At 48.4% G+C, this 65,825-nt stretch overlaps 1 protein-coding gene across 1 annotated transcript; it reads right to left on the bottom strand.

Moving 5' to 3' along the window:
- Positions 1-9,799: 9,799 nt before the first annotated feature.
- Mmd2 (monocyte to macrophage differentiation associated 2) lies at positions 9,800-47,698 on the bottom strand. Its single transcript, XM_042686899.1, has 7 exons — positions 47,626-47,698; positions 26,110-26,191; positions 24,256-24,416; positions 19,627-19,701; positions 14,502-14,603; positions 13,769-13,838; positions 9,800-10,376 (listed from the first exon to the last, which is right to left on the bottom strand). The coding sequence occupies exons 1-7, from the start codon at positions 47,670-47,672 to the stop codon at positions 10,173-10,175; spliced, it is 741 nt and encodes a 246-aa protein (XP_042542833.1). The 5' UTR covers positions 47,673-47,698; the 3' UTR covers positions 9,800-10,172.
- Between the last annotated feature and the right edge of the window lie 18,127 nt (positions 47,699-65,825).

The raw sequence follows: 65,825 nt of genomic DNA, 5'->3' as shown, positions 1-65,825 counted from the left end.
AGTGGAGCTGTGGCTCAAGTGGTAGAGTGCTAACCTTGAGCTGAAGAGCTGAGGGAGAGTGCCCAGGCCCAGAGTTCAGGCCCCATGACCAAGAAAAAAAGAAAGAAAGAATACAGGCATGAACCTTTACAGCACATGCCTGCACACCAACCTTGCACTGGGAGGCAGGAACCATGCAGATTCCTCTGAACAAAGTAAAATGATCAGGACCAGCAGGCCATCCTACAAGGCTTCCCCTCTCTGACCCAGGCTCAGCTCTCCCTCCCTGCACCTCTCTTCAAGCAAGTGTTGACAAGCTGCAGCCTGGGAAAGGTAACGTGACTTTTGGAAAATGATTGGAGGGCTGTGACTTCAATCAATAGATTCATCCCCAACAGATTCACAATCTGCAGGGGGGTGGTGGAATTAGGAAGTGGGGGCCAAGTTGTAGAGAGTGGGTCACTGGGCTGCTGTAAACAAAGTTTACACATAGCTGTGTCCATATGTGTGTCTATTGCCTGTGACTGATTTCATGGAACTGAGAGACTTTACAGCCCCTAAGCCTAAAACATTTATCAGCATTGTAGCCAATATCCCAGAGTGATCTAAGAGAGAACCAGGAAACACCTGCTGGTCTCCCTCTACTAATGTTGGTTTTTGTGTTCCTTTTTTTAAAATTAATTATTTATTTGGCAGTACTGGAGGTTGAATTCAGTGCCTCTTGCTTGCTAAGCTGGTGCTACTATTACTTGGGCCTCACTTCTGGCCCAGCTGGAACAAAAACGTGTTAATTGGTTATAGAATCTCAGGGTTTTTTTCTGTCTAGGCTGGCTTTGAATCTTAATCTTCCAGGTTTTAGCCACCTAAATAGCTAGGATTACAGGTGTGAGTTTTCTCACATTTCTGAAGCCCAGAGTTGGAGACTTAGTTTCCTCTGTGGCTTCTCCTTAACATTCAGGTGGTCACCTTCTCCTATGTGTCTCCTTCTGGTGGCTTTCTGCATTCCAGTCCCCTCCCCCCTCTCATTCTTGGGGCTTGAACTCAGGGCTTTGAGCTTTCTAGGCTGGTGTTCTACCACTGGAGCCACACTTCCATCCCTGATTTTGTTGGTTATTTTCAAGATAAGGTCTTGGAAACTTTTCTGCCTAGGTTAGCTTTGATTCTTCCATATTCTAAGCCTCCCTAGTAGCTAGGATTATAAACATGAGTGACTGGCACCTGACCAATTTCCTCTTCCAACAAGGACACCATTTAGAATGAATGAAACCCATTAATTATCCCATTAAGAGTTATACTTCTAAATACAATCATATCCAAAGTACTGGGAGTTAGCTAAAATTCTGCATATGAGTTTGGAAGGGGCATAATTTAGCCCATAACCAACTTTTGTCACCTGCTTAATTTCTACTCATCATTTAAGGCTAAGAACAAGCACTGTCTCCAAGATGGCGCCAGGGAGCCACATCTCCTGATTTACACGCTCCTGTGGAAGAGGAATGATTTGTGTAACCAGTAAGGCAGTGCCACAGTGGCATTGCACATTCCGTATGATAAAAAGGTAGTTTCTACTGGTGCTGTCTCCTGCATTACTTGCTCTGAGTCAATCTGGCTGCCATGCTAGAAAGACCTGCAAGCAGCTCTGAGGAGTTCCATGTGGGAAAGTAACACATCTAACCACAACCAGCGCCAAGGCTTATTCTGTGTCAGTGAGCTATACTGGACATGGGTCCCCAGCCCTAGGAGCATTGAGATGGATGCAGTCCTGACCAACATCTTAGCTGAAAGCTAACAAGAGGCCATGATGGTTTAGATATGAAGTACCTCCCCTTCCCCTACCAAACACACACACACATACATACACAAAAGGCTAATCTATTGAAGTTTTGGTCTACAATGCAAGCAGTGTTTAGAAGTGATTGGAAGGCTGTGCCTTCAACCAATGGATTGATCCTCAATAGATTCACAATCTTCTGGCACTCATGGGAGGTGGTAGAAGTAGGAAATGGGGCCCAGTTTGGAGGAAGTAGCTCACTGGAAGTGCATCCCGGAAAAATATACCTTGTTCCCAAACCTGTCCGGTCTCTTATCTGCTTCCTGGCAACAATGAGGTGAGCAACTCTGCACCTCCATTCCTTTTCACCAAAATGTTCAGACCTTGGCTCAGAAACCAGAGCCAGCCCACCATGCCTGAAACTTCTGAAACCAAGTTCAAATAAATCATTTCTCCCTTAGGTAATTTCCATCATTTTTTTTGTCAGTTGTGGGGCTTGAACTCTGGGCCTGAGCATTGTCCTTTAGCTCTTCAGCTCAAGGAGAGTGCTCTACTGCTTGTGCTACAGCGCCACTTCTGGTTTTCTAGTGGTTTATTGGAGATAAGCGTCTCACGGACTTTCCTGCCTGGGCTGGCTTTGAACAGTGATCCTCAGATCTCAGTCTCCTGGGTAGCTAGGATTACAGGCTTGAGCCACTGGCACCTGGCTCATCAATTATTCTTGTTGGTTTTTTTCCTGCCACATTACACGAAGTCTAATAAAGACCCTGAGCCAGAACCCCACAACAAGAGTACTCTCAAATCCCTGACTCTCAGAAAAAGTGTGAGATGATAATTGTGTATTACTGACTCAAGCGCTGAGTTTAGGGGCAGTCTGTTATGCAGCAGCAGATAACTGATGTCCCTCTGACTGAAAGGCTTCCCTCCCCCAAATGCCCTCTCCTATCATCCTACAATCTTTTATGTTTTAACTTTGCTGTTGGTTGGTTGGTTGGTTGGTTGATCTGGCAGTACTGGTTAGAACTCAGGGCCATGCACTTCCAAGGCAAGTGCTATACCACTTGAGATAGGCCCCCACCCCTTTGGCTTTTTAGTTGTGTTTCAGATGGTATCTCACTTTTTGCCTGGCTGATCTTGGACCTTGATCCTACCTCTACATTCTGCAGAGCAGAGATTATGGGATGCACTACAATGTTTGACTTATTTGTGAAGTTCAAGTTCTCTTTAATATTTTTCCTCAGCTAGCTTTGAACCATGATCCTCCCAATGTCCACCCCCATGTTTCCTCAAATAGCTGGAATTATAGGTGTGAGACACTGCACCTAGCCACTATTTAGTCTTTTAATTAAGCAAGTCTACATTACTCAGACTATGTTCCTTCTGTGTAAATGAGTCATTGTTGCTCATCCTCCACTTACAATTCTCTAACAACTTATATATATTGGGATCACAAAACCCTTCTTGGATTGAGCTCCAGTCACACTGAACTTCTGTTTTGTTATTGCTGTCTGCTAGTCCTAGGGCTTGAACTCAGGGTCTGAGCTCTGTCCCTGAGCTTCTCTGTGCTCAAGGCAAGCACTCTCACACTTAAGCCACAATGCCACTTCTGGCTTTCTCTGAGTAGTTTATTGGAGAGATAGGAGTCTTACATACTTTCCTGCCTGGGCTGGCTTCGAACCATGATCCTCATATCTCAGCCTCCTGAGTAACTAGGATTAGATTACAGTCATGAACCACTGATGCCTGGCTTGAACTTCTGTTTTTCAAACGCTTCCCTCCTCCAAGACTTTCTCTGTCTGCAGTCTGCTGTGCCTGCAATACTCTTCGTGTTGGGTGTGCTCCCTGGCACCTCCCATCACAGGGACTCCTTCCACATTTGCCACCCAGTCCTCCCTCTTGATATCACCCTTCAGCCATGGTCTACGCTATTATGTTTTATTTAATTCATAATCCTTTATCACTAATGTGAGATCATTAATGTGTTTAACACATTTGAGCTCGTCTTCCTTACAGGCAGAGAGGCTTCGTGTCTTGTTCACTATGATATGAGGCACACAGTGGGTGTGTAATAAATATTAGCTGAGCATGGTGATGCATTCCTGTAATCCCAGTTCTCTGGAGGCAGAGGAAGAAGGATCATGAGCTGGAGGCCTGTCTGAGCTACACAATGAGTTCTAGATCATCCTCCCACACCCTCTGTAGACTGGCAGTTTCTCAGGGGCAAGTGCAGAGTTATAATCATCTTTGCATGATTTTGAAATCTCTGAAAATCCACCGAACAGACATGGAAGCTTGAGCTGCCCTCTCTGGCCACCAGAGGGAGACCGAGTCTTGTGGCCTAATTGGGAAAAATGGAAGGATGGAGTCCATGGGTAAAGGTATGGCCTTTGCCTGAAGGATAGCTGCTCCAGGACTGCAGAAACGGGATACTGAGGGGGCCAAGGGTTGGGAAGACTCCAGGATCAAACCCAGTGTCACCAAAAGAATAACTGAGACAATTCAGCCACTAGAGGGAGATATCTTATGTTTATTGAAACTTCCTACTCCCCTTGGGAAGAATCATGTCCACCCGCATGGTCATCACTCATCATTCTTCTTAATACAAATGTTTATCAAATACTGGGTTAATATAAAAGCAATTTTCCAAACACAGGAAGGGTCTGATAACCAGCAGGACATTGTTCTCAACGCATGCTCTTAATGCTGTTCTGTAGAGTGTTGCAGTTCCATTTAAAAAGAAGGGGTTTAGCCGGGCACCGGTGGCTCACACCTGTAATCCTAGTTACTCAGGAGGCTGAGATCTGAGGATCGCGGTTCAAAGCCAGCCCAGGCAGGAAAGTCCGTGAGACTCTTATCTCCAATAAACCACTCGAAAACCAGAAGTGGCGCTATGGTTCAAGCAGTAGAGCGCTCGCCTTGAGCTGAAGAGTGCAGGGACAGTGCCCAAGCCCAGAGTTCAAGCCCCACAACCGACAAAAAATAAATAAATAAACAAATAATAAAAAGAGGGGGTTTGAGATTCTGTTAAAAAAAAAAAAAAAAGAGGAGGATGGGATTAGGAGCCGGGTGCTGGTGGTGGCTTATGTCTGTCATCCTAACTACTCAGGAAGCTGATATCTGAGGGTTAAGGTTTGAAGCCAGCCCAGGTAGGAAAGTCCATGAGACTCTTATTTCCAATTAACCTCCAGAAAAGGCCAGAAGTGGAGGAGGTGTGGCTCAAGGAACACTAGCCATGAGCAAAAAAGCTCATGGACAGTGTCCAGGTCCTGAGTTCAAGTCCCAGGACTGTCCCCACACACATACAAGGGATTAGGAAAGACATTCAGACAGCCATTCCCTCCTGAAAGGCCTTCTGAAGCTGGGCCTGTCCCTGCCCTAAAGTGGAAAATCCTGAGAGAAATTTGGAATGCATGAGGATAATGACAGTGGATTCTACAAGAAGCCAGAGCCCAGAATTTGACATTGCCCATGAAGACAGGGCAGCTCTGGCCAAGCTGAGCCTTTCTCAAATGCTCTCTCTCTCTCTCTCTCTCTTTCTCTCTCCTGCCTACCCCTCTCACACTCAGACATGCCCCTCCCCCAGAGGCCCCGAAGAACCCTAGTACTAAGATCCATGCTCCCCTCCTCCTCCCACCTAGATCATGGGGTGACTGTCAAAACAAGACTCCAAACCTTGGTCCTGGATTCCTTTCAGCGGAGCCGAGGTTTGCATCATCCGATTCTTAAAAGCCTCTCGTTTCTTTCTCCCTTCTTGTCCCCAGTTGCCCAAGGTTTGCCCCATGCCAACCCCTGCCAATTGCAGCAAATTTGTACCCAATACTATTAACCCTGGCCAGAAATGGTTTTCCACGCGTGTCCCCTCAAGAGCAGTTTCCTGAATTTACAATTTAGGCTCACTCATACATCATAAAACCCTATGAGTGAGTTGCAAAGAAACAAAAACACAACATAAAATGACAGGGCAGATGACGCAGAGCATAACAGAATAAGATTGGAGGGTGGTGTGGGCTGAACGTTTGGGGTCCCTACAGGACTAACCTCGGGGTTATGGCATTAAGACATGGGCCTTTGGGGTTGATGAGGTCCTAGGTTGGGCTCTCATGTGGGGACAACAGCCCTACCAATGAAGTTCTGTAGGAGCCAGGTATGGTGACACATGCCTGTAATCTCAGAACTCCAAAGGCTGAGGCATAAAAGTTGAGAGTTGGGGGGGGGGGGGGCGCGAGGAGAGTCAGACAGACACACAGAGACACAGAGAGAGACAGAGATCAAAGCTAGCAGAGAGCAGGTTCACCTCCAGCCCAAAGTCACTAAGGGCAAGGTTAAGAACCAGAGTGGCCCTTATCAGACCCCAAACCTGCCAGCACCTTGATCTGGAGCTTTTATTCTCCAGAACTATGAGAAAATGGATGTTTGATGACTTCAAGCCATCTAGCCTAAGGTATCGTTGTTACAGTAGCTGAAATGGTGTAAGATAAGGATAGACTCACACAGGACAAGATAAGGTACATTGAGTATCTGAAATGTCAGAGCCCAGAGCGCAAGCTATTTTGGGGCATGGTTGTATAAACTGGGGATTCACAGTGCACAGTGTGTGTCTTAGAACGGGGTTTAATCGGAAAGGTCTGGAAGACAGTGACACACAGAGGGCCAGCTGACCCATGTTCCTTGGATCCTGTGCAAAGTTGTGGGAGGGAAGGCCTTCCTATAAAGCCTGCCGGGCATGGCAAGAGTGTGCCGCACCTTGGGCCTTCTTTGCACAGAGAAAGTTGTAAGAACAAGTTCAAGAATGTAGGTGTAGAGGCTGCTTGCTTGTGAAGATCTAGAAGAATAACCTGTCACAGCTATGCCTACTTCAGAAAACCCCAGATCTTTTCCCAAGATACTAGATAGGTATTTTTTTAAATCATCTGTTCATGAACAGATCTATATCATTGTTTGTTGAGACAGTCTTGCTATAGGCCCAGGCTGGCCTTGAACTCGGGACCATCCTGCAAACTTACTCAGGACAGTACTAGAGCTCCCTACATACAAGTCAAGAAAACAAACCCATCCCATCAACCCGCTGGTTAATCTTCTGCACTCAGAGCCACAGGTTCTTCAAGATGAGAGACATGTCCACACCTTGATTATGAGGAACCAACACTTACTCCAGGCTCCCTAGACGAACCTTTCCAACCCCCAAAAGGAAGGAGGTGAGGGGCCACAGAACCAGGAGCAAATTGCGACTGAAGATCTACTAAGTGCTGTGCTTCAGGCTTTCAGTGTCTTCACCAAACACCCTGAGCCTCTGCTCAGTGCACGTGGTACTCCTTCCTCTCTGTCCTCTCCAGGTCTGGATAAAATGGGTAAAACAGGAGCCTGGCTCTGTATAAATTGCCACTGATGGTGCATTCCCAACTACAAAACAAAGAGGGAAACTCTAGACCAATGATCCTCAACACTGCCCTGGGCAACCTGCAGCTCCCCAACACACTCTTCTTTTTTATTGGGGGTGGGGCAAATTAAACCTTGTGCTTGCTAGGCATGCTACCCCACTTGAGCCACGCCTTTAGTTCTTTAGCATTTAGTTGTTTTCTTTTTATGTTTTGTTTGTTTGTTTTAGGTAGGGTCTCATCCTTTTGGACTGACCTCAAAATTTGAATGTACTGCCAAAGCCTCCCAAGTAGCTGGGACTACAGGCACGCCATGCCACTCCCAGCCCTCCAACATCCTTTTGAACGGTCCATAGAGTTAACTTTTCACGTTTACACTAGAGCAAGACTTGTCCCCCCCACCCCCATTCTTTCACACAGGTGCAGCAAAGTGTCCTGGCATCCTCCTCGTGTGGGATCATTTGCACCAGACTGAATGCAAAGGCAGACGGGAGAATCCAGCTGGGTTCTGGGGAATCAGACATCCCAGGGGGGTGCCCAGATGGCTGCTGGCTGTCTCCCTGGCTCCATGGGGCATGACCACACTGCTGCTGGAAGGCCTGGGATGCACATTCTGCCTCCCTCACCCCCACCCCCATGCTGCACAGCCCAGAATGTTCCTGGCCCCCCCCCCAACCCCTCCTACTGGAGGGATTGGCCTCAGGAATTTTTCTTTCCCTGTGCTATTTGTGGTGCACTGGAAGAAGGTCCAGGACTTGGGGGCGGGGAGGCACTGGGAAACTCATTTGGGGGGAGGGAAGGCTGAGGAAGAGAAAGGATCTAGAGGGCACACTCCAGTGTCATCATCAGCCCACAGTTGGAAATTCCACCATGAGGGATTCATTCCTTGGGTTGACTCTTCTGGAAAGTCACATTCTTGGCCAGGATTTTCATCCCACATGCACAGTTAATGGAACTAATTACAGCATTTAGGTTCCCAGGGGTCAGGAACCTGCACACACACACTCACTGATAAGTGTTCCTTCCTGGAGCAGGTGCAAGTGCCTGGATGATGGGTAGACTGGGATCCAAGCATAGGGAGCACTGGGAAGCAGAGGGGGTGCTCCCAAATCAGACAAAGGCCAGAGGCTCCTCAATGCTGAGCTGGGTTTTGAAGGATGTATAGGAGTTGGGTAGATGAAGGGATGAATGGTACCTTGAGGTAGGGGCATGCAGGTGACTGTTGTGGGGATGTGCACATCAGCTGCCCAGGTGAGAGGCAGGAGACAACGGTCAGGTGCTGGAACACAGTCAGGGTCACTAAAATGTGACACCAGTGCCCCAGGCATCTGGGACTATTCTGGGAAACCGACTAGCCATACTAGCATGCTGACGCTTTTGTCCTTGCATGGTGCCTCACCCTGCCACACAACATCCCAGACTCCCACTGTCCACTTCCCCATCTGCTGGTCCAGGAGAGAAAAGATCTTGGTGTCCCTGCACTGAACGGGTGGGCACTCCCCTACTGCCCACCTCCGGCTCCTCCCTGGCCCTCTGATTTCCAGCCCAGCTGGGGGAAACTTCTGGGGCGAGCCCACTGTGTATGGCTACAGCATGCAGGTGAATGAGAGCACACGCATGTGTGCATGCACGGGCGCGCGCACACACACACACACACACACACACACACACACACACACACACACACACACACACACACAGAGGCAGGTGGAAAAAAATCCAGCCCCAAACTGTTTCAGCTCACAAGTCATCTGTCTGAGGAATGTGTTGAACTTTTAATAGAATACTGGCTTGGACATGCGGGATTCCGGGAGCTGAGCCCCAGAATGCCCTGGAATGTGCTAGAAGGAAGTATAAGGCACCCTGTCTTGGCCCACCCTCACTCACCCCCATGTGGCTGGGAAGCATGGAATAAAGGCCTTCCAACACAGGTCAGATTTTTTACCCAGTAATTCCAAGATGTCAGGTCAGACCCCCGAGCTCAGCCAGCCATTCCCAGTCCAGTAAATGTCCAGGAGGCACTGGGCAGAAGGCTGGCCTGGCCACAGAAGCTGGTGAGGACAGGCACCTGGCAGCCACACAGCTGAGCAATGGGGACTTCAGAGGTTGAAAGACCTGGATGCTCTGCCCAGGCAGAAGTCTAGTTGAGGTGGAGGCCTCACGCCTGGGCCCACCTGAGTGGCCTCTCAGAGCCACTGCTTGGCACCAAGTGACAGTCCAAATGCTGGCACATGAGCCCCGGAGAGCAAGTCCGAGGGTCTACGTGGTGCTCTGGTGAACATGTAGCTCTGTCATGTCTCTGGATTTTGGGGGATGAGAAGAAATGGATGAGCAGTGGCATCCTCATTCCAGCTGCCTGAGTGTATCCTTCCGTTTCTCTCATCTGCCCCCAACGTGCTCACTCCAGGAGCCTTCCCAAGAGGGAAGAGGAGTGGGGGAGGGCACTAGTGTCTAGAGTACGCATGCTCCCCAACATGGCAACTTTTAACTGCTCTGGCCTTGATTCTGTTTCACACACCAAGCTTAAACAGGCTAGAGGTTCCATCATGAGCATGCAATTGATTGGTAGTGGCTGCCCATGGTGCTATGTTGAAAGAATTCTGACACCACATACCTGCTGTAATTGATTGGTGATGTCTGCCAAGGTCATGGACATCCCTAGTCCCCCCAATCAGGACTTTTGGCCGTAGAGACAGAAGCTCTAGGATCCAGCTGTACACAGTGTACCAGATCCCTTGCCAGATTTCTCAGGACCCCTTGGCCCATCATTCTCAATGTGCCCTTTTCTGGAGATGTTAAGATTGGTTGGATTATGAAACACTTGTCTAAAGTAGAAACACTACAAGGTTAACGTCTCCCCAACAGAAATGACTAAATGCTGGCTTTCCCCATGGGGACTCCTGGGGTGATCTGGCTGTCACCAGAAGGGACCTCAGACCCCTCAAGAACTCTACCCAGGGAAGGGAGGACAGGTGTCAACACTATACTCTAGGCTAGCATTCGAAGCTAACCGCCATGATGCGCTGCTCCATGGAGTGTGGGCTGCTTCATTTGGACACCTTGGTCTGCAGGGTGCTGGGCAGGTAGAGGTACCTCCAGATGGCATAGTAGTGGGTGCCAGCACCGAATGCCACAAAGAGATGCCAGATGGCGTGGGCAAAGGGGATCCTTCCGTCGCTCTTGAAGAACACCATGCCCAAGCAGTAGAAGACCCCTCCGGTTACCAGCTCCCAGAGGCCCTCCGTGTTGGGCTGTCAACAAGGACAGGATGGAGGCAGGTCAGGACAGCCGCTCACCCCACCCCACCCAAAACTAAAAGACCCAGGCCTGGTGGGGACGCTAAATTGACATCATCAAATCTCTGGAAATCAGTTCTGTTGAACCATATTTCTATCCGAATCTCAAAGCATACTTTGATGGCTTTTGATATTTCCTAGAAAGTAATTGGGTATACATACATATATATATGTGCACATAAATAAATGCATATGTTAGAAATGAATATACATATACAATTATATGTGTGTGCATCCATGCAATATTCAGCAACTGCGACAGTTAATTTGCACACCCACCTTCATAGCAGTATTAGTCATAATAGCCAAAAGGTAGAAGGAAGCTAACTACTCATCAGCAGGGGTGAATGAATAAATGAAAGGCAGTAGGTCCGTCCAGTGGAATATTAGCCTTTAAAAAGGCCATTCTGACAGGTTACAATGTAGATGACCCTTGAGGACATGGTGCCAAGTAGAGCAAGGCAGGCACAAGCAGGTGATCGCCTCACAATTCTGCCTGTGTGAGGAACCCAGAGGAGCCTAGTTCACTGAGACAGAAAGTGGAAAGGGAGCTACCAGAGGCCAAAGGGAGGGGAAAAGAGAAATTGCTGCTGAATGGGTCTGGTTAAGATGGGAAATGTTCCATGGGGATCAGCGGTGAGGGCTGCCTGGCAAGGTGAATGCATTGATGTCACTGGAATACACAGTGAAAATGGTTAAAATGGACCAACAACAAGCAGCTCACGCCTGTAATCCTAACCACTCAGGAGGATGAGATCTGAGGATCCAGGTATGAGGCCTTCTGAAAATAACCATCTCCAAAACAGGTAGCAAAAAGAAGGCCTAGAAGCATGGCTCAAGTGGTAGAGCACCAGCCAAGCAAGCACAAGGCCATGATTTCAAATCTTAATACTTCAAAAAAAAAAAAAAGATGAGCTGGGCACTGGTGGCTCACGCCTGTAATCCTAGGTACTCAGGAGGCTGAGATCTGAGGATTGCAGTTCAAAGCCAGCCGGGGCAGGAAAGACTGTGAGACTCCTATCTCCAATAAACCACCAGAAAACCGGAAGTGGCGCTGTAGCTCAAGTGGTAGAGCGCTCGCCTTGAGCTGAAGAGCTGAGGGACAGCACCCAAGCCCAGAGTTCAAGCCCCATGACCGACCAAAAAAAAAAAGAGAAAGGTTAAAATTGCCAGATGAAACTGTAACCCCCCTCTGCCCATCACCTTTATAATAACAAAAAAATTAATAAAATATTTCATTTGCTAAAGTCTTTATAAGAAATGTTTTTTTTTAATTGCCAAGTGATGGTGGCTCATGACTGTAGTCCTATGCAGAAGGCTGAGATCTGAGGATCATAGTTTGAAACCAACCCATGCAGAAAAATCCATGAGACTCTTATCTCTAATTAAACCACCAAAAAGCTAGAGGTGGAAGTGTGGCTCAAGCGGCAGAACACCAGCCTTGAATAAACTAAACTCAGGGACAGTGCCCAAACCCTGAGTTCAAGCCCCAGAACCATCCACAAAACAGAAATAAAAATAGTTAAAATGGCACATGTTGTATATTTTGCCCCAATTATTTTCAAATAGCTCATCATTATGGCAAAATAAAATTAGAAAAAAAATAGAATAAGAAAAGGAGTTCTAACCATACCCAGAAGCAAACTCCCTTATACTGTGAGTTGGTTTAGGAAAAAGAACTCGAGTAGAATAGGAAAGAGAGCAGGAGGAAGAACCAGCCAAGTACCTGTCCCAATGCCCTAACTTGACTTCCTACATTAACATGTCTTAGACTATCCTTCTAGAACTTTCCATACATTTCCAGTGTATGTGTACGGACACAGGAACTAGTCACCTTAAAGAAGATGTGCTCTGACCATTCCTATCACTTCACCCTTCATTCACATCAGTCTCTTAGCACCCCTCTGGTATGTGTGCAGATTACTTGGTGTTTCCAGCAGCCCCATGGTATCTCATTGCTTATGTGCACAATCACGAATTCCCCGGTCCTCAAGAGTTGGTATAGTTACTGTCACCCTAGCTACATGGGAGGCTGAGATCAGGAGGATCTCAGTTCCAAGTCAATCCAGACAAAAATGTCTGTGAGACCATTACAACAGAAGCAGCTGAGTGTGTGGGTGTGGGGATGCAGACCTGCCATCCTAAATATAACAGGAAGACCAGAATAGGCAGCTTGAAGTATAGGCACACACTTGGGTAGGAAGAGACTTTATCTAAAAAATAACCAGCCTGAGCCGGTGGCTCAGGCCTATAATCCTAGCTACTCAGGAGGCTGAGATCTGAGGATTGTGGTTCAAAGCCAGCCTGGGCAGGAAAGTCCTCCAATAAACCACCAGAAAACCAGAAGTGGCGCTGTGGCTCAAGTGGTAGAGTACAAGCCTGAGCTGAGGAGTTCAGGGAAAGCATCCAGGCCCAGAGTTAAAGACCCTTGACTGACAAAAAAAATAAAAATAAAAAAATAACCAGCACATATGGCTGGGAAGGTGGCTCAGAGGTAGAGTGCTTGCCTTGCATGCATGAGGCTCTGGGTCAATTCCTCAGCACCACATAAGCAGAAAAAGCTGGAAGCGGCGCTGTGGCTCAAGTGGTAGAGCACCAGCCTTGAGCTGAAGAGATGAGGGACAGTGCCCAGACCCAGAATTCAGTCTCCATGACTGACAAAAATAACAAAATAAAAACAGCACAAAAGAAAAGATGGCATGAGCTACATATAGTTCAGCAGTGGACCACCTGCATACCAAGCACGAGGTCCTGAGCTCAGTCCCTCAGGACCACAAGGGAGAGTTTAATTGACTATTTTTTTATGTGCTGGTACTTAGGTATACACTCAGGACCTTGTGCTCTCGCTTGGTTTTCTTGCACATGGCTGGTGCTCTACTACTTGAGCCATGCCTCCAGTCCAGCTTTTTGCTACTTAACTGGAGATGGAATTTTGTAGACTCTCTGCTCAGGCTGACTTCAAACGATAATTGTCCAGTCTCAGCCTCTTGAGTAGCTAGGATTACAGGCAGGAGCACCTACAACCTAGCATAACTGAGTGTCTATCACCTAATCATAGTAATATGCAGTGTTTCTAACACTCTGACAGGTACCAGGTCAAGGTCCTTGCTGGAGTGCTTTCATGCTGCAGTCACAATACATGGACACCCAACTTCAGGCAGAAAGTATGGTGGAGAGCCTGGGGGGAACCTGAGGATAGACCCTCACGTCCTCCTGTCCTTCCAGACAAACCACTTGATCCCCTGGGCTCCAGGTGCCAAAGGAGACCTGGGGATGGTCGACAAGTGGACAGGTCAGATGCACCCCCTCCATTCCAGGGAGACCTCACGCTGGACAGCGAGACTTACCATGGAGAGAATGACCAGGGCAGGGAAAAATCCCATGACCACGTAGCAGAGCAGCTCCACAAGTTTGTACCTGGCAGGAAGACAAGCCACACTGGCCCTGAGACAAGCAGCCCCCACCCCCCACCCCTGAAAATCACACAGCTCCCTGATTCTGGGAAGGAGGAGCCCTCTTTGTGCCATACTCCTTGGCCTAGTGTCCTAACAGGTAGTGGAAGTCGTATCACTTTGGGCAAGTTTCTCTCCCTCCTTGAGACTCTGGTGCTAGAACAGGCATTGCAAATACTGAATACAGCATACAGGTGGGTACTTCCAATGCAGAAATAGCTAGTAAATCCCAGCATCTTTTCCTACAGAACTGAAGCAGCCACCCTCAATGGAGCCAAAAGCAATGCACTGTCCGGGACTGAGTTGCCTCCAGAAGCCCCATGGGCTCTGAGATTCCGAGAGTCCCTCTTTTGCTTCTCTAACCTATCATTTGATTCTGCCCATCTCTGTCATGTAGCAGAACAAAGACTGGGGGATTGCACCTTCCTATCCCCTCTCCTTCATCTGCCAACATCGGTGATGGGTGAAGGAGATCAATGGACCCAGTGATCTGTGATGTCTTCAGTGGACTCGTGAGGACTGATGCTCAGCCATGGCCTCAACAGAACTGTACCCTCATACTTCTGGGATCATCCTGGGGAGAGGCCCCACCCACCCACTGTGACCCCCTACTCAGGCCCTGGCTTACCGCTCATGGAAGAAGAACACATAGACAGTACCAACAGAGGCCATAATCCAGACGAGCCAGCGCATGTGGGAGGCCCAGGGGCCCAGCTCTCGAAGGTTCAGCCTGGGAGAAAAAGAGCCATGGCTCAACCTGAGGGCCCCCCTTGGACCTGGCCCTGCAAGGAAGCCGATTCCATGCCCAGAGACGCCCTGTTCCCAGAAGTGTTGCACAGGAGGCCATAGGCTCTTGCAGGAAGAGTCTGGACAGGCAGAAAGGTCGCTGGACAAGCCAAAATAACCATCAATGGTGGGCCCAGAGTCCATTCTTCAAAATGCTCAGGATCAGGAATATTTCAGATTTTGGATTTTTCCCCCCAAGTTTTGGAACATTTATACATGCATAAGAAAATACCTTAGGGCTGGGACACAAGTCTGTACATGGAATTCACTTAGATCCCACATATACCTTATACACAGAGACTGGACATATATTTTTTTTAATTTTATTTATTTTTTGGTCGGTCATGGGGCTTGAACTCTGGGCTTGGGCACTGTCCCTGCGCTCTTCAGCTCAAGGTGAGTGCTCTACCTCTTGAGCCAAAGCACCACTTCTGGTTTTCTAGGGGTTTATTGGAGAAAAGAGTCTCACGGACTTTCCTGCCTGGACTGGCTTTGAACTTGTGATCCTCAGATCTCAGACTCCTGAGTAGCTAGGATTACAGGCGTGAGCCACCGGTACTAGTTTGGAGATATTTTTTTGAGACAGCACTATAGGCTGGGCTGGAACCTAAAAGTCCTCTTACCTTAGCCTCCTGAGTGCTGATTATAGGCATGTACTACCATGCCTGGCTCTTATACATTATTTTCAGTGCAGCTATGTTCTGACCCATGCAACTTCTCACTTGAGGCTGAGTGTGGTGTTTTCCCATTTGTGGGAAATGTCATATCAGTTCCAGAAAAATTTAGAATATTGGAGCACTGTAGATTTCAAGTATCCTGACTTGGATAATCAATCTGTAACCAGAGGAAATTGGCGAAGAAAGGAAAGAGCGTCTCAAACATGTAGACGTAAAAATGAGAAAAGTGATCGTGGGTGCTGCTGGCTCAAGCCTGTCATCCCAGCTATGTGTAAGACTGAGCTCAGGAGGAGGGTGTCTCAGGCCAGCATCAATTCAGTGGCTCATACCTGTCATCCTGAGATCACAAGGAGCGTGGTCCCAAGCCAGTCTGGGAAGAAAAAGTCCACAAGACACCAACTCAGTGGGAGACACCAACTCAGTGGAAGAAGTTGTATGTGGCTGGGCACCAGTGGCTTATGCCTGTAATCCTAGCTACTCAGGAGGCTGAGATCTGAAGATCAAGTTCAAATCCAGCCTGGGCAAGAAAGTCCATGAGACACTTATCTCCAATAAGCCACCAGAAAACTGGAAGTGGCGCTGTGGCTCAAGTGGTAGAGCACTAGCCTTGAGCTGAAGAGCTGAGGGACAGTGTCCAAGCCCAGAGTTCAAGCCCCATGACCGACCAAAAAAAAAAAAAAAAGAAAGAAGTTGCGTGTGGTAGCACATGCCTCTAATCCTAGCTACAGAAGTAAAAAATAGGAGGATCACAGTCCAGGCAGGTACCCAGGCAGGAAAATGAGAGGCCCAGACTCAAAACTAACCAGCCATAAAAATATGGTCTGGCAGTATGGCGCAAGGGAAGGAGAAAGGAAGAGAATCAAGTTACACATGTCATTCTTTTCATGGTGATAGACTCTAGGGCCTCATACATGGTAGGCACTCTCCCACTGAGCTATATCCTCAGTCCTTGTATGTCACTTTTTGCACTTGCTTTGTTTGCTCCCAGCTAGTACTCTATCACTTGAACCATGCCTCTAGCCCAGCTTTTTCCTGGTTTATTATGGAGATGGGAGTCCTGAGGACTGTTCTGCCTAAGCTATAGCTTTGAACCTCAATCCACTAAATCTCAGCATCCTGAGTAGCTAAAATTACAGGTATGAGCTGCTGGCACCTGCTCATGGTTTCCTTTTACTTTGTTTTTCCTTTCTTTTTGTTTTGTTTTGTAGGGGTTTCTTTGTACATTGTAAATGTTGCAGTTCATTTTTAACTTGACTTTAAACTGAAGAAAATAAAAAAAAAAATCTTTTTCTGAACTTTAAACAAGTATTTTGTTGTCATTTTTTGTTGGCCATGGGGCTTAAACTCTGGGCTTAGGCACTGTCCCTCAGCTCTTCAGCTCAAGACAAGCGCTGTACCAATTGAGCCACAGTGGCACTTTTGGTTTTCTGGTGGTTAATTGGAGATAACAGTTTCACAGACTTTCCTGCCAGGGCTGGCTTTGAGCCTAATGCTCAGATCTCAGCCTCCTGCGTAGCTAGGATTACAGACATGAGCCACGAGTGCCCAGCTAAACAAGTGTTTATCCACCACAAAATTGGCTTTGACTAGTCAAAATTAAGAGGGCAAATCCTGAAAAGATGCAGGAGGAAATCCTGTTTTTAAGTTATATGTTCCCACTGTTGTAATACTGACACTGATAGAAATGAAAATATTAGTATTCTCCACTGCTCTCCTTATTTTCCTTACAGGTCTGTAATAACATGTCCTGAGGGCAGCAGGGGTAGCTTAGTGGTGGAATACTTGCCTAACATGTGTGAGGCCCTGCACTACACAGAATACTTACTTACATTCTTACATCCTTACATGCTTTCTTACATACTTACATTCTTTTCTACCATAATAATTCATGCAACTATTAAATATTGGTCTTTTTTGTGGTACTGAGGTTTGAACTCAAACCTTATGCTTGCTAGGAAGGTGGTCTACTGCTAAGCAGGATCTCCAACCCTTTTGTTTCAATTGCTTTTCAAATAGGGCCTCATACTTTTGCTAGTAGCTGGCCTTAAACTGAGATCTTCCTACCTCTGCATCCTGAGTAGATGGTATTACAGATGTGAGTCACTGTGTTCATCCAAGTTTGTGTGTGTGTGTGTGTGTGTGTGTGTGTGTGTGTGTGTTGCTAGGGACCAAACTCAGGGCTTCATATATGCTAAGCAAGTGTTCTACCACTGAGCTACCTCTTTAGCCAGGTTTTTTTTTCCTTTTCCTTTTCTTTTTGTAGGTTGTAGGGCTTGAACTCAGGGCTTGGGCCCTATCCTGAGCTCTTTTTTGCTCATTGTTAGTACTCTACCACTTCAGCCACAGCTTCACTTCCAGGTGTCTGGTCGTTAACTGGACTTCAGAGTCTCACAGACTTTCCTGTCAGGCTGGCTTTGAAGCACGATTCTCAGATCTCAGCCACCTGAGTACCTAGGATTGTAGAGCACATGGGCAGCAAAGATGGCACTAAGAGGGAGTTGAGTGGGCAGAGCCTGACTTGCTTTAGGGTAACCAGCCCGTGGAAGCTTAGGTGCATGATAGGGTGAGACCTTTACAGTGATTAGTTCCTTTTCCTCCCCTCCCATGCCACCCGCTCTGTTTTGCTTTAAAAAGGGCTTGCTCTGTGTTAATAAACGAGTTTTCCTGCTTGACTTGACTCCATTCTGCATCTGATTGTCTCCTGGACTAAGAGAGGCTGGTGAACAGGCAAGCGGCCGCACTTACCTTTCCTCGGACCCCATCCTTCTTTCGTGGGACGGACAATAGGATTACAGGTGTGAGCATTGACACCTGTTTCTTTTCCTTTTTTAATGGAGTCAATATGTCCTGCAATTCCTGGTCTGGTTTAGGAGGAGCCATTCTCTTAAGTAACTAGATTTTGTTGCCAAAGTACGTGGATTTTCTTTTTTCAAAAAACTTCTGAGTATTGACTTCTGACTCCTTTCATGTATGAGAATGGTTGTCTATTGTCTATGTCTGAATGACAACTCTGGTGGTTCAGGAAAAACTAGAAAACCACACACATATCTTCATTGTGTTTCCAAATTAATGGTGCTGTGATTACATTGAGGCACCAGCCTGATTTCTTCTCCTTTATAAATGACTATTATTATTTTTGGTCAGGCTCAAAAGCCTGAAGAATTCAGCCCTTCCATTTCTATTCACTTCTCTCTGATTGCTTTAATTAATCAGGGGCTTTCAAAAACTATGTTTGCACTCTCTGATAATCTCTCGCCTTTCCTCTGTTGTCTGAATTTACTTTGCAGTGGCTTTCTACTTCTCTGCTGAACTGAATTTATTAATGTAGTCTATCACAATGTGGCTTTTAGTCTTTACTTTGTTTCTTGAGATTTGTAGTCATCACTTTCATTTCCGTCAGCTATTTTCTTATCTCCTATTTGTGCTCTTGTTTAATTACATTCATTTCCTTACTAATGGGCCTGAAGTCAGGAGAGCTCCACAGAGCCAGCAGTTGGAAGAAAAGCTGGAACAAAATTGGGAGACAGCAGGCACAAGCAGGACCTGCATCTGTCATTCATGACCTCTACCCTTCATGACACAGGAGCCTCAGAACAAGGGGACCAACAATACAGCTCCAGTCTGAAGGGCAGGGGCCTGAAAGTTCCCTGGACAGTGGCTGCAGAGCCCCCGCTGGAGAGGGCAGCACAACACTGGGGAATAACTGAGCTTCACTTGGGGCCCGGCCTATGGGACGATGCTGCATCCCTTCCAGGTGGGTCTTCCCTCTCAGGTGCTGTCCCACATGTCAATCATCGCTGAAATACCCTCCCCGATACATCAGCCCACATTCAGCTCCCCGGCTCTCAGTTCAAGCCCCGGTGCTAGCACCAAAAAAAAAGTTGGTGGATAGTAGAACTGTACCTATACTTTTGTTGTTGTTGTTGTTTTTATTATTATTGGCAGTTTCCTTTCTTTCTTTTCTTTCTTTCTTTCTTTCTTTCGGCTTTGTGCTTTTCTTTGTGATAAAGTCTCCCTGTGTTGCCAAGGCTGGCCTCAAACCCTTGATCCTCCTACCTCAGCCTCCCAAGTGCTGAGATTACAGGTGTACACCACCACTTCCTGCCAAATGCTTACCTTATACATGTGAAATATGTGTACAGGACCAAGGGTATGGCTAGACCAAGGGTAGAGTGCTTGCCTAGTATACAGGTTTCATTTCCTAATACCATTTGACCCAGCCAAATTACAAGCATAAATGCAAAGAGAAGAGCAGAGAAGCCAGGCCCCATGGTGGGGCTGGGCACTCACCAGGGCGCATAGGAGGCAGCAATGAAGAAGTAGATGACCATGCGGTCCGTCATGTGCAGGCAGTGCTCCACCATCCTGGAGTGACAGCAAAGGTGTCAGCATGGTCCCAGGGCCACACCCAGGCCTCCCAGGCCTTCCTACTGGGAGGGGTGTTCTCTCTACCCAGCTGCAGTCTGACCGGCTGTTGGCTATGGGACGGAGCAACTAGGCCCCCTAGTGTTCGGGACCGAGCAACTAGGCCCCCTAGTGTTCTAAGTGTGCAGATGCTTCAGGGGTCCCCAATGAGTGAATACTGACATGCCCTCCACTTTAATCAGAGCAGCTCTACAATTTAGTTTTTTCTTTTTCTTTTTTGTCAGTTGTGGGTGTTGAACTCAGCGCCTGAGCACTGTCCCTGAGCCTGTTTGTGCTCAAGGCTAGCGCTCTACCACTTGAGCCACAGCATCACTTCCAGTTTTTGAGTGGTCAACTGGAGATCAGAGTCTCATGAGGACTTTTATGCTGGGGTTGGCTTTGAACCATGATCCTCAGATCTTAGCCTCTTGAGCAGCTAGGATTACAGTCATGTGCCACCAGGTTTTAAACTGTGGTTTTAAAAAGATTCTGCAGCTTGCAAATATGCACAGAGCCAGGCAGGGTGGCACACACCTGTAATCTCAGCATTTGGAAGGCTGAGGTAAGAGTGGTAGGCCAGCCTATGCTACACAGAAATAAATCTGTTTCAAAAAAAGCAAACAAACAAAGCTTGGGGGTGGGGGTCCCAGCAATAGAGTGCTTGCCTAAACGGTGAGTTCAAACCCCAGTACTGCCAAAACAAACAAACAAAAGGCATACAGAACCTGAAAAACTTCTCCCCTTAAACTGACTGCAGTCTGACATCCTGCTCATAAGAGCTCAAAGCCCAGCTTAGGGACACAAAACAGGCCAGAGTTACTGACCATATATATATTTATATATATTTATATAGTGCCCTGCTGCAGTCCTCACTAACAATAAATGGGTGCATTCATGGACCCAACAGGCTCTTGTGTGGTTGTCATGACATGAAATAGGTTCTAGCATCTGCTTTGTTGTCTGAGCCACAAACATGGAGAAAGTGGGTGTGGCTGTAAGGAGGCCCAGCTGGGGAACCGAACCCTGCACCACCTGGCCAGTCATGGGAGGGAGGGGTCTCCCTGGAAGTAGACCTCAGCCCCACAGGGAGCCAGGAGTCTGCAGCACCAGCCCCTATCCACAAGAGGGACCCCAAACCCCAGCTTGTGGCTGCCGACCCTCTGAGGCTCCTAAAGAGAGTAAATAGTTCTCATTATTATTATTATTATTTTGGTCCGGTCATGGGGTCTGAAATCTGGGCCTGGGCGCTGTCCCTCAGCACTTCAGCTCAAGGCTAGCACTCTACCACTTGAGCTACAGCACCACTTCCGGCTTTTTTCTTTTTTGCTTATGTGATACTGAGAAATCGAACCCATGACCTCATGCATGCAAGGCAAGCGCTCTACCACTGAGCCACCTTCCCAGCCCAGTTCTCATTATTTTCATCTATCAGATTGTGGGGCACTTTGTTACACAGAAATCAACAGGTAACTAACATAAACTGAAGTTCTGTCCAGCAAGCTGTCTGCTGGGCTCTGAGTGTGACTACAGTTCTAATGTGTATCTTCTTAGATATAAAAGCAGACACAATGGCTTGCATGCATGGAGTTACTACTATAATCAAAGCACTATGTTTTGTTTTGTTTTGTTTGTTTGTCAGTTGTGGGGCTTGAACTTTGGGCCTGGGTGCTGTCCCTCAGCTCTTCAGCTCAAGTGAGCACTCTACCTCTTGAGCCACAGCACCACTTCCGGTTTTCTGGTGGTTAATTGGAGATAAGAGTCTCACAGACTTTCCTGCCTGGACTGGCTTTGAACTGTGATCCTCAGATTTCAGCCTCCTGAGTAGCTAGGATTACAGGCATGAGCCACAGGTGCCTGGCCCTTTCTCATCCTCCTCCTTTTTGGGGGTTACTGTTGTTAATTCTGTTTTGTATTTTTTTTTTTTTTTGGCTTATGTGGTGCAGAGGAATTGAACCCAGGGCCTCATGCATGCAAGGCAAGCGCTCTACCTCTGAGCCACCTTCCCAGCCCTATTTTGAATTTTTTTTGAGACAGAGTCTTGTTATATATCCAGGGTGGTACATGACTCTCCCACCTCAGCCTCCTGACTGCTTAGATTATAGACATGTACCACCAGGTGTGCATAGTAAGTTGAAGAGGGAGTCTAATTAAAGTTTTGTGCAGGCTGGCCTCAAAATTGTAATCCTCCTGCCTTAGCCTCCTAAGGACTTGGATTACAAGGAAGCCACCATATCTGGTCCTGCATTAACTCCTCAACCTATCTACAAGGAAGTTATCATTATTTCCACCCACCTCACAGTATGACCACAGTACATTCAATCCCTGGGTGGGCATAAAATTGGCGTTTTTGTAAGAGAAAAAAGTGGGAGAGTTGGTCACAAAGCCACACAGGAAGTAGCCCATGGGAAAACATTCGAGTGACACGACCACAAGCCAAGAATACTAGGAGCATCTGGAAGCTGGAAGGGTAGGAAGGATGCTCTGCTGGAGCATCAATGGGGAAACCCGGAATCCAGGATGAGCTCTGGCTCAGACTTGAGCAGCTCTGGGACCCTGCAGGCCATTCCTCTCTGAGTCTTAGGGGATTTCAAACAAGCTGGTCACAGAAGTATGAGTGCTATAGGATTCCACACAAAGAACATTCCCAGTGCTGTAAAATTCCTAGACACAAGTCAGGCATAGTGGTGCACACCTGTAATCTCATTACCTGGGAAGCAGGGATCAAGAGAATCATGGTTTCAGGCAAGCCCAGGCAAAAAGTGAGCAGGACCTCATCTCAACCAATAAAAGCTGGCTGTAGTGGTACCTCTGTCATCCCAGCTATGCTTAAATAAGAGGATGGAGACCCTATTCAAAGAAGAACCAAAACCAGGTGCTAGCGGCTCACACCTGTAATCCTAGCTACTCAGGAGGCTGAGATCTGAGGGTCTCAGTTTGAAGCCAACCAGGGCAGAAAAGTCCACAAGACTCTTTATCTCCAATTAACCAGCAAAAAAAAAAAAAAAGAAAAGAAAAAAAGCTGGAAGTGGAGCTGTGGCTCAAGTGGTAGAGTGTTAGCTTTTTAAAAAAAAAAAAAAAGCAGGAGGAAAGGCTCTGAGTTCAAGCCCCAGGGCTGAAAAAAAAAAAAAAAAACTAAAGCACAAAGGGCTAGAGGTGTGGCTCAAGAGGTAGATCACATGCCTAGTGAGAGCTAGGCCCTGAGGTCAATGCCAAAAAAAAAAAAAAAATTCTGCTGGGTGCTGGTGGCTCACGCCTACAATCCTAGCTACTCAGGAGGCTGAGATTTGAGATGTGAGGATCTTGGTTCAAAGCCAGCCTGGACAGGAAAGGTCATAAGACTCTTATCTCCAATAAACCACCAGAAAACCAGAAGTGGTGTTGTGGCTTAAATGATAGAGCACTAGCCTTGAGCTGAAGAACTGAGGGACAGTGGCCAGGTCCAGAGTTCAAGCACCACGACCAACCCCCCCCCCCCCCCCCCCCCCCCGCCAAAAAAAAAATTCCTTGGAGAAAGAAGGGTGGTCACCAAAGGTGAGAGGCTGAGGGGTTCAGTTTGGAAAGACAGAACATTCTGGAAAGTTCTAGAGAGGAATGGCAGTAATGGCTGTCTGACATTGTGTGACAGTCTACTTCAAAAGGATTATGGTGGGCTGGGAAGGTGGCTCAGTGGTAGAGTGCTTGCCTTGCATGCCTGAGGCCCTGAGTTCGATTCCTCAGCACCACATAAGCAAAAAGAAAAAAGCCGGAAGTGGCGCTGTAGCTCAAATGGTAGAGCGCTAGCCTTGAGCTGAAGAGCTGAGGGACAGCGCCCAGGGCCCAGAGTTCAGGCCCCACAACTGGACCCAAAAAAAAAAAAAAAGGATTATGGTGGCAATGTCATGTAGGGGTTGTGTATGTTTCACTACAATTAAAAAACTAAGGGGCTGGGAAGGTGGCTCAGTGGTAGAGCACTTGCCTTGCATGCATGAGGCCCTGGGTTCCATTCCTCAGCACCACATAAGCAAAAAGAAAAAAGCCGGAAGTGGCGCTGTGGCTCAAGTGGTAGAGTGCTAGCCTTGAGCTGAAGAGCTGAGGGACAGCGCCCAGGCCCAGAGTTCAGGCCCCGCTACCGGACCCAAAAAAAAAAAAAAAAAAACTAAAAGCAAAATGATTTGACGTCATAAAAATCCGGGGATTTTCAGGCCCACAGTGCTCCTTAATGTTGAAAAGGTTTGAGAATAGAAAAGACCCTGTCAGGTCTCCTGAAGGGAATAGAGGCCATGTGGCCTTTACTGGGGTCCTGAAAGCAGGTGTTCACTCTTGGGGTCTTCTCAGAGCAGAGTGAAGGGGTAGGCCAGTGCAGTGAACAAGGTCACCCAGGTGGCACTCAAGCGCAGCTCCCAAAGTAAGGTCAGTTCCTCAACCATGATGGCCCTGGTATCACCATCCCCAACCCCTCCAGGTTTACCTGAACAAGCCCTCCCCCCAGGGTGGCCTGCACAGCTAGGGTCCCTTGTGTGGGTGCTCACGAGGTACCTGAGGTGACTCTTCTTCCAGGAGACGGTGTGGAATATCGTGGACACCACGAAGAGGCCACAAAGGCCAAGGCCATAGATCCAGGCAGAAATGGTCTCCCAGTCATCATCTGACAGGAAGTAGAGGTTGGAGCTGCCCAGGATGCTGGGAATAATCCAGAACTGGAGGGAAAAGGACAGCGCTGCAGGTCCAGTCTTTTGTGCAAAATGGGGGGGGGGGGGGGGGAAGGAAACAGAGCCCCTTGTGTCCCTCATGCTCAGCTCTCTCTTTTGTTTCTATAAACCATATCTCCAACATTTAGTCAACCTAGCAGCCACTGGAACATGGTGATGACTGGGCATTTGTTTCATTTTACTGGATTCCTTTTATTTTTTCATGTTTAATGTAACTAAAGCATAAAAGCTTAAATGTTGTAAATGTGGTAGTACTATATAATGTTTTGGTGCATGTGTTCATTGGATATTGCTTACATTAGGCTTAAATAGATGAATCTCCTCCAATTCATGCTAGAAACTTCCAAAATCCTTCCTTCTAGATTTTATAAAGAACAAACTCATTGTGAATTCAAATTGAAATTTCAAGCCAGGCACTAGTGGCAGAGATCCAGAGGATCAACGTTCAAAGCCAGTCCAGACAGGAAAGTCTAATAGACTCCATCTCAAATTAACCAGCAAAAAAAAGAGGTGGCTCAAGAGGTGGTTCAAGTGGTAGAGCACCAACCATGCATGTGCAAGTCTGAAATCCCAAGTTCAAATCCTGGTACCATCAAAAGCTCATTTAAATTTTCCCTGGCATGGGTAACATCTCTGTGAATGTTTCATTGGAATCCTTGACTGGCACCCCAGACCCAGTCACCATGCTGAGCCCCCACACAGAGGAACCTTATTTGCCATGTGCTATGTACCCATCACTGATGTTCCTGAAGCAAGAGCTCCACCCACAACAGCACTGGTATCTAGGTGTCACTCAACTTGTGAGTCTAAAGCGTAGCTTATCCCTGGAGGGAAGTGCCTCAAATCCTGTGCCTTGGACTGTGAATGTGGCTTAGTGGTAGAGTGCCTACCTAGCATGCATGAAGCCCTAAGTTTGATTCCTTGGTACCACATACACAGAAAAGGCCCGATGAGGTGCTGTGGCTCAAGAGTGCTAGCCCTGAGCAAAAAAAAAGCTCAGAGACAGTGCCAGACTCTGAGTTCAAGCCCAGGATTGGCACCAAAAAAAAAAAAAAAAATCCTGTGCCTTTACAGCTATGTGATTCAGCCCACCTTTGCCTTTCCATTTTGTTCTTTCCATTTTCTCTTGTGAGCCAATATGCTGCATGATTCAGTGACTGAAAAACAATCCTTCTAGCTTGACATACTCAGGGTTGGGGGCGGGAGGGTACCAGCTTAGGGACCCCTGCATCTGGGCAGCTGGGGATGTACTTGGGGGATGCATTTCAACAAGGGCCCTGAAGGATGGAGAGTGTCTTAGAGGCAAGGGTGGGGCAGAGAGGCCAAATGTTCCAGGCAGCGGAAGAGACTAAGCAGAGACACTGAGTCCTGCCTGCCTTTATGAAGACGTGAATGGTTGAAGGAAGAGCCTGGGATATGTGTGTGGCAGGTGAATGGGACCTGCAGGGGAATGTGCCACAGTGACTGGTCAATAGCACGGGTATGAGGGAGTGGCTGCAGGATTTTAGAGCCAAGGAGAGGCCTTGTATCCTTGTGACCTTCCCTCCCTCCTTGTGGCCTTCCCTCTACATCCACTTACCCACTCGTGGGGATCATGAGACATCTGTGTGTGTGAAGAGGCTGCCTTCCCCTCCCCCACCCAGACGTCCCACCTTAGCCCCCACCCCCAGACCCCACTCACAGCATGGGTGGCACAATTGGCTGCATGCTCATATTCTGTGGGTTGGTACCTCTTGTGGGGTGGGACTCGGTGGTTCATGAACCTGGAATGACAGGCAGAATTCCAGAAAGACTGGCTGGGAAACCATCTGAGAGAATTGCTTGGTTCCTCTGTCTCGCTCCTTCCTGTCCCTGTCTTCATTATTATTCTTGGTGGTACTAGGTTTGAACTGAGGGCCTTGCACTTGCTTAGGCAGGCGCCTTACCACTTGAGTCACTCCCCCAGTCCCTTTCTTTTTTTGGGGGGGGTCCGGTCATGGGGCCTGAACTCTGGGCCTGGGTGCTGTCCCTCAGCTCTTCAGCTCAAGGCTAGCAGTCTACCACTTGAGCCACAGCGCCACTTCCAGCTTTTTTCTTTTTGCTTATGTGGTGCTCTACCACTGAGCCACCTTCCCAGTCCCCCCTCCCCAGTCCCTTTCTTAGCTATGGTTATTTGGTTATTTATATCCAGATGATATGCCCATGCTACCACATCCAGCCATTGTTCCAGCATGCAACACCATAGCCAGTCACTCCCCACTTTATACCTGGGCTGACCTTGCACTAAGATCCTCCTATTTCTGTCTCCCAATTAGCCTGGACTGTAGGCTGAACCAAACATACCAGTTTTGCTTTGTATTTGGTGTTTTGTTGCTGTTGTTATTTGAGACAGTCATGCTATTGTAGCCCAGGCTGGCCTCAAACTTGCAATCTTCCTGTTTAGCCTCTTGAATGCCAGGATTACAGGTGTGTACTACCATGCCTGACTATTCTCATTTGCATACAGTTTGGCTCCCCAGGGATAGAGCTTGGTGAATTTTTACATACACACACTCACATTATACTACCCAGGATGACATGCATTATTTCTTGCCACCCCCAGAAAATGCCCTTTTGCCTAACCCCAGTGAGTACTGTCCCAATGAAAAAACTCTGTAACACTGTTAGTGTGGATTACTTCTTCCTGGTCTTGAACTTGGTACCAATGGATTCACACAGAACCCAATCTTTTGTTTCTGAGTTCTTTTACACCTGGGGATTCTTCTGAGATTCATCCGTATTATTTGACATGGTGATTGGTTGTTTCCATGGCTGTGTAGTATGTTATTGGGTGGATGAAGTACACATGGTTTACTCAGTCTACCACTGAGTAAATGACCCAGGGTATGGTAATTCAGGGTAACTCTGATGGTGAAGACTCGGGTGTAAATCTCTTGAACATGTGACGGTTGATCGTGACGATCAACTTGACTATTCTGAGAAGCCCTTAGGAGATTAGCATAGCACGCTTCTGGATGTGTCTGTGAGCATTTTCCAGGAAGGATTCGCCGAGGGGGGGAAATCTTCCTTGAATGTGTACAGCTCCACTAGGAGCCTAGACGGCCTAGTACACAGACAGTACGATCTCATCCCACTTCCTCTCTTCCTGGCCCCCCTCCTCTCTCCTTCCTGGCAGCCATGAGGGGAGCTGCTCTGCTCTAACCACCACGCCCCACCATGACACGGGCTGAAACCCAGGAGCCACAGTACATCCCCTTGGCATCGTTTCGCGCGTGCGCTGTCATTTCTGCGGCATTCAGGTCAATGTGCAGAATCAGGCAGTTTTACCTTTAAAATAAACATTCTCAGAGGTCTTTGGGGTGCCGGGGTTTGAGCTCTTGCTGGGTGGGGGCCAAACCTCGTCCCCAGCCTAACGATCTTGGCGTTCGGGTGCGGAATCCTCACGGCCCCCGGGCCGGCTGGTCCCCAACGGGGCCCCACACGGAGCCCCCCTGGGTTTGCGGCTGGGAGCTGGGGAGGAAGCGACATAGGCCGGCGGCCGGCCGGGCTCCCAAGCGGGGCCCCGCCAAGACGTCCCTGTCCCTGCTCGGCCCGGCCCAGCCCGAGACAAGGCCCGGGCCTGCGGGGCGGGAGCCGAGGCAAAGACCCGCACACCGCTGGGCGGGAACCACGGGCAACGCAGGCGAAGCCACTTCCGGCTGCAGCACCCACTTCCGGGGCCCACCAACCCACAGAAGCCACCGGTCATTCACTTCCGGGGCCCTCACAGGTGTAGAAGCCACGGCAGCATTCACTTCCGGGGGAGGGGGAAGGGTGTCACACAGCAGCAGAGGCCCAGGACTTGGTTCACTTCCCAGCAAGCTTCTGGTGCATGGCTCCCTGGGGTTTTGCCAGCATTGTCCACCAGGGGAAGACAAACGCCACTCAAACCGGCCACACACACACACACACACACACACACACACACACACACACACACGCACACAGCGCCAAACACCACCACCACCACCACCACCACCACCCCCCAAAGCAAGAAATGAGTGTGATTTAGCACAAAGGGCTCCCTGAGCATGGCTCACTGAGCATGCCTTCTGTATGTTGGCTCAGTACAGATCATGGGGCATTCACTAAGCACCTCGCTATGCTGAATCCATGTGATCATCCTCCCTGGAGCATTCATTGAGTGCTTTCTGATCTGGTGCCATGCTGGCATCCTTCGTGGAGCATACATGGGGCGCCTTCTATATGATGGCTTTATGTAAAGGATGATTTGTGGAGAATTTATCAAGCACTTTCTGTATCCTGGATCAATTCTCAGTCCTCAGGGCATTCATGGAGCACCTTCATATGCTGGCTTTGTGTATGACACTTGGGCAAGAGCACAAGCTGGAGAGGGTGGGCCAAGCACTGAGTCTGTGGTTTTCCCCTTGGCTACCTGGGGTCTGGTTTTACCTATACTGGTCCTCTTGGCACCTGGATAAACCCAGGAATCCATGTAAGTCCCTTGTTCCAGCCATGTGCTCTGGAATGTGCTCCCTGCCTGCATCTACCAGGATTGCATGGCCATGTGACTCTATGGTCATATGACTCCAAGATCTGGCAGATGCTGAGCTCATCAGTCAACACACACACACACACACACACACACACACACACACACACACACACACGCCCCAGTCTGCAAAGTCCCATAGCTACTGGGTTACACCAGTGGGGACAGAGTAAAAAGTTTTTCCCAGTATTTTGGATGCCGCGGCTGGAGAATCTTGAGTTCAAGGCCAGCCTGAGCTATAAAGAGAGACCCTCTCTCAAAAATATAGAAGACTTCTGGATGCCAGTAGCTCATACCTGTAATCCTAGCTACCTACTCAGGAGGCTGAGATCTGAGGATCGTGGTTCAAACCCAACCTAGGCAGGAAAGTCATTTCTAATAAACCATCCCAAAATCGGAAGTGATGCTGTGGCTCAAGTGGTAGAGCTCTACCCTTGAGCTGAAGAGCTAAGAGACAGCACCCAGACCACAAAGCCCTATGACCCACAAAAAAAAAAAAAGAAAATAGAAGACTTAAGAAGAATCAGAGAAGAAGGAAGGAAGGAAGGAAGGGAGAGAGGGAGGGAGGGAGGGAGAGAACCAACATGCACACCTGTAATGAGAGGTACTCCAGAAGTAGAGATAAGGGAATCAAGGGCCAAAGCAAGTTCCAAGGTAAAAGTGTGAGACTCTATTGAAAGGCAAAGTAAAACAAAAAAGGAGCTAGGGCATGACTCAAGTAGTACAATGCCTGTCTAGCAAGTATGAGAGCCTGAGTTCAACCCACAATCATAAAAAAGGAAAAGAGAAAGGAAAGAAAAGGAAGGGAGGTAGGGAGAGAGAAAGGGAGAAACAAAAAGAAGGGAGGGTGGGAGGGAAAGAAGAAAGAAAAAGACAGAAGGAAGAAAGGAGGGAGGGAGGGAAGGAGGGAGGAAGGGAGGGAAGGAAGGAAGGAAGGAAGGAAGGAAGGAAGGAAGGAAGGAAGGAAGGAAGGAAGGAAGGAAGGAAGGAAAAGGAAAATTGGTGCCAGTACTGATGGCCCATGCCTGTAATTCTAGCTACTCAGGAGGCTAAGATCTGAGGATCAATGTCTGAAGCCAGCCTAGGCAGACAAATCTGAGAGACTCTTATCTACAATTAAGCGACACAAAACTAGAAGTGAAGGTGTGACTCAAGTGGTAGAGTGCCATCCTTGAATGAAAAAGCTAAGGGAGAGTACAAAGTTCTGAAGTCAAGCCCCCAGTACTGGCACCAAAAAGAAAAAAGAAAAAGGAAAGAAAAATGAGATTTTAGCCAAGAGGAATTAAGGGGTCACCCCCTGGAGACAGACACACCCCTGGAAGTAAAGATTCCTAATGGTCAAGATGCAAGTAACATGTGTCCAAACCTAGAAGCACCCAGGGTTGTCAGCAATCTCCAGAAGGCCGGAGAGCGCCCTTAGAGCCCCTAAAACAGAGGTCCTGGACCTCTGGCCTGGTGCTGAGCTCATCCATCAAGGATGCTGGTCCACAATGACCCATACATGCATGTGCACATGTGCGTACACACACACACACACACACACACACACACAGAGTGCAAGCACACCAATAGTGTGCCAAAATCCTCAGGGAAGCCATGACAATTTATGTCACACAAGTAGGCAACCCCAAGTCCAGCTCCAAAGAGGCCTCCTTTACCTGTCCCCAAGCAAGGCCCTGTGACCCTTTCTTCCTCTGTACCTTTAACAAACATCCCTCTAGGTACCAGGGTGATGTCACAGTTGCTATGGCAATCCAGGGGGCAGGCAGAATGGTTATTTATTTATTTATTTCTGGCCTCAACAAAACTCTCCTTGTCTCTGGCTGCTGCTGTGACTATTGAAGGCAGGAGAGGGTGGAGGGAGAAAAGAAAGCCAGGAGATGGGTGACCCAGGGAGCCAGGCAGACACCCAAGAAATAGTTCCCACCACCCTAAAACCCCAGAATTTTCCCTTTAACCCCTTGTGTCCTCTTTCTGTCCCTTATAAGCCTCTGTACGACATTAAGAAAGTAGATTCTTTTTTTTAAAAAATGTTTTAATTTGCATACTGGATTTCTTTCCTTTTTACTATGCAAGTTTCTTTTTTATTTGTGTATATTCGCCATCCCAAAGTCACCAAATTGTTGATATTTCCATCCACGCATATAATGTACTTGTGTGACATTTGTATTGCCCTTTCCTATACACGCATTTCTCCCCTTTTTAAAACTATAATCAGAGATAGTCTCATTCTCTTTTTCACACACATGTAGGAACCCTGCTATTTGGCTTTATGAGTTTGGACCATGATAAATAGTGGCCCCTGAACTCTCCTAAATCCCCCATCTCTGTACCTAGCTCAGCTCCCCTAGTCCATTCTACATAGTAAGACCCTGCCTCAATCAAACCAAAGAGAAAATAAAAGAAATAACTACTAAATGGAATCATGCTCCCAAAACCCACTAGGCACCAGGCATACAACAGCATCTCAAGGCAATTCTTTCTCCTCTTCCAAAAGAATCTACCCAACCCCCCCAGGCACCATTTCCTTCCAGGTACTTAGTCCACCCAGAGCCTCTGTGTATCAGAGGAAGCGCACACTGCTTTGTTCAGTAAATAGTGTTGCTCTAATAGGAAAACTAGGCTACAAAAGTGTAGGCCATTGATGGCCAATCTTGGCCAAACATTAAGATTCACCTGGGTGCAGGTGAGGAGGGGTGAGCATGTGGTTCCAGCTACCTGGGAGGCTGGGACAGGAAGACTGCTTGAGCCAGAGTTCAGGGATAACCTAGTCAATCTAGTGATACCCCCATTTCAACAACAGGGAAAGAAATCACCAGGTACAGTGATCCTGTAGTCCTAGCCACTTAGGAGGCAGAGATCAGAAGGATTGTGGTTCAAGATCAGCCTGGGAGAAGAAGTTCAGGAGACCCCTCCCCCATCTCTACCCATAGGAAGTTATATGTGATGGCATATGCTTGTCATCCCAACTATGCAGGAAGAGTAAGTTGGACCAAGCCAGCCCAGATAAAAAATGAAATGCTATTTTTTGGGGGGGGGGTCGGTCGTGGGGCTTGAACTCTGGGCTTGAGCACTGTCCCTCAGCTCTTCAGCTAAGGCTGGCAATCTACCACTTGAGCCACAGCACCACTTCTGGTTTTTTTCTAGTGGTTTATTGGAGATAAGAATCTCACGGGCAGGGACTTTCTTGCTTGAGCTGGCTTTGAACCTTGATCCTCAGATCTCAGCCTCCTGAATAGCTAGGATTACAGGCGGGAGCCACTAGCACCCAGCGAAATGCTATTTTTAAAAATAGTGATAACAGCAAGTTGGTGGCTCATACCTGTAATCCTAGTTATTTAGGAGGCTGAGATTTCAGGACCAAGGTTCAAAGCCAAACCAGGCCAAAAAAAAAAAAAGTCTGTGAGGTTCTTACCTCCAATTAACCAGCAAAAAGCTGGAAGTAGAGCTGTGGCTCAAGTCGTAGAATGACAGAAAAAAATCTGAGAGCTGGGAATGTCGCATAGTGGTAGAGTGCTTGCCTGGCATAAATGAGGCCCTGGGTTTGATTCCTTAGTACCACATTTACAAAAATAAATAATTTTAATCAATGAATTTAAAAAAATAAACAAGACCAAAAAGGGCTGGAGGTATACCTCAAGTGGTAGACTGCCTGGCTGGTAAGTCCAAGTCAAAACCCAGTTCTACTAAAACAAAACAAAACAAACCTGGGATGCAGATGAATGGATAGATGAACAAAATGTGGTCCATCTTTACAATGGAATATTCCTGACACGTTAAAAAAAAAAAATGAGATCCTCATTCATGATACAACATGGACCGACCCTCAAAACACTAGACTAGAGATGGGGGGGTTTTGGGGGGCTCGGTGATACTGCCCATGTTGCTTCTGAGCTCGGCTTCTTCAAGCCCTCCATCCCTGGGGCTGTCCTGGAGAAGGGGGGGCACGGGGGGGGGGGGGAGGCTCTGCCCCCAAGAAAAAAAAGCAGGCCAGGCTCCTGAGAAATCCGCTTTGGGGACAATCCCGCCCCAGCTGGGCCACTGCCTGTCTGTGGCGACCCTATGTCCCTTGGCCAAGGGACTAGCCGGGTTTGCCCAGGCTCCCAGACAAAGGAGGGTCTGTGTGTCCCCTGCCTGGCCAAGAGCCACCACCACCACCAGGGAGGCCTCGCCCTCCCTCCTGCACCCGGGTTGCTCTTTGTACTCATTCATGAATCCGGGCCTCTTCTGCAAGGCCCACAAGCGTCTTGGCTCAGTCTTTGGGAAAGAGACCTTGGGTTTATGCCACCCAGAAAACAGCCAAGAGATGAAAATCCCAGGCAGAGAGCTGGAGACAGGAGGGGGAAACTGAGGAAGGGGCTGAGTAAGGCACCCCGCGCATCGAGCCTTGGGGACTCTAAGCGAGACTGAGCACACAGCAGGACCAGCCAGGGGCAGAGGCCCTGCGGCTTAGGACCAGCGGAGGGGCCACAGCCTCAGCCTCCCTAGGGGCTCCTGGAAGATACTGGAAAAGAGGAATCGTGGGGTTCCTGCTGGCTGCTGTGAGTGGGGTCAGGAGAGGGCTCACCCCCAACGAAGCTGGGGACCCTTTGCTAGCCCATCCTTCCCCAGCCCAGACACCAGCCTGGCCAGTGCACCTTCCGCTCGCCAATCAACGCCCGGCTTGCCCCATGACGTCATCGGCAACCAATCAGAGTGCCGGCTAGTGCGAGCTAGGCTAGGGCTAGGATGGGTTTTTTTGTTTTTTTTTTTTTCTTTTCTTTTCTTTTTCCTTTTTTGCGGAACTGGGAATGGAACCCAGGTCCCCGGCCAAGCCAAGCCACCGCAGCCAGTGTTACTCTCCTAGGTGACATTCCTTCAGCCACAAATAAACAAAGGACACTTTGTCAACACATCCACCCGAGGTGCTGGTGGGAGGAATTTCCACTTCTCCTATCATTTCTGTCCCGTCTCTGGCTCCAAGCCAGCTGAGGGGGGACAGGCGTATGGCTTCAGATATCTAGGATATCCTCCCCCACATCCTCCCAGAAGTCCTGCCCCTATCAACTTGCTCCTCCCGTTTTACAGGGGGAAACTGAGGCCAGCCACTCTGCTCTGAGCCCCTCCCACACATACACGCTAGCAAGGATGGGGGGGGGGGTTTGGACAGGGCTGCTCATTCAGAGGAAGCAAGCTCAGGGTTAGAGCCCAGCAGCCCATAGTCCTGGTGATGAGATCCAGGAAACAGCAGTGAACCCTGCTGGGCTTGAGGTCCTTCTAGAAACTCCCCAAACGCCTGTGAGCATAACAGAATTATTCTTGTACCTTCTGTTAAGTGGCACTTAATGTGAGGTCTTAATCTCCTAATTTATGTGTGCCCGTAGTTGGTCCTGAATTCCAGACCTAGGCACTGTCCCTGAGCTTTTTCACTCAAGGTTAGCACTCTACCACTTGAGTCAAAGCTCCACTTCCGGCTTTTTGGTGGGTAATTTGGGATAAGAGTCTTACAGACTTTCCTGCCTGGGCTGGCTCTAAATCACAATCCTTAGATCTCAGCCTCCTGAGCAGCAAGGATTACAGGGATGAGCTATTAGGGCCCAGCTTTCCCCCCACATTTTATCAGAATATATTCACTGTACAAAGTATAGGGTTTCATGTGACAGTTCCATACATGTGTATAACGTACTTTGACTAATTCACCCTATTAAACTTTCTTATCACAGATACTCATTTATTTTGTTCCTACACTTTATTTTCTATTGGTCCTAAGGGTTTGAACTCAGGGCCTCCCACTTGCTAGGCAAGAGTTCTACCATTTGAGCCACATCCCCAGCCATTTCTTGCTTCAGAGAATCTCAAAGTTTTGCCAAGGGCTAGCCTCAGATGGTGATCCTCCTACTGATGCCTCCTATGTAGCTGGAATGGTAGACACACCATGCCCAGAGTGTCACTTGAGATGGGATCTCACTAAATGTCCCTAGGCAGTCCATGAGGGGAAGGCAGCAGAAACATCCTGCCATCCATCTTGCAGGGTGCAGTGGATGGAGGACTGGAGCAGGGTGCACCCAATGTCCCCAGGGGAGCATCTGTGAGACAACATCTGAAAAAAACTCTGAAACAAACAAGCCCGCCCTCTTCTCCCAGAGAAACCTTAGCCCTGAGATGAGTGCGCCAGGATAGAACAGGAAAAATTCCAGAAGGTTCTGGAATGTACTAAACCCAGTTTCCAGTGCCATCCCCCATTAGCAAGATCCAGGCATCCAGGCTGAGCAATGCAGCCACAATGGAGAAATAGATTCCCCCAGAGAGTGGTGCCTGCTAGGACTGATGCACACACACACACACACACACACACACACACACACACACACACACACACACACACACACACATGAGTACACACAATCCCAGGGGTTTCACAGGACTGAAACACCATCCGCACTTCTAAGAATATCCCTGCTCCAAATACATGCTGATCGATCTGTTCTCTGAGGCCCTTTCTCTGAAAGAAATTCAGTCGGGCTTTGTCTGGGATGCAGGCACCTCAGAAGAGTGAGTGCAGAAGCTCTGCAGAGGGGCAAGGGGCAGGAGGGGTGGGAAAGGGAGGGTATCTTCCCTTCTTTCTTCAGAGATGTTGCAAACTTGCAAGACCGCAGCTCCTAATGAATGAAATGATTGATTCTGCCTGTGATAACCATTGGCTGCAGAGACCACAGGACAAGAGGTTGCCCAGCAACCAGATCCATAAAGGGAGCAGAGTTGAGCATGCTCCTCCACCAGTAGCTCTCGGCCCCCACTGATCAAACAGGTCAACCAGATGTCTCCCACCTCCAGGTGAGATGTATGTGAAATGCACTACCTGGTCTAGGATGCCTTTGTCTTTCTTGAAAAACATCCATTGTGAATCTAACGAGCCTCTGGACCATAGCTGCAGGAACATGCACCTCTGGCCACATGTGGCTAATTACAAATACATTCATTAAAAAAACCAATAAATTAAAGCATGCCTGTAGTCCTGGCTACACAGGAGGCTGAGGTGGGAGGATCACTTGAGCTCCTGAATTTGAGACCAGCCTCTGCTGCAAGACAGGAAGACCCTGTCTCAAAACTAAAATATACAAGCTAGCTGTGGTGGTGCACCCCTGTAATCCTAGTTATTTAGGAGGCTGAGGCAGGAGGATTGTGAGTTCAAGACCACCCTAAGCAATGTTATTCCTAATTCAAAAGCAAAATAAAAGGCAGTAGACATGGTTCCAGCAGCAGAACATCTGCCTTGCATATGTGAAGTCCTGAATTCAAATTCCAGTACCATCAGACACAAAATAAAATTTAAGAAAGGGCTGAGGATGCAGTTCATGTGGTAAAACACTTGTGTAACAAAAAGAGGCCCGGGATTCAAATCCCAGTATGAAAAAACAGGATAGTGAACAAAAAGAAATTAGAATTTAATTTAAAATTCATTTTTCAAGTCACATTAGCCACAATTCAAATGTGTACCTAAGTGATATTCTTTAGGATTTGTCTTCAAATACTTGGATAAAAATGAAGAGGAGCTGGTGGCTCATGCCTGTAATCCTAGCTATGCAGGAGGCTGAGATCAGAGGACTTCCAGCCCAGGCAGGAAAGTCTGTGAGACTTTTATCTCCAATTAACCCCAAGAAAACCAGAAGTGGACTCTGTGGCTCAAAGTGGTAGAGCACTAGCCTTGAGCAAAATGAACTCAGGGATAGCATCCAGGCCCAAAGTTCAAGCCCCACCACCAGAAGAAAAACAAAAAATGAAGAGATAGCTAGATATTGGTAACACAAGTCTGTAATTCCACCTATTCAGGAGGCTGAGATCTGAAGGTGTGAGTTTAAAGCCAGCCTGATCAGAAACATCTGTGAGATTTTTTTTTTTGAGCCCTCATGGGACTTGAACTCAGGACATGGGTGCTGCCCCTGAGGTTTTTCACTCAAGCCTAGTGCTCTACCACTTGAGCCACCACAGTTCCACTTCTGACTTTTTGGTGGTTCACTAGAGATAAGAGTCTCACAGACCTTCCTACCCAGGCCAGCTTTGAACCGAAATCCTCAGATCTCAGCCTCCTAAGTAGCTAGGATTACAGGTAGAAGCCTCGGGCACCCAGCTGTAATGACTTTTTAAAATTGTGGCAAGATACATATGACATAAGATATACCATTCTAAAGTTTTCTACTTGAGCCATGCCTGTGGTCTTTTTGGCTTTAGGTGGTGGTTAATATTGCTGTTCGGTGTTTGAACTCAGGCTTCATTCTTGCTAGGCTGGGGTGATACTGCTGAGCCATGCCTCCAGCCCTGCTTTTCACCAGTTCTTTTTAGGACAAGATGTCATTTGCCACCCAGGCATGCCTGAGCTGCAGTCTTCCTGCTTTAGGCTTCCTGCTGTGATCCCAGGCACACATTGCCACACCTGGCTTCCCTCTGTGGAGACAGAGTCTCACAGACTTTTCTGCCCAGGTTGGCCTAGAACCTCGATCCGCCCAATCTCAGCATCCCATGTAGCTGAAGATGACAGACACCAGCCACTCTACCCAACTTTGGACTGAAGAATAATCTCATGAATTTTTTTGCCTAGATTAGCCTCAAACCCTGATCTTCCAATGTCCACCTCCCAAGTAGTTAGAATTAAAGGCAGGAGCCACTAATCCCAGACTCTTTTTGTTTTGTTTTGTTTTTCAGTTGTGAGGCTTGAACCTGGGCACTGTCCCTGAGCTCTTCAGCTCAAGGCCAACGCTCTATCACTTGAGCCACAGGGCCACCTCTGGTTTTCTGGTTGTTAATTGAAGAGTCTCATGGACTTTGCCGCCCGGGCTGGCTTTGAACTGCGATCCTCAGATCTCAGCCTCCTGAGTAGCTAGGATTACAGGCATGAACCATGAGCACTCAGCCCAGCCTCTATTTTGTTTTGTTATTGTTGTTTGTTTGTTTTCTAGTCCTGGGGCTTGGACTCTGGGCCTTGGCACTGTCCCTGAGCTTTTTTTTGCTCAAGGCTAGCACTCTACCACTTGAGCCACAGCACCACTTCTGGCTTTTTTTGTGTATGTGGTACTGAGGAATGGAACCCTGGGCTTCATGCTTATGAGGCAAGCACGGTACCTCTAAGCCACATTCTCAGCCCTCTATTTTGTTTTTAAGACAAGGCCTTGCTAATTTTTCCCAGAGTGACCTTGAACTTACCATCCTCCTGCCTCTGCCACCCAAATAGCTAGGATTACAGCAGGAACCACCACCACCGCCCCCACCTCTCCTGCAACACCACACGGATTCTCAGTGGCTTCTGAACCATGTACCTGTCCCCCGTGGGTCCTCGCCGCACATGGCTGAGGGGTCCCCAGAGGGCAGCTTTGGGGGTGCAGAGTTGAATTAGTGCCCTCCATTTGGCTTTCTGCTCCTTGTTCTATCTCTCATTGCAGGGGCTGTGGGTGGGCGCCTTCCCAGCTGTTGCAAAATCTCAGACAGACATTGTTCTAAAAGAGAACAGACCCAGCTGGGGAAGGGGGGGGAGGAAGAGGGAGAGGGGAGGAGGGGCAGGGGAAGAGGAGGGGGGAGAGGCCCTTATTGCAATTGGGGCCTGTCCTGGAGTCCCCAGATGGGGCCTGCCTGCCTTCTTCCTTCCTTCCTTCCTTCCTTCTTTCCTGCCTCCTTCTTCTCCATCCTTACCCCATCTCTCTTCTCTCTCTCCAGACATGGCGCCTACACACTGTGACAGACGTTGCTCATGCAGGACTGACAGAGGCAGGGCCTCCCCTTAAAAACCTTCTGGAAGGAAGCAAGCCTTGCATCTCACTGCACCCCCAGCCTGACCCCTGGCCTCAACGAGTCTGTTCTGAATGCACAGAGGAGCAGAGAGCCGCTGTGGGTAGTGGACAAGCCTGGGGCAGGTCCCTCGCGCCACCATGTGAGGACATGCTGGTGCTCTGCTGACACTGCGAGGGTCTCGAACCTGGGCTGGGGGAGGAAGCAACCGCACAGGTCCTGCAGGGCCGTGTGGGCTCTTTGTGAGGTCTCAGAAACAGACAAGAAAAACTGGAAGGGTGGGCAGCGCCAGGATGAATCTGGGATGAATTTCTGTAAGTCACTGCGCGGGAGGGGGGGGGGGGAGGAGTGCCCGTTTCTTACTTTGGTTTTCTTTGGGTTAGATTTTGAGTTTGTCTGTGTTCTTGGCAGTAATGGGATTTGAACTCAGAGCCTTGTACTTGCTAGCAAGGTTCTCTACCACATGAGCCAAGTTCCAGCTCCCCCCACCCCCCACCCCCGTTATTTGCAAATCTTGGGTTTGAACTGTGGGCCGGGGTGCTATCCCTGAGCTCCTTTTGCTCAAGGCTAGCCCTCTACCACTTGAACCACAGTGTCAATTCTGGCTTTTTTCTGTGATTAATTGGAAATAAGAGTCTCACCAAATTTCCTGCCATAGCTGGAACAGTGATCCTCAGAACTCAGCCTTCTGCTTAGCTAAGATTACAGGCATAAGCCACCAGGGCCCTTTTCTTTTTTTTTCTTTTTCTTTTTCTTTCTTTTAGGTCCAGTTGTGGGGCCTGAACTCTGGGCCTGGGCGCTGTCCCTCAGCTCTTCAGCTCAAGGCTAACGCTCTACCACTTGAGCCACAGAGCCACTTCTGGCTTTTTTCTTTTTGCTTATGTGGTGCCGAGGAATCGAACCCAGGGCCTCAGGCATGCAAGGCAAGCGCTCTACCACTGAGCTACCTTCCCAGCCCCAAGGGCCCTTTTCTTTTCAAGCATATTTCTCACTTTAGCTCTTCAGTCAAGGAAGAGCATGGTGGCACATGCCTGTAACTGCCTCTCAAGAAAAAATAGTACTGGGCTTGATGGTGCACACCTTTAGTCCCAGCTACTTGGGAGGCCAATATACGGTCATTGATTGAGCCCAGAAGTTCAAGACTATCCTGAACAACAGGGTGATGGGTAAACTCCATCTCAAACAGAGGGAGGGGAGCACATACAGGCATGTCAATATACACTTGTAAACTAAGCAGTTAGGAAACTGATACAAGAGGCTCATGAGTTCAAGTCCAGCCTGGGCTACATAATTTTTTTTTTTGGGTCTTGAACTCTGGGCCTGGGAACTGTCCCTCAGCGCTTTAGCTCAAGGCTAGCGCTCTACCACTTGAGCCACAGTACCACTTCTGATTTTCTGAGTGGTTTATTGGAGATAAGAGTCTCACAGATTTCCTGCCTGGGATAACTTTGAACTGTGACCTTCACATCTCAGCCTCCTGAGTAGCTAGGATTACAGGCATGAGCCACCATGCCCGGCTGGGCTACATAATTCTTGTTTCATAAAACCAAAAAGAAGCAGCGATCTGGGACTTTCCAGTGCTGAAAGGACAGCTCCTCCAGCACCAGCATAGCACCAACAGCCTCTCAGCTGCCCTGCATCGGCTCACTATTTAGTTGGCACCAGCTGTATACCACGTGTGCATGCATTTCCTCTCCACCCCATGCAAAGTCCTACCAAGCAGGAGCAGCTGAGGAGCAGGTGCAGATGCTCCTTGCCTGGCCATACCCCGCCCCCGAAGTGACATCAAAACAGCCCATCAAGTCTGTGGCCCCTAGTCCACAGGAGTACAGAGAGGTCACAGCAGGACGTCCTGTACCCCAGCACCTAGGACAGCGCCCATCACATAGCAGGTCCTGGCAACCAGTGGTATCAAAAATGCAGGGAGCCAGGCGCCTGTGGCTCACGCCTGTCATCCTAGCTATTCAGGAGGCTGAGATCTGAGGATTGCGGTCCAAAGCCAGCTGGAGCAGAAAAGTCCATGAGACTCTTTTTTTATTATTTTCTTTTCTTTTTTTTTTTTTTTTTTTTGCTGGTCGTGGGGCCTGAACTCTGAGCCTGGGTGCTGTCCCTGAGCTCTTCAACTCAAGGCTAGCACTCTACCACTTGAGCCACAGCGCCACTTCCAGCTTTATCTGCTTATGTGGTGCTGAGGAATTGAACTCAGGGCCTCATGCATGCGAGGCAAGCACTCTACCACTGAGCCACCTTCCCAGCCCCTCCATGAAACTCTTATCTCCAATTAACCACCAGAAAACTGGAAGTGGTACTGTGGCTCAGAGTGGTAGAGCGCTGGCCTTGAGCTCAAGAGCTCAGGGACAGCACTCAAGCCCACAGTTAAAACCCTATGACTGGGCTGGGAAGGTGGCTCAGTGGTAGAGCTCTTGCCTTGCATGCATGAGGCCCTGGGTTCGATTCTCCAGCACCACATACACAAAAAGAAAAAAAGCCGGAAGTGGCACTGTGGCTCAAGTGGTAGAGTGCTAGCCTGAGCTGAAGAGCTGAGGGACAGTACTCAGGCCCAGAGTTCAGGCCCCACGACCAGACCCAAAAAAATAAAATAAAAAATAAATAAAAACTATTAAAATAAGCCCCATGACTGACAAAAAAAAATGCACAGAAAACTGGGTGCCAGTGGCTCACGCCTGTAAATCCTAGCTACTAAGGAGGCTGAGATCTGAGGATCACAGTTCAAAGCCAGCCCAGGCAGAAAAGTCATTGTGAGACTCTTCAATAAAACTACTCCAAAAAATGGAATTGGTGCTGTGGTTCAAGTGGTAAAGCACTAGCCTCGAGCACAAAGAGGCTCTGGAACAGCACTGAGGCCCTGAGTTCAAGCCTTAGGACAGGCAAAAAAAAAGAATGCTTGGAAGCCCGGTACTTGTGACTCATACCTGTAATCCTAGCTATTTAGGAGGCTGAGATCTGAGAATTGTGGTTTGAAGCCAGCCTGGGCAAGAAAGAAGTCAGTAAGATTCTTATCTCCAATGAGCTAGCAGAAAGCTGGAAGTGGAGCTGTGATTAAAGCGGTAGAGCAATGGCCGTGAGTGGAAAAGCTCAGGGACAGTGCCCAGGCTGAGTTCAAGCCCCAGCACCGGCACACAAACACACACACACACACACACTCACTCACACACTCACATAGACCTACTGCCAAGCTTTCAGGGATAAATGAGATGATGTTGGAAAGTGCTGGGCATACACTCAGGGCCCACCTCTCCCCACACCAGAAGACCTTGTGCCAGGACATCGACAATAAACCAGCCAGCCAGCACAGAGTGAACTCCACAGTCCTGCACCTGTACCTCACACACCGAGACCCCTGCGGTCATCTGCCCTGGGCCCAAGGATTTCCTGCACAGCCTCCAACACCCTGAAAAACTTGCTTTTCCAAACTGCCTTCAAGCCTCTCTGGAAAGAGGCCGACTGCAAATGGTCGTAAATGATCACGATGACACAAATCCCCAAGTCTCTGGAGCATTTGAATGTACACCAGATGCTCCAAGCGATGGCTCATGAATATTATCCTAATCATCTTTAGAACAAAAAGTCCAGGATGAGTTGAGCACCAGTGGCTCACAACTAGAATCTTAGCTACTCAAGGGGCAATTGAGGTTTAATGGCAGCCCAGGCAGAAAAGTCTAAAAGATGCCATCTCCTATCAACCAGCAAAAAAAAGAAACACACACACACACACACACACACACACACACACACACACACACCCCTGGGCTGGAGGCATGGCTCACATGATAGAACCAAACCCAAGGCCCTGAATTCAAACCCTAGTGCATTCACACACACACACACACACACACACACAGAGTGAAAAGTGTTCATAGCTACAGAAGAAGTGGGTCTAAGTGACTTTGAAGGACAGTAGGATGGGGAATCTAAATCTACAGAGGGCTGACCAGGAACCCCCCCCCCAACTGTTCAGCCCTGTCAAGGTACCGCACTGATGAGACCATATATAATGAGGACAGAGCTCAGTGGCAAGTCTAGGACGCCTCTCTTCCCCCTTTCCTCGGACCATATGAGGGTCCAGCTCAAATGGTCTGAGACGCCTTAGGAGAAAAACCTCAAAGCCTGTGAAAGAATTCCACTGTGGGGCCATTTGTCCTGGTCACTGCAAATGGAAGCTAATGAACTTGACCTGGGACTGGGGAAACACACAGATTCCCACACTCTGGCTAACCATGCTCTAAGTAGACAAGGGATCAAGTGATCAAGTATTCCAGCCCAGTGGGAAGGGGCCAGACACAGTAGGAGGAGTGGCTTCGTGGTGGTGGGCTGGGTGGGCTGGTTTCATGGGGCTGGAGCTTAGTGAGGGGGCTGGATGGGTGTGGCCTTGTTGGGCGAGGCTTACTGGGGGCGGGACTTGGCCAGAGTTCTTCCAGTCATTGGGGATCATGACCTTGATGGTAATTGTGGGCTGCTGGTGTCTGTCTGTCTGTCTCTCTCTCTCTGTCTCTCCCTCTGTCTGTGTGTCTATGTATCTCTTCTCACTCTCCCATCCTTGAACACCGGTGTTCACATATGATATACTACCACAAGCCCAAAGCAACAGAGTCATTCATGGGCTGAAACCAAACTTGTGCAATGGAATAAACCTTTCCTCTTTATAAATTGATTGTCTCAGGTATTTGGGCACAGTCAAAGACACAGGTTGCCTTTTCCTTCTATGTGGGATTTGAATTGCTTGTTGCCTACATGGATTGCAAAGATGTCTTTCAAGTTTGTGGCTGGTCTTCAACTGTCTTTTTTTTTTTTTTTTTTTGAAATGGGGTCTTGCTGTGTTGTTGCTCAGGCTGGTTCAAACCTGTCATCTGTCCATGCCAGGCTCCAAGCACTGAAATTATAGGTACGTACTACCATGCTTGGATCCTTCACAGACTTTTTTTTTTTTTTTTTTGGGTCCGGTCATGGGGCCTGAACTCTGGGCCTGGGCGCTGTCCCTCAGCTCTTCAGCTCAAGGCTAGCGCTCTACCACTTGAGCCACAGCACCACTTCTGGCTTTTTCTTTTTCTGCTTATGTGGTGCTGAGGAATGTAACCCAGGGCCTCATGCATGCAAGGCAAGCGCTCTACCACTGAGCCACCTTCCCAGCCCATCCTTCACAGACTTATGTTTAAATGTAGTCTAATTTATCAATCTTTTCTTTTATCATTTGTACTTCATGTGCTTCGGAACTATTTGTCTGCCCTTATTACAAAATTCTTTTGTATTTTCTGAAAGCTTTCCAGTTTCTCTTTAAAAAAAAAAACAAACCAACTTTCACTTGTAATTTTTTTTTTTTTTGGCCAGTCCTGGGCCTTGAAGTCAGGGCCTGGGCACTGTTCCTGAACTTCTTTTTCCTCAAGGCTAACACTCTACCACTTCCGGCTTTTTCTGTGTATGTAGTACTGAGGAATGGAACCCAGAGCTTCATGCATGCTAGACAAGTACTCTACCACTAAAGCCACATTCCCAGCCCATAAATTTTTGTTGTTGATGATGACAATGGTGGTCATGGGGCTTGTCAGGGCCTGGGTACTATCTCTGAATTCTTTTTGCTCAAGAGTAGCACCATTTCCAGTTTTCTGGTAGTTAATTGGAGATACAAATATCATAGACTTTCCTGCCTGGGTTAGCTTTGAACTGTGATCCTCAGATCTCAGCCTCCTAAGTAGCTAGGATAATGGGTATGAGCTACCAGCACCTGGCTTCACCTGTAAATCTTTAACCCATTAAAAATCTATTTAGGGGGCTGAGAAGGTGGCTCAGTGGTAGAGTGCTTGCCTTGAGCTGAAGAGCTGAGGGACAGCACCCAGGCCCAGAGGTCAAGACCCACGGCTCATGAAAGAAAGAAAGCGAGAGAGAGAGAGAGAAAGAAAGAAAGAAAGAAAGAGAAAGAGAGAGAGAGAGAGAAAGAAAGAGAAAGAATAGAAAAGAAAAGATCCATTTTTATAGCTGGGCGCCGGTGGCTCACACCTGTAATCCTAGCTACTCAGGAGGCTGAGATCTGAGGATCACAGTTCAAAGCCAGCCCGGGCAGGAAAGTCCGTGAGACTCTTATCTCCAATAAACGACTAGAAAACCAGAAGTGGTGCTGTGGCTCAAGCGGTAGCACACTGGCCTTGAGCTGAAGAGGGCAAGGACAGTGCCCAGGCCCAGGGTTCAAGCCCCACAACCAACCAAAAAAAAAAAAAATACCTTTTATGAGCCACAAAACCATGTTGAACTCCCAATGCTTCAGATATAAACAGTTAACTAAGCCAGATACCACTGGCTCACATCCGTAATCCCAGCTTCTCAGGGAAGTGAGATCTGAGGATCTCAGTGTAAATCCAGCCTGGGCAGAAAAGTCTGAGAGACTCCATCTACAATTAACCAGCAAAAAGCAGGACTAGAGGTATGGCCCAAGTGGTAATGTGCCAGCCATAAGCAAAAGCACCAAGTGAGAATTCAAGGCCCTGAGTTCGAACCCTGGCACTGTCACAAGAAAAAAAAAACTTCCTTTTCTATGTAGTGTGAGGTCGGCCTCTACTTTCATTGCTCTCATCTGATGGTTAACTATCAGCATTGTTTACTCAATAGACCATCCTTGCCTAGACTTTCATCAAGGACTCAGGTTAGAACTAAGAGCCCAGCTAGTCCAACCCCTGAGGAACAGATGCTCAGAAAGGGAGAGTATTTTTGATGATGCCACAGAGCACTTGCTTGGAATGCCTAACTCTCACCATGGGGAATGTCCCTGTGCTATTCACTCTGGATCAACACTAGAGACCACCTGGCTGGGGATTGCTTGGAAATCCAAGTCCAAATTCAGGGATGTGGTCTACATATAAAATACACAACCAATGCTGAAGACACAAACAGCTCCCAAAGAGTTCATAGCGATTACTTGTTGGAATCATAATGTTCTGGATGTAAAGATTTAACAAAATTGGGTGCAGTATCTCAGTAAGCTTCATGGGAGGAGATTGGAAGGATTATAGTTCCAAGACAGCCTAGGGAGAAAAGCTCACAGGATTCCCCGCACAACAGTGAAAAGTGGGAGACGGGCATCAGTGGCTCACATCTATAATCCTATTCAGGAAACTGAGATCTGAGAATCATGGTTCAAAGCCAGTCCTGGCAGAAAAATCCATGAGACTCTTATCTCCAATGAACCATCAGAAAACCAGAAGTGGCGCTGTGGCTCAAAGTGGTAGAGTGTTAGCCTTGAGCAAAAAAAAATAGCTCAGGAACAGCACCCAGGTCCTGAGTTCAAGCCCCAAAACTGACAATAATTAATTAATTAACTAATTAATTAATTAAAAAGCTGGGTATGGTAGTGCATGCCTGGAATCCCAGCCTCTGTTTGTGGATGGTTGTCCTAGTTATTATCTTGGTTCATCCTTGCTGTGAGTAATAGCTCAACCTAGGCAAGGATAGTCTGTTGAGTAAATGGTGCCAATAGCTGAGACTATCCAGACTGTATGAAGAGCATAAATAGGAGGATCGTGGTTCAGGCCAGCCCAGGCACAAATATGAAACACTACTTGAAAAATAACTAAAAATAAGGTAAAGGACCAGAGCTGGGGTGGAATGTCTGCCCATGCTACACTTTTGTTCCAGGACCCTTGAGAGCAAGCTTTCACAAGTCCAAAGGGGCCACTCTGAAGAAGACAAATTTGTGCAGCTAACCCCAGCCATCCACCACCAGGCCAGGAATCACTCAGGTCCTTTTCGTTTTTGGTGACAGGGTCTTCCTAAATCTACCCCAGCTGGCCTGGAACTCACTGTCCTCCTGTTTCTGCCTCCCAAGCAGCTGGGATTACAGGCGAGCCCCACCTCACCCGGCCACTTTGCACCAGCCTGGGAAGAGGGTTCTTCCTGTCCTCCTGGGGGAGTGGAGGGTTAACCTCCTCCAGTTATGACACAATGACCCAACCCAACTGGGTCTGCTCCACTGGAGCGCAGGACACACCTGGGCAGTCCACTTACAAAGATGAAGACCCTGGGTCGGGAAGGGGGATGGGGCGCGGCAGGCAGGACGCCCCTCCCTTAGAGGCCAGGGGTGCGAGGTGTCTTCTCCACCAAAACCATCCTGCCTTCTTCAGAAAGACCCCCCCCCCCAAGATTGCAAGGAGCACTCGAAGAGGATTTCACACGGGAGACCCCCCCCTAACAAAATCCTAGAGAAACTGAGTCACTGCAAGCCTCTCCACCCACACCTAGCTGGGGGGTACTAACAGCAGGAGGGAAACACAGCTGCTCTACAAAGGCAGCACGAGTGGGGTGGGGGAGGGAGGTGAGCCCCGGAGCTCACTTCGTGAGAAGACCAGGATGTCCGTTCTGGGTCCCAAGCCTCAGTTTCCCCCACGTGAAAGAAGCACTAATCCATTCTTCTGCCCTGCTGTGAGGATGGACAGAAGGGGTGCACAAACGGGGCCCGTTAGCATTTCTAACAGCGCGTCCAACAGATGGAGCAGGAGTCGGCCCCACGAAGCGCGGTAGATGCTTTCCAGGGATCATCTCGTTTAATCCTCGGGGCGAGGAGGGGGGACCCCAAGCGAGAACTGGAGACCCGCCTCAAGCCCTGCGTGGCCATCAAGAAAAAATGAGGCTCAGACGAGGGCAGCGACTGGCCCAGGGGCACCCCGTTAAGAATGGGGGTCTTGCTGCGTCTGCCCCGGGTGGCTCGGGCCTCGCCGCTGGGATTACAGGCGTGCGCCGCCACGCCCGGCCAGGGGACCCCGGGGCGCAGACGCCCATCCAAGACCAAGGCGACGCCGTCCCGTGGGTGGGGTGTTTCTGGCCGGGATGGGGGGGGGTGTCCATCTCTGCAGTCCAGGTTCCTGAGCCTCGGAGGACAGCGGGGACCCCCAGCCCCCCGCCGCTCACCTGGCGTATTTGGTTTTCTGGAAATCCAGCAGCCGGGGAGCGAACATCGCGGCGGTTCCATCGGCGCCCTGCCCCGGGCTCGGCACGCGGGAACTTGGAGAGCCACGGGCACAGGCGCAGCAGGTTGGACGACCCGATCTTAAGTGCTGGGGGGACGCGGTCGGCACCCCGAAACCCCCCGGAGCCCAAGCCCGAGAAGCCGGAGCCCGAGGCGCGCGCGGAGCCGGCGGCGCCAAATCCCGAGCAGATGGTGGCGGGGGCGGGGGGGGGGGGGGACTGAGAGGGGGGCTCCCGCGGGCCGCCCATGCCCCGCCCCGCCCACCTCCACGCCCTCGGCCGCAGCCACGCCCCTCGCCTCGCCACGCTGCCCACAGCCCCGCCCCGCTGCCCTCAGCCCCGCCCCGCCCCCGCCCATCACTTCTCGCCCCGCCCCATCGCCCCTGCCCATCATTCCTCGCCCCGCCCACCGCCCCTTAGCCCCGCCCTGTCCATCACCCTCCCTGCCCCGGACTCTGTGGCTTTGGGGAATCCTCCCCCCCATTATCTCCCAGATAATTTTCGGTTACAACGACCCCAGGATCTGTCGGGTCCTCCCTCGGGGTCCCTCAGCCAAGTGGGTGTTGGGACCACCAGCCAGTAGGCCCTACCCCTTCCCACCCCCAACGAGGGCGACAAGATCAAAGAAGCACAAGACGAGCAAGGTGGAGCACGCCAGTAATCCCAGCACCGGGGAGACTGAGGCAGGAGGATATAGGATGTTCAAGGCAAGGCTGGGCCACCAACATGACCTCATCTCAGAGAGACAGAGAAATATAGAGACAAGAGAAAAGCAGAATGACCCAGAGACAGAGAAACAGAAAAGAGACAAGAGACGAGACAGAGACAGGGAGGGAAGAGAGGGCAGGGGAGGAAGGAAGGAAGGAAGGAAGGAAGGAAGGAAGGAAGGAAGGAAGGAAGGAAGGAAGGAAGGAAGGAAGGAAGGAGGGAGGGAGGGAGGGAGGGAGGGAGGGAGAGAGAACCTCATCTGGGGATTCAAGGACAGGCCCCAGGTTGCAATGAAGGCCTCTCCCCACCTCCCCCTTTCCCTCCCCGGCTGGGCCCGTTCTCTTTTAGAACAATGTCTGTCTGAGATTTTGCAACAGCTGGGAAGGCGCCCACCCACAGCCCCTTGCAGTGAGAGACAGAACAAGGAACAGAAAGCCAAATGGAGGGCACTAATTCAACTCTGCACCCCCAAAGCTGCCCTGAGGGAGCCCCCAGCCATGTGCCATGAGGACCTGAGCGGCCATGCATGTGGCTGGGGCTGGGGCTTGGGGGAGGCTGCTGGAAGCAGAAGCAGAAGGAAAACATCCAGAGATGCTCAGGCAGGAAGACTTACCAACCTGAGATCCAAGGATTGGGGTTCAAAGCCAGCCTGAGCAAAAACATCCCCCAAGACTCTTGTCTCCAATTAACTAGCAAAAAGTCACAATTGGAGCTGTGGCTCAAGTGGTTAGAGTGCCATCCAGCCTTGAGCAAAAAGCCAACTGAGAGCAGAGGCCTTGAGTTCAAGCCCCAGGATCAGTGTGTGTGCATGTGTGTGCGTGTGTGTGCATGTACGTGCCAGGTGCACACAAGCACAAAAAGTTGGGGTCACAGCAACCACCTGATGCTGGTGACTTCTAGATAGGACTGTTGGCAACAATGTTATTGAATGTTGTCTGGGTCAAGGCTGCTGTGTGCAATTGGGGTGCAGCAACCTGGGGGATGGGAACCATCTGTGAAATGAAAATGACACAGAAGAAAATTCTAGAAAGCACTCCCTCACACAGTGAGAGGAAGGAAGGTCCTTCAGTTTCTTGCTTGGCACACAGACATGTCTCCTGCTATAAGCCATAGTTCCTAGCAAGAGGTCTCTCCCATTGTCCTGTTTACTTGCCTCTCTCCACACACTGTCCAGCACTTAGTAGATGCCACTTAGTACCTACTGACCAGGGAAAGGATGAGGAGAATCAGGCCCGATTCTCAGCCAGGTCCCAGGGATGCCAGGGACTAGGCTGGGGGCTCCAGGAAGGGAAGCAAGGAAGCTGGGCCATGTGGGAATTGGGGGGGGGTGCTTTCCTCTAACCACTTGCTTCCCCCTGTGGCTCCACAGAGGGTGCAAAGTAACACATGCTCAATAGTACAGGCGATTTGCAGAGGGGGGAAATACACAGACCTGGGTGAAGATTAGCAGTCAACATCTCCTTGCGGACATATGCAGAAGGGAAACTGAGGCAGGTAGGAGCAAGCCTGTGCTGAATGGAACCCCCATTCCCTGGATATAGAGCTTATTACCCAACAGAACTCTCCAGAACTAGTGAGTGCTCAGAGCTCCCAGTGACAGAATCAAACAGGAACAGACAGACAACCAAGTCCCAGCACCCCCATGTGAAAGCCAGTACCCTCCACCCCAGGTCCCAGCCTCCTCATCCACTGCATTAATGCATCTGTCCCCGGCCCCACCTTCGCCCCAGCCCTCAACTCCAACTTCCACTGAAGTCCCTGCTGGCTTGGCAAAGGTTAAAGTTCACCACCAGTGTGTCTGATCACAGCTGCCTCCTCCCCAACCCCCACCCCCACCCCCCACTCCTGCCATTGCTTCCCAGGGAGTTACAGTCAGGCTGGGGCTAGAGAAGAGTCAACAGGCTAGAACCAGATGCCCACCCTCCACCTCCAAGGTTTTTGCCATCTCCCTGGCCCCAGGATGCTGTTCACCATCAAGCGGGTCTCTACAGGCCCCCTTCTCCCCAGAGGAGACCCCTGAAAGGAAAGACAAACCTAGGAATGGATTTTCTTTTCTTTCTTTTTCTCCACAGCTAAAGAAGTTGAATAAAAAATAAGTTACTATTTTTACTGCCAGGATCTGGTTGTTATGGCAACCAAGGGCCTGACTCCTGCTCCAGAGTCAGGCTTGGACTGTGTCTGAGCAGGGAGATGGCAAAGACTGCAGGGGATGGACCCTGGGAGCCACGGGGCTGAGTCCACACCCCAGGGGGCCACTCTGTCCACCAGACCAGTCCCTGGTGAATTCAAATTAATCTCCCTTAGGCATAAGCCCTTTGGAGCTTCTTCTTATTGTTGTTGTTGTTGTTGTTTGCTTGTTTGTTTTTCTTGCAGTCCTGGAGTCTGTTCTCCAGGGCCTTGCCCTTGCTCAGCTTTGCTTGCCAGGCTGTTGCTCTACTACTTGAGCCATGCCTCCAGCCCAGCTTTTTGGAGTTGGAGTCTCCTAGATTGTTCTTCCCAGGCTAGCCTCGAACTTTGATCCTCCATATCTCAGCCTCCCAAAGAAGCTCACCTCTGCCAGCTGTGAGCTCAGACTCAGGATACACCTTTTCTTTGCCACTCTTGGAAGTGGAAGAACTCATCATGAGTGGCTGCCCTTCCACCTGAGTTAAATCCAAAGTACCACAAAATAAATAGAGAAGAAAGAAGGAAGGAAGAGAGGGAAGGAGGGAGGGACCAGAAAAAAAAAAAGAGAGAGAGAGAATAAAAACCAACAACAACCAGGCCAAACTCCTTCCAAATTCCCAACTGCTTTTCGGAATTGCTCTGCCATCGCCCAGCCTCCATGCACAGATCAGGGGCTATGGTTAGGCATTGTCCTTTTTCTTTGGGGCTCACAGTTGAATAGGGGAGACAGCTGGTTAGAGCAACCACTAGGACCTTGGCTGCCAATGAGCGTCCGTGTGTGGGGATGGATGGAGACGAAGGTAAGCAAAGCTGGACGTGTTGTGGTCAGGTCAGATTTTAATCAATCTCAGTGACTACAACTGGGCAAAGTCCAGTGGGAGCTGAGCCCAACTTCCATTTGTGTAGAAGCTAGGTCTGGGTGTTTTAAAAGTAGTGGGGAGCGGAGACGTGGTAAAGGGGGCACTCAGAAGGAGCAGGGGAGGGAAAAGTTTCAGAAAGCACACTGGGGTTTTGGGCCCCATGAGACCCAGTTATAACTGGCTTCATCAGTAATGATGGCCTCCTATCCTCCTTGGAGGGCTGGAAATGCAGCAAGGACTGGGTCACAGGGAGGGGGCCTTGACCTGGCCCTGGGTTTGTAATGTTGTCTCTTGTGTATGTATACACACACACACACACACACACACACACACACACACACACACACACACACACACAGAGGATACATGGAGGAAGAAACATAGAAAGTTGAACAAAACAAAGACAGCAAAAGAATGGGGCCTGGACTCACCTAGGGAATTATGGGTAGTTTTTTGTTTGTTTGTTTATTTGCTTTTTGCTAGTCTTAGGGCTTGAACTCTGGACCTGAGCTCTTCAGTTCAAGGCTAGCACTCTACCACTTGAGCCACAGCTCTACCACTTGAGCCACATCACCACTTCCAGTTTTCTGGTGGAGATAAGAGTCTCATAGACTTTCCTGCCCAGACTGGCTTTGAATTGTGATCCTTAGATCTCAGCGTCCTGAGTAGCCAGGATTACAGGTGTGAACCACCAGTGCCAGGGTAGTTATTTCTGGTGGGAAAGTATCTTGAACTTGTCCTGTCACCCCAGCACATTCAGGCATGCTTTCTGTCACATTGAGGCATAATTGTGTTCAGAGATCTCAAGGTTGGTCTGTTGAGGATCATTGCAACATAGATGGCTGAGCACCTATTGGAACAAAGATGGATTCTGCCACATGTTCCCATCTCAAGATCAATGTCCTAGCTGCACATTGTCCCTTACAGACATGTGCCGTCAGAAGAGGCACTGGGCGCTGGTGGCTCATGCCTGTAATCCTAGCCACTCAAGAGGCTGCGATCTGGGCTGGGAAGTTGGCTCAGTGGTAGAGCGCTTGCCTTGCATGCCTGAGGCCCTGGGTTCGATTCCCCAGCACCACATAAGCAAAAAGAAAAAAGCCAGAAGTGGCGCTGCCGCTCAAGTGGTAGAGCGCTAGCCTTGAGCTGAGGAGCTGAGGGACAGCGCCCAGGCCGAGTTCAGACCCCACGACCAGACCCCCCCACCCCCCCAAAAAAAAGAGGCTGAGATCTGAGGATTAAGGTTCAAAGCCAGATAGAAAAGCCTCTCTAATTAGCTAGCAAAAAAAAAAAAAAGGCTGGATGTGGAGCTGTGGCTCTTAAGTGGTAGAATTCCAGTCTTCAGTCCCCCAGCTTTTTTTTTTTTTTTTTTTTTTTTTTGTCGGTTGTGGGGCTGAACTCTGAGCCTGGGCACTGTCCCTCAGCTCTTCAGTTCAAGGCTAGCACTCTACCATTTGAGCCACAGTGCCACTTCTGACTTTTTCTGCTTATGTGGTACTAAGGAAGCACTCTACCACTGAGCCACCTTCCCAGCCCCCGACCCCAGCTCTTTTTACTTTAATTATTTTGGAGGTTAGAGTCCCATGTTTTCTGCCCGATAGGCCTAGACTGTAATCCTCCTATTTACACCCCATACACAGCTGGGATTACACCTCAAAGCAATCACTTTATCAAATGCTGCATCTCAGAACAATTTTTTTTCCTTTAAAATATTTTTGCTTAGTTCTCAGAGTACAGTAAGCATTTTGGCTAGCAGGCAAGGTCAGAGGGAGAGAATGTTTTTTAAAATTTTTTGTAATATGTTACAACTCAGCAAGGGAGGGAATATAAAGCTTCAAAGAAAGAATTATCTGCAAGCTTTTAATCAAGTGACTCGTGAATACAGTGCATTCCTCACTTGTGTCCAAAGCCTGAGAACAAAATGAATTTTTCTCAGGAGCCTTGAGCTTCTCAGCGGCCTTTTAAGGGGACCAGAGGTTATCCTGGGGTGCGGCCTTGAGCTTGGAGAAACTGTCAGTGTGGGCTCTGTCCCTAGGCCAAGGCTGAGGCCTAGCTGGGAAGAGGCTCAGAGGAGCCCAGCTGAAGGCCCAACTGGGATTTTTATTGTCTTTTTTTTTTTTTTTTAGTATTCAGCCACTAGGGTTTGAACTCAGAGCTTGGGTGCAGCCCCTGAGCTTTTTCACTCAAGACTAGTGCTCTACTACTTGAACCACAGCTCTACTTCCAGCTCTTTTTGCTGATTCATTGGACTTTTCTCAACTACGCTGGTTTCGAACTACCATCCTCAGATCTCAAGCCTCCTGAGTAGCTAAGATTACAGGTGTGTGCCACTGACACCAGGCCTAACTAGGAATTTTTGTTGGGGGAAAGGGATTGCTCCAGGGAAGAGGAGCAGGAAAACTTTTCAGCTGAGGCCTAGAAGATTACCAAAAGGTTTTCAGGTGGTTTGGGCAGCCAGGTGGGGAATCAGGGTTTGGAACCAGCATGAGGACCCAGGACACAGGGACAGAGAGACTGAGCCTACCAGATTGGAAGAGGAACAGGAGGGAGGTGGAACCGTTGGTTGGGGCAGTGCCAGGGTTCGTGGCTAAGGCTATAGTTTATCACATCCAAGATGCCACCAAGTATAAGATATTAAGAAATCACTGTTCAAAGCCAGCCCAGACAGGAATGCCTTTGAAACTCTTAACTCCAATCAACCAACAAAAAGCCAGAAGTAGAGCTGTGGCTCAAGTAGCTGAATGCTAGCTTTGAGGGAGAGTTAAAGGCCCTAGAGTTCAAGCCCCAGGTACAGCACACACACACACACACACACACACACACACACGCAGTCCCTGAGCTTTTTTGCTCAAGGCTAGCAGTCTATCATTTGAAACACAACTCCATTCCTGACTTTTTGATGGTAGATTGGAAAGAAGAGTTTCACCAACTTTTCTGCCAGGGCTGGCTTTGAACTGTGATCCTTGATCTTAGCCTCTTGAGTAGCTGGGATTACAGGTGTGAGCTGCCAGTGCTTGACTCATATGTCTTCTCTTTTTTTTGAGTCTAGTCGTGGGGCCTGAACTCTGGGTCTGGGCACTGTCACTCAGCTCTTCAGCTCAAGGCTAGCGCTCTACCACTTGAGTCACAGCACCACTTCCGGCTTTTTTCTTTTTTCTCATGTGGTGCTGAGGAATCGAACCCAGGGCCTCAGGCATGCAAGGCAAGCGCTCTACCACTGAGCCACCTTCCCAGCCCCATATGTCTTCTCTTATATACAACAAGGAAAGATAAATCACTGCCATTATTTTCACTGGTATTTTATCATGAACTTTTCTTTTTGGCAACATTTTTTTGTGTGTGGGTGTGTAGTGCTGGGGCTGGAACCCAGGACCATGTGTATGGTAGACAGACACTTTGCCACTAAATAACATTTCCAACCTTTGGAGGTTTTTTGTTTTTGTTTTTGTGTGTGTGTGTGTTTATGGGTTTTTTTGTTTTGTTTGTTTTTTGTCAGTCATGGGGCTTGAACTCTGGGCCTGAGCGCTGTCCCTCAGCTCTTCAGCTCAAGGCTTGTGCTCTACCACTTGAACCACAGCACCACTTCTGGTTTTCTGGTAGTTAATTGGAGATAAAAGTCTCACAGACTTTCCTGCCCAGGCTGGCTTTGAACTGCGATCTTCAGAGCTCAGCCTCCTGAGTAGCTAGGATTGTAGACATGAGCCATCAGTGCCTGGCTCCAACCTTTGTTTAGATAAAAGCTCCTGCTATGTGGCCAGGCTAGCCTTGAACTTGCAAATCCTCCTGCCTCAGCCTCTTTAGTACTCAGATTACAGTCATGTGCTACTGTGCCCAGTTGGCACTGTTTTATTTTAATTGAACAATTTTAGAGAGGGCTGCTCTGAAAAACCTGAATTGCAGCCACAGGATGTGACTGGAGATGATACAGTTACCAGACACTGGACCAGCTGCAGGTCTCCAACTCCACTCTCTGCCGGTTGGAAAAATTCAAGTTCAGATGTGCCAAAGTTGTGAGTTTGAGAAAGATGCAATGAATACCTGTCTCAAAAAAATCTAGCTTTTGTGTGTCTTGAATAGATGGGACAGAAGCCAACATTTTAAAACCTGGCCAGCCTGTAGTGGCTCATATCCATAATCCTAGCTACTCAGGAGGCTAACATCTAAGGATCATGGTTCAAAGCCCAGCCAGGCAAACAAATCCATAAGACTCATTTCTAATTAACCAGCAAAAAGCCAAAGTGGAGCTGTGGCTTGAATGGTAGAGAGACAACCTTGAGTGAAAAAGTCAAGTGAGAATGAGTTGAAGCCCCAGTACCAATGCAAAAAAAGTCCCCAGGATTGAAAAAAGAAAAAAAGCCAGGCACTGGAGGCTCATACCTGTAATCCTACGCAGGAGTTGAGATCCAACGATCATGGTTCAAAGCCAGCCCACATAGGAAAATCTGTGAGACTCTGATCTCCAATTAACCACCAGAAAACTGGAAATGGGACTGTGGCTCAAAGTGGTAGAGAGCTAGCTTTGAGCAAAAGAGCCCAGGCCCTGAGTTCAAGCCCCAAGACTGACAAAAACGAAAAGAAGGAAGCAATATTCTAAAATTGCATTGTGTTGATGGTGGCAAGGCTCGTTATTAATTTTTAAATACTTTTTATTGAGATTAAGTGATTACATAAATTTCACAAATTTCACAGTATTGTAGGATAGTGATACTTAAAATCATAAACACATTTTAACCTTCATGGAGCAAATTGTCATTATCTTGGTCTATAAAGTTTGGGAATTCTATAAGCTTTGACAATACAACTATTTCTTCTGCATTGAGTGATAGGTACATTTCTTTCCTTTTGCTTACTGTCAGCTGCTCCCTCTTTCCCTCTCATTCCTTCCCTCCCATCGCTGCCCTTGAGTTGCTTAGTTTGTTTCCATCAGTGTCCAGTGCAGCTGATGGCCCCTCTGTTGTATTTTTTCCCCGTTTTCCTCTGATTCTCCTCCTAGCTTCCCTCAGATATGCACATGTATATACCATATATGATGTTAACAACATGGAGTCATTTAGAAAGTATTTGGCAAATTAAGGAGATGGCTTTTGTTTCTTGAGTCCTGTTTACTTTGTCATATCTCCTTGCATTTTGGATTTAACATCCACATATCAGGGAGACCATGTGCCATTTGTCTCTCTGCTCTTGGCTTCCCTCCCTCAAAATGATTTGCTCTAGTTCCATCCATTTCCCTGTGAATGCCATTATGTTGTCCTTTCTAATGGCTGTACAATATTCCATTGTATATAGGTACCACAATTTTTGGATTCATTCATCTGTAGTGGAGCAAGGGTCTTTATTTAAAAAAAAATTTAGGGGCTGGGAAGGTGGCTCAGTGGTAGAGCACTTGCCTTGCATGCCTGAGGCCCCTGGGTTCGATTCCCTAGCACCACATAGGCAAAAAGAAAAAAAGCCAGAAGTGGTGCTGTGGCTCAAGTGGTAGAGTGCTAGCCTTGAGCTGAAAAGCTGAGGGATAGCACCCAGGCCCAGAATTCAGGCCCCACGACCGGACCCAAAAAAAAAAAAATGTATACCTTAGCCAGGCACCATAGCTCATGCCTATAATCCTAAATTACTCAGGAGGCTAAGATCAGAGGAACCAGCCCAGACAGGAAAGTCTGAGAGACTCTTTATCCTCAATAAACTACCAAAAAGTGGGAGGTGAGCCAGGTGCTAGTGGCTCATGCCTGTAATCCTAGCTACTCAGGAAGCTGAAATCTGAAGATCACAGCTCAAATCCAGCAGAGGCAAGAAAGTCTATGAGACTCTTCAATTCACCACCAGAAAACAGGAAGTGGTGCTGTGGCTGAAGTGGTAGAGTGCTGGCCTTGAGCTGAAAAGCTGAGGAACAGCACCCAGGCCCAGTGTTCATGTCCCATGCCCAGAAAAAAAAAAAAAAAAATCAGAAAAACAATTCAGCCTTAAAATAGGTGAAAGAGCCGGGTACCAAGGCCTCACGCCTGTAATCCTAGTTACTCAGTAGATTGAGAGCTGAGGATCATGGTTCAAAGCCAGCACAAGCAAAAAGTTCCCATGAGACCCTTATCTCCAATTAGCTACTCAAAAATTGGAAGAGGAGCTGTGGCTCAAGTGGTAGAGCACTAGCCTTGAGCTAAAGAGATGAGGGACAGCACCCAGACCCAGAATTCAAGCCTCATTGGGGGGGGGGGGGGGGAGGTAAGCTGGGCCTTTAATCCTAGCTACTCAGGAGGCTGAGATCTGAGGATGGAGGTTCCAGGGCAGGAAAGTCTGTGACTCTTATCTCCAATAAACCACTCAGAAAACTAGAAGTGGTGCTGTGGCTCAAGTGGTAGAGCGCTAACCTTGAGCTGAAGAGCTGAGGGCCGGGCCCAGGCCCAGAGTTCAAGACCCATGACCAAAAAAAAAAAAAAAAAAAAAAGATGTAAATATCAAGGTAAGTGCTTGAAAATGTTAAAGGTAACCAGAAGCTGGTGGCTTACACCTACAATCCTAGCTACTCAGGAGGCTGAGATCTGAGGATGGTGGTTTGAACCCAGCCTGAGTCAAAAGTCCTTGTGAGACTCATCTCAAAATCCAGAAGTGATGCTGTGGCTCAAGTGGTAGAGCACTAGCCTTGAGCACAAAGAGGCTCAGGGACAGCACCCAGTCCCTGATTCCAAGCCCCACACCAACAAAAATAAAATGAAATAATCTTTTTTTTTTTTTGGTCTGTTGTGGGGCTTGAACTCTGGGCCTGGGCGCTGTCCCTCAGCTCTTCAGGTCAAGGTGAGCACTCTACCACTTGAGCCACAGCACCACTTCCGGTTTTCTGGTGGTTTATTGGAGATAAGAGTCTCACAGACTTTCCTGCCCAGGCTGGCTTTGAACTGGCTTTGATTCTTGAGTAGCTAGGATTACAGGCATGAGCGACCAGTACCGGGGTAAAAAGTTAAAAAAAATTTAAAGGTTATAAATTGTGGGATTGTGGGTAAATGTAAATTAAAGGCACAATGTGAGCCTACCACAAAACTTTTAAAGGTACCTGGCTGAAAATACCACACATTTGTGTGTGTGTGTGTGTGTGTGTGTGTGTGTGTGTGTGTGTGTGTGTGTATGCTGGCACACAGCAATGTGGGGATGCCCCCTGCTGCTCCAGCTGAGTTAGCTCACTTATGTGCCTGGGTGGTGAAATTACTTGGAAAGACTATTTGGGAGTCTTAAATGAAAACATACCTGCCTTACCAGACTAATAGTACACTCCTGTAATCCCAGCGTTTAGGAGGCTAAGATTTTGAGTTTATAGCTGGGTGCAGATACAGCTAATGCCTATAATCCAAGCTACTCAGGAGGCTGAGAGCTGGAAGATCACAATTCAAAGCCAGACAGAAAAATCTGCAAGACTCCATTTCTATTTAGCCAGGAAAAAACCTAACTGAAAGCATAGTAGAATGGCAAAGTATTAGCTGTGTGCCAGAAAACCAAGTGAACCCATGGCCCTGAGTTCCAACCACAGTACTGGGAAAACAAACAAACAAACAAACAAATAAAATGATTTTGAGATTAGGGCTATACAGAACACAAAAGATAGATAATAGATCTATATCTATTTGGTAAGCCACATCCTAGCTTTTAATGCTTTTGTTATTTTATTTTTATTTATTTTATTGTATTTATCTTTCATTATTTCACCCATGCTAACGTCAAACTCCCCTTGTGCCATTCTTCATGCTTCTTGCATAGCGGGGATGACAGACCTGACCCATCTTGTTTTTCTTTTTTTGTTTGTTTGGGTTTTGTTTTGTTTTGGTCATGGGGCTTGAACTCTGGACCTGGGCACTGTCCCTCAGCTCTTTAGCTCAAAGCTAGCACTAGCACTCTACCACTTGAGCCACAGCGCCACTTCTGGTTTTCTGGTGGTTTATTAGAGATAAGAGTCTCACAGACTTTCCTGCCCAGGCTGGCTTTGAACCGTGATCTTCATATCAAACAGCCTCCTGAGTAGCTAGGATTACAGGCATGAGCCACCAGTCCCAGCACTTTACCCATCTTACCTGTTTCTTCATTGAGATGGGATCTTGCCCAGGCTTGCCTCAACCCTCAGTCTTCCCTATCTCAGATTCTTGAATTGTTGGGATTACAGGCGTAAGCCACCACACTTCTTCTACCTCTTGTTTTTTTTTTTTTTTTTTTTTTTTTTTAAATTGTGAAAATACTGTACAGAGGGGTTACAATTACATGGTCAAGGTAATGAGTACATTTCTTATCAAGCATTGTAGCCTCCTCCTTTGTTTCCCCTTCCAATCCCATCTTTCTCCCCCCACCCCCACTCCCAACCTCTTGTTTTTAATCACTGAAATGTTAGGTGTTTGCATTTCTGGTATCAGACTGCACCAGATTTGACACCTAGGCCTTCCCTCTTTGGGTCCTCTCTGAAGGGCTCAGTCTCTAGTCCACTCCTTCCTGTCAGCCCCCAGAACTAGAGATGCTCTGAGGAACAACCCTGCATCTCTGGCAAGCTCCTTTCCAGCCTGGGGCAGCCCCTTGGGGCTGATATCTGGTGTCATGGTGCCCTCTAGTGCTCAGAAGCAGAATTTGGAGCTTGTCTAGGTTGGGGCTCAAATAGGTTGGGACTGGTGAATGCCATCCTTGGATGGCACCTGACAGTGAACTCGAGGCCTTGCTGAGTGGGTACTTTAACACTTGGGAACTGTCCCATCCCCTTTTTTGCTTTTTTTCTTTTTGATAGAGTCAGTTTTTCCTCTGACTTTTGTGCCAGGATGGTAGTTATATACCCCCCATATGAAGTTTCTACTTCAAAGCCAGTGCTGGTGGCTTACCCCTATAATCCTTGCTACTCAGGAGGGTGAGGCATGAAGATAAGCGTTTGAAGTCAGCGCAGGCAGACATATTCAGAAGGCTCTTACTATAATGAACCAGCATTAAGTATGAAAGTGGAAGCAGTAGCTCAACTGGTAGGGCGCCAGCCTCCAGTAAAAAAGTTAAGCAAAAGTAGGGGCCCTAGTGCCAGAACAAGGAAGGAAGGAAGGAAGGAAGGAAGGAAGGAAGGAAGGGAGGGAGGGAGGGAGGGAGGGAGGGAGGGAGGGTGAAAGGGAGGGAGGGAGGGAGGGAGGGAGGGAGGGAGGGAGGAAAAAGAGAGAGGAAAGAGGAAGGAAGAAGGAAGGAGGAAGGAAGGTAATAGAACAGTAAGGCTAAGATTTGAGGATTGTGATTTGAAACCAGCCTGGGCAGGAAAGCCCATAAGACTCTTATCTCTAGTCAACTACCAGAACAGCCAGAAGTAGAGCTGTGGCTCAAGTGGTAGAGCATCAGCCTTGAGTTCAAGCCCCCAGGACCAGCACCAAAAGAAAGAAAGCAGAAGAACAGTGAAAAACTGTTGTAGTTGTTTAAGGCAGGGGTTGGAGGGGGAGTGATGGGGTGAGGTTGGTCAGATATGTTGTTTGTATGTGTAGAAATGTCACAATGAACTTCTGTGCACCTAATATATGCTAATACAATTTTTGATAGAAAATAAGCAAAAAAAACCCTGAAGGTTTTAGAAGCATAGCTCACATAGTAGACCACCTGCCTACCAAGTATAATGCCCTGAGTTTAAACCTAGTACTGCCAAAGGTGGGCCAAAAAAATATCATCAGGTAGCCGGGACAGGAATAGCCAAATGCCAGTCCTGGTCAGAGATAAGTATGTGGAGATTCCTCATTTTCTGGACTGGGTCTGTGTGGGGGAATATATATATATATATATTCTTAGAAGATGGAAGTAAGGATTGACTCCCACCTTATTCCCCAAGGTCAAGCAAAGCACCAGGTGTGTGCTCACCTGCTTGCATACAGGAAGGTCATTCTGCCCTCACCCCAGGTGGAACATTCTACTCTGGTCCTGGCCAAGGACACTGCCCTTGGCCCTAAAGAAGCTGTAGCCCATTTTTTATTTTCTGCTTTCTTCTTAAGACCTATATAAGCTCACCCCAAAACCGAGTCCCTTGCATACCCTTCAACCCTGTGGGAAGGTATGTGCCCCTAGCTGGCAATAAACAGTCCTCTAATGTTGATGATCCAGTCTGGCCAATTCCTTTTCCATTCTCCTCCATTTTCCTAACAAGCCCTGAGCTTTTTTGCTTGAGGCTAGCACTTTACCACTTTGAGCCACAGTGCCACTTCCAATAATCAGTTTTTAAAGTCCTGTTTACAAACCCTCAATTACTGACAGCCAACATAGTTTGCACCCAATCTGTTCACACAGACCCAGTCTATATGAAAATAAAGAACTATATGCTCAGAGCTTGGATGCTATTCATTAGATTTTTCACTCAAGGTGGAGTTCTACCACTTGAGCCACAGCTCCTCTTCTGATGTTTTTGGTAGTTAATTGGAGATAAGAGTCTCACAGACTTTTCTGCCTGAGCTGGCTTCCAACTGCAATCCTCAGATCTCAGCCTCCTGAGTAGCTAGGATTTCAGAACTTTTTTTTTTAATCACTCTTCATTCCTCTTTTTCCTACCAGGGCTGGGAAATCCTTTTTCTGCCAAAAGCCATTTGGATATTTATAATGTCATTCATGGACCATACAAAATGATATACAAGTGGACAGGCCATAGGCAGCCCACAAGAAGCTCATGAGTCTGTCTTTTCGTGTACCAAGTGATCTCTCAGGTCTGGCATGGCCACCTCACCTCTGGAGGGGTGGAAGTTTCCAGGAAGAGCTTGGCGAATGGAAGGGCTAGAAACTGGTCTGGATCAGAGGAGAGCTAAAAATCCTCCAAAATATCAAGGGGATCTTTAGTTTTAGGAGAAGGGGTTAGATACATTCAACCCTTCCAGAATTCCAATCCTGAGAAGAAAAAAAAAAAGTATGAAGTCCTGGAAGCATTAGAGGAATTAGAGACCCATTAGAGGCTGGGTGCAGTGGCTCATACCTATAATCCCATATACTCAAGAGGCTGAGATCTGAGGACTGAGGATCAAAGCCAGCCTAGGCAGGAAGGTGTTATGAGACTTTCTGTTAGGAAAATGGAGGGGAATGGAAAAGGAATAGATTGGACTTGATCAACAGGTGAGGACTGTTTATTGCCAGCAAGGGGCAGATCTTCCTGGGGGTATGGAGGGTGTGCAAGGGACTGGATTTGGGGTCAGGTTTATATAGGTCTTAATAAGAAAGCAGAAAATAAAAAAATGGGCTATGATCTCTTGGGGGCCAAGGGCAGTGTCCTTGGCCAGACCCAGAGTGGAATGTTCCACCTGGAGCAAGGGGCTATGATCTCCTAGGGACCAAGGACACCTGGGGGCTAAGGGCGGTGTCTGGGGCCAGGCCCCAAGTGGAATGCTCTGCCTGGGGTGAGGGGGTGTTCAGCTAAGCCAAAGTCAGAGTGACCTGCCTTCCGGACAAGCAGGTGAACAGACACCTGCTGTTGTGCTTGACCTCAGGGGAATAAGGCACCAGTCGATCCTCCACCAAAAAGCTGGAAGTAAAGCTATAGCGCAAGTGGCAGAGCACCAGCCTTGATCAACAACAAAAAGAAACATAAAAACCTAGAAGACTCAGAGATAGCACCTAGTCCCTGAGTTCAAGCAAGACCATTTAGAGGAATAACACAGGAAAGATCAAGTTGGAAACTGGTGCCACAATAAAGAGTGTCAGCCTTGAGTGGAAAAAACTCAAGGACAGGGTCTAGACCCTGAGTTCAAACCCCAGGACTGACAAAAGAAAAGAAAAAGGAAAAAAAAGGCATCCTGAGACCAGATTTTCCCATCTGGCTTTTGGAAGCCAGCCACATGACTAAAATTAAGTATTTCCTTGTTGAGCATTTGAGAATCAAATTTAGCCCAGTGTCTGAAGCATGCAGCCCAGAAGGGAGTTTCAGAGGAGAGAAGCATCTGTCCCATGTCTCCTTGGGGCATCCCATGGTATAAAGGGACAGAATGAGGGTGCTGCATCCCCTTTAGTCAGAGGAAGCTCAAAACTGAGGTGCAGCTCTCTAGGATAGCAGGACCCCCCTGGAGTACCATTCTGAGGATTGAGAGGTCCCCAAAACATGAAGTCAGACCCAACCAGAAAAGTAGAAGGACAGGAGACAAAGGGACTCACCATTAACATCAAGACTCTTCCTTGAGGCAGAAATGATGCTGAAAAGAGATGTGAAAGGTACAATAGGAGTACAGGTACACGCCTGTAATCCTTAGCTACTCAGGAGGCTGAGATGTGAGCATCACGGTCCAAAGCCAGCTGAAGCAGAAAAGTCCATGAGACTCTCTTTTTTTGGGGGGAGGGGAAGGGGGTTCCGGTCGTGGGGCCTGAACTCTGGGCCTGGGCGCTGTCCCTCAGCTCTTCAGCTCAAGGCTAGCGCTCTACCACTTGAGCCACAGCGCCACTTCCGGCTTTTTTCTTTTTGCTTATGTGGTGCTAAGGAATCAAACCCAGGGCCTCAGGCATGCAAGGCAAGCACTCTACCACTGAGCCACCTTCCCAGCCCATCCATGAGACTCTTATCTCCAATAACTACTAAACATACACACACACAAACAGAAGTAGAGGTTCTCTCAAGTGGTGAAATGCCAGCCTTGAACAAAAGAAACTCAGAGATGTCCATGTTCTAAGTTCAAACCCCAGGAATGACACAAAAATAAAAGTGGGAGGACTTGACATGAATATATGCTCATTACCTTTGAGGACTGCAGGTGGGGAGACTCCATTTTCTCCTCTGTTTCTTTTGGTGGGGGGAGGTTTCACCAGAGAGCTACCTTGACCAGGGTGAGGGAAGTAGACCATCCCACCAAAACCACTCCCCATGCAGCAAATGGGAATAAAAACATGGTGGCTCCTATTTTGTAGCCTTTATATTTATTTCCACATAGTGTGTGTATTTGTGTGTGCGCACATGCCCACCAGTACTGGGGCTTGAACTTAGGACCTTGTGTTCTCACTTGGCCTTTTCTGCTCAAGGTTAGTGCTAGACCATGTGAAACACAACTTTACCACTGGCCTTTTTTTTTCACTTGCTAATTGGAGATAAGAGTCTCAAAGATTTTTCTGTCCAGGCTGGCTTTTATTCCTTTTTTTTTTGGGGGGGGGGTCCAGTCATGGGGCCTGAACTCTGGGCCTGGGCGCTGTCCCTCAGCTCTTCAGCTCAAGGCTAGCACTCTACCACTTGAGCCACAGCGCCACTTCCAGCTTTTTTTCTTTTTGCTTATGTGGTGCTGAGGAATCGAACCCAGGGCCTCATGCATGCAAGGCAAGTGCTCTACCACTGAGCCACCTTCCCAGCCCCTTATTCCTTTTTTTTTGTCAGTCATGGGGCTTGAACTCTGGGCCTAGGCGCTCTCCCTCAGCTCTTCAGCTCAAGGCTAGCATTCTACCACTTTGAACCACAGCACCACTTCCAGTTTTCTGGCGGTGTATTAGAGATACAAGTCTCACCAACTTTCCTGCTCAGACTGAGCCGTAATCCTGATATCTCAGCATCCTGAGTAGCTAGGATTACAGGTCGAGGCACTTGTGCCCGGCTTCAGGCTGGCTTTTGAACGGTGAACCTCAGAGGAAAGCCTCCTGTGTAGCTAGTGTTCTAAATGTGCTGCTCTCCAGGAACTACTGGAATCACAATAGGCATGAAGACAGAAATGTCTCAGCAAGACAAAATTTACTTCTGTAGAAAGGTGTGCCGCCCTCAGGAGTCAGCCTGCTGGTCTGCCATGATGCTGCTGTTAAGCCCATGTGATTTTGGCTCAGGAGAGGCCCCATCCCAGTCCTCCCTTGTCCTCAGCCTGCTGTCCCTCTGCTTTGTACCCTCCCTTCGGAATCTTGCTTGGCTGGGCTTCCTGGAGTACCTGAGGAGCCCCAGCATGAGTTGGGTGTGGGTTTAGGGGTTCTGGGAAACCAGCACTGCACAGGTGCTCATTAAATAGCAGGTGCATCAAAAAAAAGAAAAGAAAAGAGAAAGGTGTGCCGACAGCCAAAATTCTGACTGGCAAACCCCTGCTCAGACAGGAGGGGAGAGGCTAGTTTGAATAGGGTAAATGTATTTACACAAAGCCACCATCAAAAGACTTTGAGATAAGAAACAATTCTCAAGCCATCCTAAAACATAACCACACCCTCTATTTCTGGAACCTCTTGAGGTGTGTCTTCATTGAGACAAAGCCTCACATTTAAAAAATCCTTCCTTATCCAAAGCCGCTCCTCTTTTTCTTTCCCTTTCCGGCTGATAGTCTTAGAATAATCTACCAGAGCCCAGCCACCTGGCCAAAGCAAGAATTTATGGTTGTTTTGGGTTGTTTTTGCCGGTCCTGGGGCTTGAACCCAGGGCCTGGGCACTATCTCTGAGCTTTCTTTGCTCAAGGCTAGCACTCTACCACTTGAGCCACAGCGCCACTTCCGGCTTTTGCTGTGTATGTGGTACTGAGG

Source organism: Dipodomys spectabilis, unplaced genomic scaffold, assembly GCF_019054845.1.
Source record: "Dipodomys spectabilis isolate Male_0828 unplaced genomic scaffold, ASM1905484v1 ptg000098l, whole genome shotgun sequence".
NCBI lineage: Eukaryota > Metazoa > Chordata > Mammalia > Rodentia > Heteromyidae > Dipodomys > Dipodomys spectabilis.
This window is presented reverse-complemented; position numbering and strand designations above follow the sequence as displayed.

What these genes read in the sequence shown, in the direction of transcription:
- Mmd2 (XM_042686899.1), bottom strand. Translation starts at nt 47,672, where the DNA reads ATGTTCGCTCCCCGGCTGCTGGATTTCCAGAAAACCAAATACGCCAG. An exon ending in CCAATTGTGCCACCCATGCT is followed by an intron (nt 24,417 to 26,109) that starts GTGAGTGGGGTC and finishes TTTTCCCTCCAG; the next exon opens with TTCTGGATTATTCCCAGCAT. An exon ending in GCTGCCTCCTATGCGCCCTG is followed by an intron (nt 14,604 to 19,626) that starts GTGAGTGCCCAG and finishes TTTTTCTCCCAG; the next exon opens with GCTGAACCTTCGAGAGCTGG.